At 42.2% G+C, this 72,089-nt stretch overlaps 1 protein-coding gene across 1 annotated transcript; it reads left to right on the top strand.

Moving 5' to 3' along the window:
* The first annotated feature begins 12,369 nt into the window (after positions 1 to 12,369).
* Positions 12,370 to 66,317, top strand: LOC112124037 (receptor-type tyrosine-protein kinase FLT3). Its single transcript, XM_024222582.1, has 23 exons — positions 12,370 to 12,528; positions 19,342 to 19,547; positions 20,762 to 20,877; positions 26,498 to 26,615; positions 27,686 to 27,846; positions 29,783 to 29,922; positions 30,005 to 30,155; positions 33,463 to 33,631; positions 37,562 to 37,668; positions 40,431 to 40,542; positions 43,339 to 43,517; positions 45,826 to 45,932; positions 46,026 to 46,158; positions 46,249 to 46,353; positions 48,446 to 48,556; positions 50,593 to 50,746; positions 51,303 to 51,388; positions 53,320 to 53,444; positions 54,827 to 54,949; positions 60,883 to 60,994; positions 61,075 to 61,174; positions 62,912 to 63,017; positions 66,183 to 66,317. The coding sequence occupies exons 1-23, from the start codon at positions 12,370 to 12,372 to the stop codon at positions 66,315 to 66,317; spliced, it is 3,015 nt and encodes a 1,004-aa protein (XP_024078350.1).
* The last annotated feature ends 5,772 nt before the right edge of the window (positions 66,318 to 72,089 follow it).

Below are 72,089 nucleotides of genomic sequence, written 5' to 3'. Positions count from 1 at the left end.
GCTTCAAAAATAACATTTCTTGTTTCTTCAGAAATTATAGTGCTAATCTGGAATTTTCTTTCAGCCTCTGAGATCCTTCCAAAAAGGGATAATACTTTAAGATTGATACTTTTGAATGAAAACAAGAGGATGTTTGAAATAGAGCTGTTAACCAAAAACACCAATGTGAAAGAGAAAATTAGGAACAGGTCTGGTTTCCAGATTTTAAATCAATATTCTGGTGATGTAATATTTATATTATTGTAGTGTCCAGAGGCCCTGTTGTTCAAGATGCTGCCCAGAAGAGTTTACAGTCGATGAGCATATCTACACAGTTTGTGCACCTATTTAACTAGTTTTTAGTTATTTGTGTAATCAGTGATTTAGTTAATTTGGTGCATAAATTTTGCATAGACAAGGTTTAAGAAAGCATTTACAAGTAATTTTTGTTAAGAAAATTGGAATGCAAATCTTTAGCTTGCAATTAGAGAGAGAACTGGTTAAACTAGTTGTGAGCTGTGAAACTATCCATAAATTCAAAGACTTCAAAGGAATGCATATATATTCAATACACATTGCTCGGTCTGAAGCAAATCCCATAAAGGAAATATGCAAAGGGAATTTGATTATAAGGTGTAAGGAATAGTTTGCATAGGGAAAAACATAATGGGTGAAATCCTGCCCACTAAAACTGAGGGCAAAACTCCCATTCACTTTAAAGGGGCTAGGGTTTTACCCAATGTGTCAGCCTGAGAGTAAGTGGGTGTATCTTTCGATGACTGTTATGCCTGCTTTCTCTAGGGCTGAATTTAGCCCATAGTGTGTAAGACAGTCCAAGTAGGTTTTACTTGCATGCTAAAGGAGTGGAAAGATATAAATTACTCCAAATAAAAAGGACACCATATTATTGGGTTTATTTTGGCACCCATTTAGGAAAATGGGGCTGGATTATATCTGTTCAGACTCCAAGCTCAGCACTTCAGAAGGGAGTTCATGCTTACCAGACCTAACGTACTGTTCATGAAGATGAGATGCTTATCTAAGACTTTTATCATTTCTTGTCTTCACAATCTGAACCATCATTTGTTCTATCAAATTTGTGACTTGGGAGTCCGCCTGTACAGAATTACATATACACTAGCTTGTTTTCGGTATTTATTGTTTTATGTTCTGAACCTTGTTGCGTGTACAGATCTCTAACTGCAGTGAAATAGTCTGACATTGAACAGCATGGACCAAATCCTGCTGAGAATTCAATGGATAGGTTGGTGCAGGAAGAAGATGGAGGAAGGAAGTCTTCCTTCTGCCTCAGTACCTCCGAGAAGCAGGGCAGGATTTCCACCTAGTGGTAAGAGGGGGTACTGCCACTAGTTCCACCAGTACACCAAGGAATTGGGGAAGATCTTCAGCAAAAATGCTGTGGATGCAGACTGCTCCTTTTATGAAGCAGTAATAAGTTGTACCCACCTGCCTCTCTTTCCCCACCACCAAAGAAACTGTGAGTTAATCTTCTCTGCAATTGGAGGATGGCTTTGCATATTAGTTGAGCTAGCCCTACTCCCTTGCTTTCCCTCTTCTTTGCCTCTCCCAGTAGTAAAGGGTAAAGTAGGGAAGTGAAGTGAAGCAGAGTGAAGTTTGCATAGCCAAAGAGCTAGGAGATAGACCATACATTTTCTAGAAGCTGGGCGTTATGTTTCAAGTATAATCTGAGTGTCTGGGGAAAGTCTCACAGAGACAAAATAGCGAGAGGCATCAGGAGCACTGAGAAGACTTGACAATATATTGCCCACTCTAGAATGAATGTTCCAAATAATGTGTGTTATGTGGAGACTGGAACCAACTGAAAAAAAGCCTAAGCAAATGCAAAGAACTATATTGGTTGAAAGAAAATAAATGAAGTTTCAATACACTGTTTTGAGGAATGAAACTGCCAATCTTTTTGTTTAATTCTGTTTTTGTTCAGAACACAGCAGCCTATTTATTCAGTAGCATAATGATATCACCGCATGCTCTGCTCTTTTCACGGGCTTCCTGTTAAATCCTGATTCAGATTCAAAGTTTCAGTGCTCATCTGCAAAGCTCTCTATGGGATTGTTCCAATTTACCTCAAGAACTACTTCACTCTACGGGCTTGTCTACATTTCAAAAGTTGATCATGTTTGAACAGGATTGTAATCAATTGAGTTAAATGACACGGGGTTGCCCATAACAGACCTGTCAGTGTACACCAGAAAAAATCATGCTCACTGTCATGTCAACTAACCATGATTAATTATCATGATTTAAACCCTGGTGCCAATATAGTGCTGAACATGATTTATCCCGGCCTACAGTGACTGGCAAAGTTGTGGTCGGCAGCATCATACTCATGTCATCTAGCTTGATTATTTACAATATTGTTCAAACACAATATAATTCTGTTATGTAGAAAAAATCCTAATATGAAGGTATCCTCTGTGACAGCTATATTCCTCTGGAACAATGGAGCTATTTAAATAACATTACAGTGATGGGTGTGGTATAAGAACCAAGACAGATGGGTAGTTAAATGGATCTGAGAAGAAAATACAAAGGAGCCACACACAAGCATGGCCATGCATTGGTGGAGAGAGGGGGCGTTAGAGGTATATTGCCACTGAGGGAGGTATATTGCCACTGTTAATGATATCATGTGCACCGCTCTCTGAAGCTGTGCAGCCACACTGGCTTGAGTTTAAGACAAGGGGGACAATGGACCCTTCCTCGCCACCCCTCTGGGTGGCTTGCACCTCAAGAGACAGGAGGAGCAGTCCCTGTGCTCAGAAAGCAGAGCCAATAATTGTACCTGGTCATTCTATAGGAGACCATCTCAGTACTGCCAACTCAAAAGATCAAAAAATATGAGCTGGACCACCTCATGAGATCAAAACTCATGAATCAGGCCCCAAAAGATCATGAGATTGGCTGCACAAATTATTTTGGGGAAGTTCTATGGTCTGTGTGATCATCTAGTCTGACCTGTAGTACAACAGTCCCTTCTGCCCATGGAATCTATGAATAATTGGGTCATCAGTATAGCCAACTCTGATAGGATATTTGGTATTTTTCTTAAAGCCCCAGCCTGACTCCTGATTTTTGAATGTTTGAGGTTGCCAGTACTGTGTCATTACTGGAAAAGTTTGAAACTTCACACCCATGTATTTTCACTGCAGACCTATTAGTTTTCCCAGTAAATAGATTGTAACTAAACTGCATGAGCCTTTGCCTCCCACATATACTTCCATTAAGTGTGATACTGGACCAAAGACTTTTTTTGGCCATTCCTTGTAACCACCTTCCTCTAACTACTCTGCTTCTGTACTCTTTATGGGTGCAGGTTGTGCTGGAAAGAATCTTTAGTGTAATTCCAGTCTATTGGTAGGCTTACGTAGGCAGCCTTGAAAGAGTGTCTGCATTACTAAGAGGATCCATATTAATCTACATACAGCAAAACTACATTTTAAAATGTTACTTAGGTTGCAAGGTCAAGCACTGAAAAGTTAGAAAATGCCAGATCTAGGGTTGCCCATGCAGCCTTAATTCCGCCCCCTTGTGCATTCACCCTGTGCGCTGAATGGGGCAAGGGTCCTGTGGAAAAAATAGTATGTGGGCATGACTGCACCATAGTGTATCTGCAACAGAGTTCTTTTCTTTCCCCAGTAAAGTGACTGCTGCTGCTTTGGCAGTGATGTGAGCCTGGCACTTTGGAACGTTTGTGTGTTCAGTTATTATTTTGGCAAGCTGCCAAATTTTTCCTGAAGGACACAAACAAGGGATGGGAAAGGGCAATTTTTAACAGTTTGTGTCTCAGCAAAAGATAAATAGAATTCCATGGGACAAAGAAAAGACACTTTGTTAACCCGAGGGCATTCCCCCTGCTGACTACCAAACCTGTTGCAAACAATGGCAGTATTAGAGCTTCTCAAAAAAAAAGGTCACATAAAAACATAAGAAAGGCCATACTGGATCAGACCAATGGCCCATCTAGCTCGTATCCTGTCTTCAGACAGTGGCCAATGTTAGGTGCTTCAGAGGGAATGAACAGACCAGGGCAATTATTGATTTTGATCCATCCCCTGTTGTCCACTCCAAGCTTCTGACAGTCCAACGCTAGGGACACCCAAAGCATGAGGTTGCATCCCTGATCATCTTGGCTAATAGCCATTGATGGACCTATCCTCCATGAACTTACCTAGTTCTTTTTTTAAACCAGTTATAGTTTTGGCCTTCACAACATTCCCTGACAATGAGTTCCTCAGTTTGACTATGTGAAGAAGTACTTCCTTTTGTTTGATTTAAACCAACTTCTTATTAGTTTCATTGGGTGACCCCTGGTTCTTGTGTTATATATTGTGTTATATATTGAGTGGTAACAGCTAATTTAGACTCCATCATTTTGTAGGTATATTGTTGGAGTTATGTTTTCCAATGTGCATTACTTTGCATTTATCAACATTGAATTTCATCTGCCATTTTGTTACCCAGTCACCCAGTTTTGTCAGCTCCCTCTGTAACTCCTTGCAATCTGTTTTGTACTTAAGTATTCTGAGTAATTTTGTATCCTCTCCAAATTTTGCCACCTCACTATTTACCCCTTTTTCCAGATCATTTATGAATATGTTGAATAGGACTGGTCCCAGTACAGATCCCTGGGGGACACCACTATTTATCTCTCTCCATTCTGAAAACTGACCATTTATTCCTACCCTTTGTTTCCTGTCTTTTAAGCAGTTACTGATCCAGAAGAGGACCTTCCCTCTTACCCCAAGACAGCTTACTTTGCTTAAGAGCATTTGGTGAGGGACCCTGTCAAAGGCTTTCTGAAAGTACACTAGATACACTGAATTACCCTTCTCCATATGTTTGTTGACCCCCTCAAAGAATTCTAGTAGCTTGGTGAGGCATGATTTCCCTTTACAAAAGCCGTGTTGACTCTTCCCCAACAAATCGCATTCATCTATGTATCTGATAATTCTGTTCTTTACTATAGTTTCAACCAGTTTGCCTAGTACTGAAGTTAGTTTTACTGGCCTGTAATTGCCAGGGTCACCTCTGGAGCCTTTTTTAAAAATTGGTATAATGTTAGCTATCCTCCAGTCATCTGGTACAGAAGCTGATTTAAGTGATAGTTTACATACCACAATTAGTAGTTCTGCAATTTTATATTTGAGTTCTTTCATCTGCTCCTGGTAAGAATCCTTTATAATGGAAAATGTTAGATAATTTAAATATAGGAGTCACCACCACCATCACCTATAATATCATACTGAAAACAGCAAAAACAATTGCTGCAGGCTAGCAACTGATAAAGAAAGTAGAATAGAGAAGTCTTGTGTCCTAACACCTTGAATAATATTTTATGGTCAATGAACCAGAAACAGTGTGCTATTCCTGAAATTCACATTTAGTGAGTACTCATGTAATATTGTTATTCCTAACATTAAACTTAAGGCTGCTTTAGCTGTGTATAACATTTCAGTTTTTGTCAGGTGGCCCCGGGATTCGAAGTGCCAGATGGCCGTCTGTGAGATCATGGCTGTCACATCAAAGGCACTTTATTAATTATTATTTTATTGACAAGAATCTATACAAACATTCAGATTTATAAGAACATAAGAAAGGCTGTACCGGGTCAGACCAAAGGTCCATCTAGCCCAGTATCCTGTCTGCCGACAGTGGCCAATGCCAGGTGCCCCAGAGGGAGTGAACCTAACAGGCAATGATCAAGTGATCTCTCTCCTGCCATCCATCTCCACCCTCTGACAGACAGAGGCTAGGGACACCATTCCTTACCCGTCCTGGCTAGTAGCCATTAATGGACTTAACCACCATGAATTTATCCAGTTCTCTTTTAAACTCTGTTATAGTCCTAGCCTTCACAACCTCCTCAGGTAAGGAGTTCCACAAGTTGACTGTGCGCTGCGTGAAGAAAAACTTCCTTTTATTTGTTTTAAACCTGCTGCCTATTAATTTCATTTGATGACCCCTAGTTCTTGTATTATGGGAATAAGTAAATAACTTTTCCTTATCCACTTTCTCCACATCACTCACGATTTTATATACCTCTATCATATCCCCCCTTAGTCTCCTCTTTTCCAAGCTGAAGAGCCCTAGCCTCTTTAATCTCTCCTCATATGGGACCCGTTCCAAACCCTTAATCATTTTAGTTGCCCTTTTCTGAACCTTTTCTAGTGCCAGTATATCTTTTTTGAGATGAGGAGACCACATCTGTACACAGTATTCGAGATGAGGGCGTACCATCGATTTATATAAGGGCAATAATATATTCTCAGTCTTATTCTCTATCCCCTTTTTAATGATTCCTAACATCCTGTTTGCTTTTTTGACTGCCTCTGCACACTGCGTGGACATTTTCAGAGAACTATCCACGATGACTCCAAGATCTTTTTCCTGACTTGTTGTAGGTAAATTAGCCCCCATCATATTGTATGTATAGTTGGGGTTATTTTTTCCAATGTGCATTACTTTACATTTATCCACATTAAATTTCATTTGCCATTTTGTTGCCCAATCACTTAGTTTTGTGAGATCTTTTTGAAGTTCTTCACAGTCTGATTTGGACTTAACTATCTTTAGCAGTTTAGTATCATCTGCAAACTTTGCCACCTCACTGTTTACCCCTTTCTCCAGATCATTTATGAATAAGTTGAATAGGATCGGTCCGAGGACTGACCCTTGGGGGACACCACTAGTTACCCCTCTCCATTCTGAGAATTTACCATTAATTCCTACCCTTTGTTCCCTGTCTTTTAACCAGTTCTCAATCCATGAAAGGACCTTCCCTTTTATCCCATGGCAGCTTAATTTACATAAGAGCCTTTGGTGAGGGACCTTGTCAAAGGCTTTCTGGAAATCTAAGCACACTATGTCCACTGGATCCCCCTTGTCCACATGTTTGTTGACCCCTTCAAAGAATTCTAATAGATTAGTAAGACACCATTTCCCTTTACAGAAACCATGTTGACTATTGCTCAACAGTTTATGTTTTTCTATGTGTCGGACAATTTTATTCTTAACTATTGTTTCGACTAATTTGCCCGGTACAGACGTTAGACTTACCAGTCTGTAATTGCCGGGATCACCTCTAGAGCCCTTTTTAAATATTGGCGTTACATTAGCTAACTTCCAGTCTTTGGGTACAGAAGCCGATTTAAAGGACAGGTTACAAACCTTAGTTAACAGTTCCGCAACTTCACATTTGAGTTCTTTCAGAACTCTTGGGTGAATGCCATCTGGTCCCGGTGACTTGTTAATGTTAAGTTTATCAATTAATTCCAAAACCTCCTCTCGTGACACTTCAATCCGTAGTACCATCTTCTGGAAAATGTATATCAAACCTAACTAGATAAAATTCTTTCCTCCTGCTACCACTGAAAAAAACAAATCCTATGTTTCAGGGGCATTATTGTATATCTAAGCAAGATCTGATGTCACTTTATAATCCACAATCTCTGTTTTAGTTACATATAAACATAAGGTGCATTCCTCACATTGTGAATAGGAACATTAGTGTAAATGATTAATTCTCTGTAACTTGAAGTCTTTAAACCATGATTTGAGGTCTTCAGTAACTCAGCCAGAGGTTAGGGGTCTATTTCAGGAGTGGGTGGGTGAGGTTCTGTGGCCTGCAATGTGCAGGAAGTCAGACTAAATGATCACAATGTTCCCTTCTGACCTATGAGTCTATGAAGCTATTACCTTTTCATTCTCTAGAAAGCGTGAGTTTCGTGGCTGTTCTTTCTGGATATAACACTGGTGTAGTTTGCAAACTTCAGAATGACTTTGTCTGGGAATATAATAATTTTGCCTCTGTTACTTTAGCTAAACCCACTCCTGGTTTGAAAATAAAATCTAACATATAATTCTAGTGGATCAACAATCTGCTTAATGCTTAACTAGCAGAAAAGTAACTTCTCAATTCAATATTTGCTCCAAAAAGCAGGGTCTTTGCCCTGGATATTAGCAGTTAAATTTGCTACCTGGTACTTGACTTTTAGCAGCATTTTTCAAGGTATGTACTTTCAGAACCACATTGCAGGATTGCAATTTAAATGTTGGGTGAAATCCTGACCCCATTGAAATCAATGAAAGTTTACCATGGACTTCAATGAGACTAGGATTTCACTCTCTGCATTTATTCTTACAGTTTTGAAGGGAAATGAATAAATAAATAACACAGGCATAGCTTCTGGGACACTGTTTTATTTCCATTCTGTTCTTTATACCATTACAATTCAGCTTTACCAGGTATGATTATCCTTACTCAGGATTCTTTACACAAAGTTCCAGATGAGTGTTTTCTCTCTCTACAGTTCCTACTCTGGGATATTGGGAGTGTGAATGACTAGCAGAAAGTGATCCATTATCCGGTATTGTAGTTGCCAGATACCACAATGCCAAACTACAAACAGTGTAGGCAGGGCCGGCCCACAACATTTTGGCACCTGAGGCGGGGAGCTCAAATGATGCCCCCATGCCTCCTCGCTTGGGCCAAAACTTTGAAAGGTCTCAATTCTGCCTTCTTCCTGTTCTGCTCCTCTCATGGTACTGCTCTGCTACCTTCCCCAATAAAAGAGAACTAACAACTTAAAATGCCTTGTTCAAAAATTTTAAGTAACGCTTAACTTTCAAACACCTGAACAGCAAATGTAACTTTTCTTGTCTGCATCATAAACACTGACATTTTTATCTGTTTGAATAATCAAAGTGGTGCTTTCCGTGCCGCCTTGGTTGCAAAGATTTGAACTGCTTCCTGAAGGTCCACAGTCTGGGCCAGCTCATGCTCTATTGAGATGGTTGCATGGCCAACCAGCCTCTCCTGTGTCATTGTGGAGCGTAGATGTGTTTTTATTAACTTCAGCTTGGAGAAGCTGCGTTCTCCACTGGCAACTGTTACAGGAAGTGTTAGAAGTATGCGCAGAGCAACAAAAGCATTTGGAAAGAGGGTGGTCATCTTATTTGTGCACATATATTTCAGAACAGCCTTTGGCGTTGATCTTGCTGAAATGTGTCTTGAAAGGGCTTTCAGTTCATCACCTAAATCACTCACATCAATATCGCGCATGTCATCATGTGTCAACACTGTCTCTAGTGCCCTGCATTGCTGGTGTAGGTCTTCTTCAGGTATAGTGAGGAGTTTTGGAATATCATACAACATCCCAAATATACTGCTGTGTTCCTTGAGCTGCATGAAACATTCTTCAACTGACTGTATTGCACAATCTAGCACCTGGTTAAAGAATTCAACTTTGAATTGTTGTTTGGGGTCTCTTATGGGATTATCCCGTGCCTTGTAATCAAAATGTCTTCTTCTTCAGTGACTCTTGTATTCTTGAATGGGTGGGAAAATAGCTTCAGTGTGAAGTTCCTCTGCCAACTTCTGTGCACTCTTCAGAACGTTTTGAAATGCCTCATCTGACCAGTAAGACTGTAGGTATGACTTTGCTTTGTCCAGTTGTTCCATTGCTCCCGATATATCAAGGTCAGCATTTATTTCAAACAGTAAGTCATGCCACAACACTAAGCCACACAGAAATTTGAAGTTATGTATGTTTCTGGTGATTCCATTTCCCTCTGCCACTGTTCTCCCACGAACAGTTCCTGTCATAGCATTATCCTCCATAATGGCAACTATGGCATCATCTATCTTCCCAATTTGGTGTTTGATAGGCTTTATCGCCTCCACTCAACTTTCCCATCGTGTGGCACTCAGTGGTTTCAGTGTCAGAGAGAATGTTCCCAGATGTTGCTTCAAAATTTGCCATTGATGAGTTGATGCAGAGAAAAATACATAGATGCTTTGAATTACATTAAAAAATTCAGCAGCCTCACTAGAAGCTGATGCTGCATCACTGACCACTAACTTCAATGAATGAGAACAGCATGGGACAAAAAAAGCTCGAGGGTTTAACTCTTGGATCCGTGTCTGCACTCCTCTGTTCTTTTCTCTCATGTTGGCACCATTATCGTAGCCCTGACCTCTCATGTCAGCTATCTCAATTCCTGTATCTCCCAGCTTTTTAAGAAGCACATTTGTCATACCAGCTCCTGTAGTATCATCAATGTGAATGGCCATTGTTTGGATTAGAAATCTGGAACAAGAAAGTGATTGGAAGGATGGATGGATTGAGCATTTGGGGTCAGATTCCCAGCTAGTATAAACTGGTGTAGCTCCCTTGAAGTCAATGAAGCTATGTTGGTTTATGCTGAGGATCCAGCTTTAGGTCTTCAACAGGTCTGTAAGGAGGATCCCTGATATGAAATGAAAAGAAAGAACATGCAAAAAACAAGTACAGAGCAAGGATGATAGAGAGGAATTTTGCAGAAACTGCCAATGAGAGGATCCTGAAATAGCAAGGCACCTGAGGAAGTTATACAGGCATCACATTTCCAAGATAGATGAACATAAGTTATCACATGAAGCTACCAGCATGACCAAACAAAATTTATGAGCATGTAAATGAAAATGACAAAATTATAAATTCCCATTAATGTCTTATCTAAACCGGTGGTTCTCAAACCGAGATACGCGTATCCCAGAGGGTACGCAGAGGTCTTCCAGGGGATACATCAACTCCTCTAGATATTTGCCTAGTTTTACAACAGGCTACATAAAAAGCAATAATGCAGTCAGTACAAACTAAAATTTCATACAGACAATGACTTGTTTGTACTGTTCTATATACTAAACACTGAAATGTAAGTAGAATATTTATATTACAATTGATTTATTTGATAATTGTATGGTAAAAACGAGAAAGGAAGCCATTTTTCAGTAATAGTGTGCTGTGACACTTTTGTATTTTTATGTCTGGTTTTGTAAGCAAGTAGTTTTTAAGTGAGGTGAAACTTGGGGTATGCAATCCAAATCAGACTCCTGAAAGGGGTACATAGTCTGGAAAGGTTGAGAACCACTGATCTAAACTGTCTTTCACTATCTGCAATTTTGGTGCCTTCATCACCTGCCTTGATATTCTGTTTCCCTGCTCAGTTATTCTTGCTGTGACTGCATTTTCCTAATATCTAGCCTAAATTTTTCCTTCTTTCCTAACTTCAGACTCTTGCTTCAAGTCCAACCACCTTAAGAATCAATGTAAACAATGTGGCAGAGGCTTTTTAAGTGTTTTGAAAGAACAGTTCTATGATGTTATTTTGGGATCCCGTGCTTATTTATACAGTTGAGGGCCAGCTTGAAGAGCTTATCAAAATCACACACAGATCACTCCTCTGAGTTAGTTCCTTATTTTTACTTCTCTTTTTCTTTTTTCTGTGCATGCTTAGGTCTTGGGTTACTGTATTACACCTATAGGGCTAGAGTGTGATTTTTTTTAAGCCATGGCCCTGCATGGGGCTAGTGCGGAGCCACGCCACAACACACCCTCAAGAGCACGAAAGAGATTGTACCTCACAGCAAGCAGAATCTTTCTGGTGCTGCTCCTTGGGCACATGGAGAGTATAATTTGCTCGATCCATTGGGATGTTAACCCTTAGTGCCCTTGCCAGACTCCACGGGCCACTGTGAGGTTGGGGAGGGGAAATCCAGGGCTTTACCTCCTTCTTGCCATTCCCTGCCTCTTTTCCAGCATCCTGCTCCCCAGGAAAAGCAGAAGCAATGGTCCCTTTGCTCCCCAGAATGCAGGGAGCACAGGGACAGCTACTAGGAGTGTGTGTGTAAGTGGGGGAAGCTTCTTACTCTCCCATCTGCCTTGGCATGGTTGCCCAGAGGTTGCTCACAAACTGGGACATAATGTTGCTTATGATCATTTTATCCTATCTTTAAGATTATAAGTAGAAATGTAAATCATAAAGAGTAAGGAAATTCCTCACGTTCTATGTAGGGCTAAGTACTGCCCTGGCTAGTGTAGCAGGAATGAGAATTGCCGGGCAGGATTCTATGGGTGCGCTGGGAGTGGGATGAGGATGTGTTTGGGGCTGCACTTTGCTGCTGCTCTGATCAGAAGCACCCTGGATTCCTGGGTGACAGATGAATCATCTTGGTGACAACAGGCAAGTTGAAACATTAGCTGGCAGCTGAGAGATTCTGACCTGATGCTGCTGAGGCATACGCAGCATGACCCTTTAAGAGATTCTGACACATAAGAGAACTAGAAGATGTAGCACATGGTTTGTAATGGGTTTTTTATTTTGCATTTATTTTTATTCTAAAGCACTCTCCAGGATCCATAGGAGGCAGTCACGCAGTCACCCAGTTTGCAAGTATAAAATCAGATTGTGCAAGTGCACGTATGTACATGGACTTTTGCCTCCTTTTTTGAAAAAATCTCTCTCTGTAGGTTTTATTGCATTCTATTTTCATTAAAATCATGATTATCCCCATCCCCACGTAGAAACATGACTGTATTTGTTTTCCATTTTGGTTTTGCAGTTCTTGCGATTACAGCAATGACTTTCACTTCTGCAACAAGCCAACATATATCAGAGATTACATGCATGTTAATCAACCAGCAGAGTAAAGATTTAAGAACACTGGAGTCATCAGTATTTCTGGAGGTAAGCTAACAGTGAATGAATAGCCAACCACAAAAAATAAAAATAAAAAAAAATAGCCTCATCCGAGATTAGGAAAAATAATAGTAGAGAAGGAAGCTTTGAAATCCATGCTGAGTTTAATATTTTTGAACTAGAAATAAGATAAATATCTAAAACGGAACGTTTGATCAATACTATGAGATTGTCTCACATAATTTGGCCTAAATTATTCACCTCTGAGTATATTTTGAAATGTATAAAGAAAAGGAAGTGTACGATTAGAAAGACAAATAATTTGGACATGGACTACAGCATCAAAGATGGATGTGTGGATCAAAGATCAATTTTCCCTTCCAGTGCTGAATTATTGGAGGGCTTGAAGGTCAACAACAGACCCTGTGCAACTGAAACCTGCTATTTCTTTTAGAGACTTAATTACAGAGACAATCCTATACAATCTTTTAATTCTTGGACAAATAAATGGATAGTTCTGCCACACCCAGAAGTAAATTAAGAAGAAGGTCCATGATTTTCCAGTGCTGGGTACCAAAAACGGAACACTCAAAATTGCAGCAACATGTTCTTCTGAATGCAAGAACATGAAGACTGTCCACCTCCTCTTGTCACAGAAAAATCAGATAGCACACATTTTTATGAAGATTCCCAAGGGTTTCTATGGGATGGTAATCCCATTTCTGTAATTGTATGTTCTCATCTGTATAATGGTGCTTTCTACAATATTCCACCAGTATTCACGTTCTGCTGCTTATGTCACATACTTTTCCATATCAGTCAGCTAATTGTTAATGTGATAATCCCATTTAGTAAATTCAAGTTTTGTAGGGCTAGACTGTGCCATTGTATTTCGATGAGCAGAGTAAGGGGGTTTCTCTAGCTACTCCCCAAATGGGCAGGGAAGTGGAAGAGATGGGCAGGCATTTGGATGGAAACTTGGCTTCTCCCCCTGTTCCCCTCCATCCCTCAGTGGGAAGAGTAACTGGCCAGGCAAAATGGAAGGAAATAACATACACCCTTTCATGTGCTGCAGTGAGTTATTTACTTTCACACACACCCACCCCCCACCCCCACGCCAAGCAGAAAGAAATCTCGGGGCTGCTCTTAGAATGGAGTAATTACATGCCACCCTTTTACTCAGGCTGAGCCTAAAGGCTCAACTATTCTTCACTGGCTTTCAGAACCAGCATAGAATATTTATTTTTCCATTTGAGGTTCTCCTTTAGCCAGTGCTTAATTTGTGCCGGGGCTTGCCAGGGCTAAGCATCAGCACCTCTAGGCTTGGCAGTTCATAGCCCTGGCACCTCTGGGCTTGCTGCATCAGTTATGAGTGTAAAAAAATTGCTTGAGCCCTGGCACCTAATTGCTTGAGCCTCAGCACCTCTTTCATTATAAATTAAGCACTGCCTTTACTGATAGACAAAAGTGAGTAAATGCATGATAAGGAAGGTCATGGTATATATAGTCTGTTCCTTGGTACAGTACAAAGCATGGAACAGAACTCCAGCAATATACAGAATGACACACAGCATGGTGCTAAGAGATTTCCTTACCTTGGGTTTGCAGTAGAGGCCTGAAGGAAAAGGATGGTCTTGCAGTTCTTTTATCCATGGAAATACCTAAAGGTAGGTGAAATCTGGAGTGAAAGCTTGAGTGATGTGTGATCTTAGGCCTGGACTACACTACAAAGTTAGGTCAAAGTAAGCCCCTTGTGTTGACCTAGTTGTTGTGCATGTGTCTCCACTTAAATTTGTCTCCCACCGATGTAAGTGCCACATTACAGGAATGCAGTAACACCACCTTCCCCAGAAGCACTGAGGCATGGTTGACGTACTGAGGATGGCGTAGCACGAATGTAGACACTCTGTTACCTATGTAGAGCCTAACAGTCCCCAGTAGCTTTCCCACACTGCCCGACACTGCCCACTCTGGTCACAATTGTGAAATTTACTGCTCCAGGGTCACAGAGACCACAAGGCCCCCCGCCTTTAAAACCCTGTGAATGTTTGAAATGCTTTCTCCTGATTGTCCAGCACGGCGAGCACACCTAGTAGCTCTCCATTGTTGTGCACGGCTACCCAGCTGGCCATGCTGGCTACACATGTCAGACGTGCTCCTGCCTAGAGTAGACAGGAGATATTGGATCTCCTGGGCCTGTGGAGAAAAGAGGCTGTGCAAGCACTGCTACAGAAACATGGACATGTATGAGAAGATTGCACGGGGGATGCTGGAGAAGGGGGATGACAGGGATCAGCAGCAGTGCCACTTGAAAGCCAAGGAACTGTGTCAGGCATATCAGAAGTCCAGGGATACCAACAGTCATTCTGGTGCCGTGTCACAGACCTACCACTTTTACAAAGAGCTGCATGCTATACTTGGCGGAGACCCCACTACTGCCCCACACACCACCATAAATACCTCCAAGAAGTCCAAGTCACAGGCCCCTGGCATGAACAGTGAGGACAAGGAGGAGGTGGAGGAGGAAGAGGAGGATGGGGGACGTGCGACCGGGGAGTTCAGCTATGCTCAGAGCCAGGACCTGTTTGAGACTCTACCGCAATCCAGTCAGTCCTAGCAGTCGAGCTTGGGCGAGCCTGATGCCGGGGCAGATCCTCGGGTAGGTGTGTACATTTATTTCCCATTACCGTGATGGTACCCACAACTTAACAGGACACAGCTATCGACTTTTCATGAATTTACTTGTACTAGAAGAGGTAGCGGTACAACTGAGAGAGGCAGCGCATGACTCTTGCATTTGGGGAGGCTGGGCACAAGTGCCAGAAGCTCCCTAGAAGTGGGAGGGGCCACCAGCACCTGGACTGTAGCCCCACTCACCGCTCCGCTCCGAGGTCCGGCCCACACTCCACCCCCACTTTGCTCTGAGGCCCTGCTCGGCCTCTTCCCCAGAGCCCCTGCCCCCACTCCACCTCTTCCTGCCCCCGTTCCGCCACTTCCCTCAGGGCCTCGCCCCCACTCTGCCTCTTCCCCCGAGTTCCCCTTCCCCCGCCTGCTGCTTGCTCCTCTCCGGCCCCTCCCCAAGTCCCCTGCCGCTTGCTCCTTTCTGCCCTCTCTTGCCTTAAGGGCAAGTGACAGGGAGAGAGGCGGAGCAAGGGTGGGAAGAGGCGGAGTGAGGATGATACCTCGGGGGGAAGAGGCACAACGCGGGAGGGGCCACGGGGGAAGAGGCCGAGCAGGAGTGGGGCCTCGGGGCAGAGCGCAGGATGGGCCACAGTCCGGATGCCGGTGGCCCTCCACTTCTTGGGAGCTTTTAGCAGCGGCACTCCAAAGGTGGCGGGCTGACGCACCTCCAAAGGGGGTGCTTCTTATACTGGCATTTCTCCCAAGCCCCTTATACCCACCACTCAGTGGTAGCATTGTTATCTGTTTTTTATTCCCCTCCAGAGTTAACCAAGGGGGTGGTGTGTGTGCATGCAGAGCAGTTTGTTTAGGTACAGAGAAATGGCCCTTGCATTCTCCTGAGAGATCTCGATGAAACTTTCATGGAGGTATTCTCAGTCCTCTACCAAAGGTTTCTAGGGATGGCAGCCTTATTTCTTCCTCCCCGATAAGACACTTTCCCACACCAGTCAGCGATAACTTCAGCAGGCACTATTGCAATACACAGGCTAGCGGAAAATGGGCAGCAGCTGTGCTCTCTGTGCCTTTGTTACCCTCAGGGGTGAGATCTCAGCTAAAATCACCACCGCCTGTGGAAAATGGCGGCAGTATTCAGTGCCAGTGCCCTATACTCATAGTTTCATGCAACTAAGCAATTCCCTCTTCATTTCCCTCACTCTTGGTGGACCCTTGTGCTCTGCAAAAGCAATCCCAAGCAGAAGTGTCAATAAGCCTGTCTTGTTTAAAGCTTTAGGGGAGCAAGGGAAGGGAGTTCTGAATCTTAACTTTCACTTTACATTGTGACTGTACTGACAGTGTTTACCTCTTTTATCTGCAGCTCCTGCCACTGCCATTGCGGCTTTGAGGAATTCCCCACACACACCTGCAGAATGATTGAGCTAGATAAGGAGAAAGAAGAGGACATGGGATGACATGTTCAGTGAAATCCTGCAAGCCAGTGCTGCATCAGACTGTGAGCAAAAGGTCTAGAGGGTGAACATGGTAGACAGCCTGAGGAAGGAAAGTGTGGACAGGAGAAAGGTCCAGGAGTCCCAGCAGGAAAAGGAGAGGGAGATGCACGAGGATATAATGGGGCTTCTCCAGCAACAAAGGCAGATGCTGCAGACTCTTGTTGACCTAGAAGTTCAAAAATCACAGGCTCAACTCCCTTCGCAGCCTATGAAAAACTCCATTACAGCACCTCCCTACAGCCCCCTCAACATTCCATGTGGCTTCACAGGCTGCTGCCCTATCCATACCACTCCATCCAGCGGAACATGAGGGACAACCACCGCTTCACATACACTGACCTGTGAAAGCCACAGTTTCTGTATGTGTAGGTAAAATGGACATGAATGTTCATTCCCTTGTTAAGCTCTGTTCCATTATTTTATTAAGTTTTTAATGTATTTGCTTTTACATTGCACAGATTTTTCTTTTCCCTGGTTTTGTTACTGAATAAAATACTATTATCTGGAAAATAATTCATCTTTATTAGTGCTCAACATATGCTGCTGAGCGCCCAGCAGTTTTGAAAGCACCCACTTCCTTGTTACTGTACAGTGTGACCCGACTCATAGGATCAGTAATAAACACAGTGTACTAATCAGTGTACTGTCAAATGAATAGGTGCATTGTCAGTGTTATATTCACAGATGTACATCAAGCACCACACAATTCCTAACAGGCCCCAAAACATAAGGGCCAGGTAGAGCACAGTACACCACAATGTATTATTGTGGCTCACTGTTAAAGTGCTCTTTCAAAGCCGCCCTGATCTATATAGCTCTGTGTTGAGCTCTTCTAATAGCCCTCATATCTTTCTGTTCAAACTCAGCAGACAGTTGTTCCACCTCTGCCCTCCACTCTGGCGGCAACTTCCCCCCCTTTGCTTCATAAATATTATGCAGGTCACATCAGGCAGCTATAACCATTGAGATGTTTTTTTCACTGAGATCCAATCTTGTGAGTAAACAACACTAGTGTCCCTTCAGTCTACCAAAAGCTCATTCAATTGTCATTCTGCACCTGCTGAGCTGGTAGTTGAATTGTTCTTTGGTGCTGTCAAGGTGGCCATTGTACGTCTTCATGAACCAGGGGAGCAAGGTGCAGGCTGGATCCCCCAGGATCACTATATGCATTTCAATATTGCCAGTGGTAATCTGTTGGTCGGGAAAGAAAGTCCCTGATTGTAGCTTCCTAAATAGTCCTGTGTTCTTAAAGATGCAAGCATCATGCACCTTCTCTGACCAGCCAACACTGATGTCAGTGAAGCATCCTTGGTGATCCACCAGCGCTTACATAACCATAGAAAAGTAGCCCTTTCTGTTGATGTATTCTGTGGCAAGGTGGTCTGGTGCCAAAAATATGTGTTGAATATGTGGGAACCCCATTACTACAAATCCATCCACTATGTTTTAAACATTGCCAAGAGTCACAGTCCTGCATAGCAGAAGAAGATTGAATGACCCTCCACACTTGCATGACAATGGCCCCCATAGTGGATTTTCCAACTCAAAATGATTTCCCACTGACCAGTAGCAATCTGGCACTGCAAGTTTCCACAGTGTGATCACCACTTGCTTCTCCGTGGTCAGTGCAGCTCCCATTCAGGTGCTCCTGCGCTGGAAGGCTGGGGCGAGCTTGGCACACAGATCCGGGAATGTAGCCTTGCACATCCAGAAGTTCTGCAGCCGCTGCTCATCATCCAAAACCTGCATCACGATGCGATCCCACCAGTCAGTGCTCATTTCTTGGGCCCAGTAGCCAAGATTCCACAATCTGCAGCTGCTCCACGAACACCACCAATAACCTTGAATTGGCTCTCGCTCTCTGGCCTCCAAGAAATCGTCATGTTCCATGCTGATTCAGTTCTTCTTACGGCTCTGCAAATACTGAAGGATCATGCATCTTGTGCTTGCAATGCTTATGACAATACTGCAGAGCTGTGCAGGCTCCATGCTTCCATCAGAGATGAAGGACAGTATGGAGGGCCACACAGGTTCATTGGACTTTTAAAAAAAAAGACAAAAAATATGGGATATAGATGACATTATGGGATGCAGACAGTTGCATGCTGGGAAGTTGACCCTTTGCTCCCAGTCAGCCCTGCACAACTCATTTCTGCCCCACCATGCAGTGCCAAAACATCCCAAAAAGTGCACTGGATGGTGGCGGTTTGCACACTGGAATACCTGCCCATGGTGCACTGTGCTGTGCATCGACACAAGCACTCCTGGGGAATATGTTCAGCACTTATGCAAGGATCCAAGTGTTTCTCACACACGCATGATAAGCTCTGGCAGCTTTATGCCAATGTGACTTGCGTGAACCAAAGCTTGTAGTGTAGACATGGCCTTAATCATTAGGAGAAAGTAGCACATTACTGACTGAACTGCTACTAACTATACTGTCAGCCCAGAAAGCAAAACTTGTTAGTATAGCGCAAATCTTCCTGCATTTGTTCATTCAGTAGAATTAAACATATTTGATGAGCTAAATTGAAGAGGGAAACAAGAATGAAAGTATAGTATTAAGATTACTTTTGTTTATAATTACTATGCATATATATGTGTTATCAATAGGCATAGGCATATTTTTAATAGAGTGAAGTCTTTTAGGTGAACTTCCTTTTTAAATGTTTAAATCTGAAAAATCCAGTTACCACCATTAGACATAGCAATCTGTTTTATTGCAATGCAGATGCCTAGTATTTCGGAAGATCTTGGTTGTGATTTGAGTTCTCAAAGCACAGAGAATGTCTATGAAACAGCAAAAAGTGTGGAAGTTGACGTGCTAGGAGACATTGAATTAAAAGTGATCATGAATATTTCAGAGACCATTTCATGCCTTTGGGTCTTCAAAGAGAACCAAGCTGACTGCAAACCCTCACTGGACTCAGAAAACCGGTAGGTAAAGGGCTGTACTGAATCAAAAAACCTAAATGGGATACTTTCATTAGAGCATGCAGATGGGATATTTTCCATATGAGAAGGCTTATTTATCATTTCTTTTCACATTATTTGTTATATTCCTAAACCTATCTATCTTAATTATTATCACCACTAAACTGCATGTTGATAAATTGCTGTTTATGCACTAGGAAAGCAATGAATGCTGGCTTTATAGTTTACAATATAGTGATTCTTTGCATTTGTATAGCACGTTATATCTGAGGATTTCAACAGACTTTACAAACATTCATCAATTCAAGCATCACAGTGCTCAAGTCAAGGAAACCAAGGCACAAAAAGGTTAATGCAATGCCTTGCCCAAGGTTACACTGCAGTTCAGCATCAGAGCCTAGAATACCACCCTAATTCTCTTGACTGTGTTCTAGCCACAAGTCCATACTTCCACCCAGAGAGCTGAGAATAGCTGGGGTAGGACCAGAGGCCTAGTGTAGATGATTCCCTTGCAGGGTGAAACCCATGGGATGGCCTCTTGGTGAGGAAATCTCCATGGGAATCCTGTTGCATGGGCCCCGATTCAGGAAAGTACTTGAGCACATAGTCTATCCCTATTCAGGACAGTACTTAAGCAGAACTTTGAATCCCACTTGGGATGAGTGCTTAAGTGCTGTCCTGAATAGGGATGATTACATGAAACAGGACCATTGTCTATGAAAGCACTTTGGAGATTGAATGTACTGCATGTGTGTTAAGTACCACTAGCCTAGAATTCTGTTTGCGTGGGTTAAGTGTAAGGCCAGTGCATTCTTCAGCCCACTACCCTCGATCTCAGGGGTTCTCAACTTTTTACTTTCTGAGCCTCCCCCCTCCCTCTCCCAACATGCTATATAAACTCCACGGCCACCTGTGCCTGCATATAAAAGCCAGGGCCTGCTTTAGGGGGTAGCAAGCAGGGCAACTGCATGGGGCCCCAGGGCGCCCCCCCCCCCCCGAAGCTAAGCTGCTCGGGCTTCAGCTTTAGCCCCGGGAGGCAGGGCTTAGGGCAGCGTGGCTTTGGCTTTCTGCTCTGGACCCCGGTGACTCTAATGCCAGCCCTGCTTGGCGGACCCCCTGAAACTTGCTCACGGCCCCCCAGGGGGCCTCAGACCACTGGTTCAGAACTGCTGCTCTATCTGACATGAATGTTCTCTAATGTATTTTCTGTTTTACAGATCTGTTGTTTCGCTGGCTTTTTCAAAAATAAAAGAAACTCAAGCTGGAAAATACACCCTTACAGTTCAAAGTGAAAACAATAACTACACAATAATGTTTACAGTTCTCGTAAGGAGTAAGTATGTGTCAAAGCAAGGGGCTCAGTCTATCCATAGCTTGAGAAGGGGGAGGCTGAAGCCTGTACATGACCAAGCCCTCTCTAAGCAGTGAAACTCTGTCAGTTCTATGAGACTTCCATGAGACTTCTCCCTTCCTCAATTGTCTCTCCTCCCTCTCTTTCAGTTCTTGTATTGTGGGCTATTTTCCTTGTCACTTATTTCATGTATGGCTGCCTCATTTCCCTTGGTTCATTGTGAAGGTTAAAACGGTTCTGAGTCACTACGTGTTGTTAAAGATGACATGCAAAAGATTGTTTTTAAATGGGGCTTGGGCTCATTTCTCATTCTTTGTAATGTATTACGCACACACACACACGCACACACGGACATGCACATGCACAAACACAAAACAAACTATATTAAAAGAACATTATTAAGATTGCAAAATCAAGCACTCAGAAGTTAGGAAATGCCAGTTTGAAAGTTACCTGTATAACCTTAATTTGCCCCCCCCCCTTGTGCAAATGCATTACGGTACAGTCCTTAATTACATGATCCCCTGCCTCATTCAGTGCCCAGGATGGATGGTGCTCACTTAATGAACAGCTATTCAGTATTTGCTATCCTCATTGCAAAAGTGGCCCCATGCTTTATTTATACTATTCAAATTCTGCTCTGAATCTAGAATTACTAATTTCCTCATGGGCTTTTCTGTCTTGCTCATCACTATAGTATCTGAGAGAGTAACAAGTGTTAATTTATTTTCACAACACCCCAGTGAAGTGGGGGAGTATTATCCCCATTTCACAGATGGGGAACTGAGGCACAGAAAGATCAAGATCAAAAGCATCCACTAATTTTGGGTGCCTAATTTGAGAAACCTACAACCTGATTTTTCAGAGTTCTTAACATTACATAGTGCTTTACGTGTTCAAAACAGAACTCCCACTGATTTCAATTGTAGCTGTGAGTGCTCCATACTTTGCAGGATCTCAAGTTGGGCACCTAGAAACACACAATTAGTGACCACCTGTGAAAAGTTTGGTTTAAGTGACTGGTGAGTCACTTAAGTGACTTGCCCTAGTCTCACCAGGCTCCTTGTCTCAATCTACTCCTTTCCCTACTCCCTGGGTGGGCTCTTGACCCGCTTTATTTTCAGATCAGATTCTTTCCTCCTCTGTGCTTCCTGGGTGCCAGCAGAGGGATCACTGAGAGAACCAGAGAGACAGGTTCCCTGCTCTCATTTTCAGTACCTTGAGCACCTGGCAGGAGCCATTACAGGGAAAGAGTGGCTTCACCCCTGTAACCCTGGCTTGCAGCATGCTCAGTCACTCTGTGAGAATGGTCCATGTGTACTCACAAGGAGCTGTGAGAGGCTGAAGCGTGCTCAGTGAAGACAGAATCTTCAGAGATTTTAACTGTAAACTCTAGTCTCCACTGAGCTTGTGTGAACTGGGATTTTTTATAGGGTTATAACTTGGCCAAATGTGGGTAGATTTTCAGAGGAGTGGCAAAAGGCACATCCCTGGCAAACCTGCCAAATTTCAAGTCTAAGCTCCCAAGCATCAGGGCACTAGAGCTTTTTAAAAAAAAGTCTTTTTTTTTTTAAATGGACAAAACAGTGTATATTTCCCTAGCCTCGTTCTTAGAAATGACTGAACTGTTTGGCTGAAATTAAAAAATCAGCCTGGGGCTGAATTCTCCCTTTGGCATAAAAAACTCTCCTGTCAACATAGCACTGTGCGCACTAGAGCTTATGTCTGTGTAACTTATGTTGCTCAGAAGGGTGGAATATTCACACCCCTGAGCGACATAGGTTTTGCCAACATAGGCAGTAGTGTAGACAGCCTTATAAGCAACAGGGTCTTATAATAGGTAGTGTCAGGCAACCTTTATAATAGGTGGCACTAACAGCCCTGTCTATAATAAAGAGGATCTAACAGGTTTTGTTGTTGTTTTGTTTTTAAGATTTTTTCTGCTTGTTTTTTGTCATAGAAATAGCAGGAATATCAACTCAATTCTTCCCTAGTTTTGTTGTAGGAATTTTGTTGTAATTTCACTTGTTCTCCAGTTATCAGAGTTTTCCACGCTAAACAGAACCTACCTTTCTAAAATTAAAATAATGCAGATAAAAAAACATTTTAAAAACAATCTTATACAGATTATAAAGACACAAGCAAACAACAACAAAATGCACAAACCCAATTTTTCCCTTTGCAAGTCGCCTTTAAGATACCTAAAGTATGAATCAGGAGCAACTGTCAGTCTTCTCATCAGAAATTTTAACTTCATAATCACAGTTGAATTTAAAACAAAATCAGTGTTTTCAGTTTTAAGTGAAGTCATCATCAGTCTTGGTCAGGGCCGGCTCCAGGCACCAGCCCACCAAGCTTGTGCTTGGGGCGGCACCTGGAGGGGGGCGGCGCGGCGCTCCGGCCGCCGGGGAGAGCGGGGCCACGGCCGGGCTCGCCGCCCTCCCCCCGGCGCTCTGGCCGCCTTCCCCCCCGGCGCCCTCCCCCCGGCCGCCGGGGGGAGAGCGGAGTCCCCGCCGGGGCTCGCTGCCCTCCTCCCAGGGCTCCGGCCGCCCTCCCCCCCCCCCCCCCCGGGGGGGGGGGGGGGGAGGGTGGCCGGAGGCTTTTTTGCCTGGGGCGGCAAAAAAGCCAGAGCCGGCCCTGGTCTTGGTGCAATAAACTTTCAAGCATAGTCCAAATTGGGAAGCTGGCGGGCTCAGGGGATTGGTAATGGTTTATGGAACTTTACATCTCTAGGTTACAGATTTATGGTGGTGAAGTCATTAATGACATTTCCACTGTGTATATGAAATGAGTTGGTTAGAAGTAGCACTCCTGAGTAGTAGTCTCAGTAGATTCTTCAAGGGTTTAATGCAAATAGATTCAGAAGCTGATTTTCAGAGATATGAGAACTCATAGCTCCAGTTGAATTGAATGAAAGCTACAGGTGTTCAACACCTCTGAAAATCAGGCCCTAGATTACCCTCTGATTCCTACAGGCAGTTCCTTGAAGTCAGGGAGATGACACATTTACCAGGTCAAGGTTGAAGAGCTTATACAATGAGGACCTTAGACAAACAGTTCTTTACTTTCCTCAAGCATTAAAATCACTTGAAAAAAATATTATAACAAACAAAATGACATAATATATAATGAACTGAGCAAAACAATTTGGCTTAGTGTTGTTAACAGCCTAAATATGAGGTATGGCAAAGCTCAAATATCCAAAGACCAAATTTTGTTCTTGAATGCCTGTGCATTGCTCTCATTGAAGTTATTGCTGTTGTTGGGAGTATGGGTATCTGAGGGTAGATTTTTTGCCTTCTGGTTTCATCTTGTACTTTGTTTATGCGTAATACAATCAGCCTTCTCAGTCTGACACCTGCAGTCATAACAAGAAATGTTGACTGGCTACTGCTTACATACATGTCTAAATCAGTGTTGGATTCTTACCTCAGGAAGTCTGTCAAGATTATTTAAAGTGACAGACTTGTTTGTTTTATACATCTATAACTCAGACATAAAATATATATATAAAAAAAAGAACGAGGAGTACTTGTGGCACCTTAGAGATTAACAAATTTATTTGGACATAAGCTTTCGTGGGCTAAAATCCACTTCATCAGATGCATGGAGTGGAAAATAAAGTAGGATTTACATATATGTATATGTACACAGAGAACATGAAAAGATGGGGGTTCCCAAACCAGCTCTAATGAGACAAATCAATTAAAGTGGGCTATTATCAGCAGGAGTAAAAAAAACTTTTGTAGTGGTAATCAGGATGGCCCATTTCAGTTGACAAGAAGGTGTGAGTAACAGTAGGGGGGGAAATTAGTATGGGGAAATAGTTTTTAGTTTGTATAATGACCCATCCACTCCCAGTCTTTATTTAGGCCTAATTTGATGGTGTCCAGTTTGCAAATTAATTCCAGTTCTGCAGTTTCTCGTTGGAGTCTGTTTTTGAAGTTTTGTTGTTGAAGAATTGCCACTTTGAGGTCTGTTATTGAGTGACCAGAGAGACTGAAGTGTTCTCCGACTAGTTTTTGAATGTTATAATTCTTGACGTCTGATTTGTGTCCATTTATTCTTTTGCGTAGAGGCTGTCCGGTTTGGTCAATGTACATGGCAGAGGGGCATTGCTGGCACATGATGGTATATATCACATTGGTAGATGTGCAGATGAACAAGCCCCTGAAGGTGTGGCTGATGTGATTACGTCCTATGATGGTGTCCCTTGAATAGATATGTGGACAGAGTTGGCAACGGGGTTTGTTGCAAGGATAGGTTCCTGGGTTAGTGTTTCTGTTGTGTGGTGTGTGATTGCTGGTGAGTATTTGCTTCAGGTTGGGGGACTGACTGTAAGCGAGGACTGGCCTGTCTCCCAAGGTCTGTGAGAGTGAGGGATCGTCCTTCAGGATAGGTTATAGATCCTTGATGATGTGCTGGAGAGGTTTTAGTTGGGGGCTGAAGGTGACGGCTAGTGGCGTTCTATTACTTTCTTTGTTGGGCTTGTCCTATAGTAGGTGACTTCTGGGTACTCTTCTGGCTCTGTCAATCTGTTTCTTCACTTCAGTAGGTGGGTATTGTAGTTTTAAGAACGCTTGATAGAGATCCTGTAGGTGTTTGTTTCTGTCTGAGGGACTGGAGCAAATGCGGTTGTATCTTAGAGCTTGGCTGTAGACAATGGATCGTGTGATGTGGTCTGGATGAAAGCTGGAGGCATGTAGGTAAGTATAGCAGTCAGTAGGTTTCCGGTATAAGGTGGTGTTTATGTGACCATCTCTTATTAGCACGGTAGTGTCCAGGAAGTGGATCTCTTGTGTGGACTGGTCCAGGCTGAGATTGATGGTGGGATGGAAATTGTTGAAATCCTGGTGGAATTCCTCAAGGGCTTCTTTTCCATGGGTTCAGATGATGAAGATGTCATCAGTGTAGCGCAAGTAGAGTAGGGGTGTTAGGGGATGAGAGCTGAGGAAGTGTAGTTCTAAGTCAGCCATAAAAATGTTGGCATACTGTGGAGCCATATGGGTACCCATAGCAGTGCCGCTGACTTGAAGGTATACATTGTCCCCAAATGTGAAATAGTTGTGGGTGAGGACAAAGTCACAAAGTTCAGCCACCAGGTTTGCCGTGACATTATCAGGGATACTGTTACTGATGGCTTGTAGTCCATCTTTGAGTGGAATGTTGGTGTAGAGGGCTTCTACATCCATAGTGGCTAGGATGGTGTTTTCTGGAAGATCACCAATGTATTGTAGTTTCCTCAGGAAGTCAGTGGTGTCTCGAAGATAGCTGGGAGTGCTGGTAGCATAGGGCCTGAGGAGAGAGTCAATATAGCCAGGCAATCCTGCTGTCAGGATGCCAATGCCTGAGACGATGGGGTGTCCAGGATTTCCAGGTTTATGGATGTTAGGTAGCAGGTAGAATACCCCTGGTCGGGATTCAGGGGGTCTGTCTGTGTAGATTTGTTCCTGTGCTTTTTCAGGGAGTTTCTTGAGCAGATGGTGTAGTTTCTTTTGGTAACCATCAGTGGGTTCACAAGTGTTAAAAGTGTCCTACACATTAGAAAGATGGATACAAAATATTGCAGCATGTCTGAAAATATTTGCATTACTTTTAATAGGTAAACCAAGGAAGCCCTATTTTGTAAAAAGTGAAAACTTGGCCATTATAAACTGCACATCCGAAAGCTACCCTACACCAGATATTGAATGGTTATTTTGCAGAACACCTGATGACAGGTATGGTGCATATAATGCTACCTTTTTTTGTTTACTGAATTTTAAGGTGCAAGTCTTGATGTCTTCCTAAGCCAACAGACTTTATACAGCATGATGTATTTATTTTTGATGTGATTGAACCTGAACAACTGAAGGAGAACTGTGGAGTCAGATTTTCAAAGGAGAATGTAATGAATGCTCCCATAAAATTTAACACACACACAGTGTCCTCAAAAAACTACATGCAAAAATTGAGTGCATGAGTGCAATGGGTGAATTCGCATTTTTGTATTAGCTGTAGTGTATTCTTGGAAAATTGGGCCAATGTATACTTTTGGAAACTTTAGGCACCCTAGTCTGAAAATTTTGGCCCAAGTCCAAGCATTTTCACTTGACATAGCTAATGAGTTAAATATATTTCTAACCCCATAGCCCTCTATTTTCCATTTCCCTAAAACCTAGCTATTTTGAGAATGAGTGGGGATTAAAGGTGGGAAGGGTGTCATCAGAAATTTTCTATCTAAATTTGCCTTTCCTTGTAGCTTTAAGTTTTATGTATGATAAGTGGGTTCTATTGGCAACATGAATATGTTCCAAGAAACATATCAGGTCACGAGTAAGTAAATTCAACCTTCAGTATGTTGTCATACAGAGTGCACATGTAACAGTGTGGATCTCTGTCCCTCTCGAGTGCCTGGACCACACAGGGATTTATGAGCCTTCAGCAGCCTTCAGATTACCAGGACTGTGTCTTCTAGCTGAAGAAGTAGAGGCTCATAGTCCAACATCCTGGGTTCAGTGCAGTCCCAGAGATGTAGGGTGAAATCCTGGGCTCATTGAGTTTTGCCATTAACTTCAAAGGAGCCAGAATTTCACTCATAATATTACAAATATTTACACCTACCAGTATAAGCACGAATAGTGTATTCAGGTAATATCAGCTCATTCTGTTTATAATTTCCCTAGCTCCATTGCCCTTGTGTTTTGTTTTATAATCTCCACATTTTCTAGTTCCTTTTATTCAACTACAAAATATTCCAGTTTCCTTACTATTGTTCGTATTCAGTAAATAAATGTATGTGTAATTACAGTTGCATCCATACAAATCGTAAAGACAGTAAAAGAAATGGGAAAGTATATGGAGTACAAGAGGTGCCACGCGGATATTCAGCAAATAAGTTATTTCAGACAGACATACGGTGCTGCGCAACTAATGAGCTGGGCAGAGAATGCACCAAGCTGTATACAATAGGTAACATAGCTATAAGATTTATTTAAATAGGGGCCTAATCCTGCCATTGATGTTAATTGCAACTATTCACTTCAGTAAGGTTTGCAACACTGGGCTGTAAATTTGTCATCACTGGAATAAATATGTTTAGAGGCACATTACTAGGCAAAACTAATGTAATGCTGCTATATTTCTGTCTCATATTTATCTCCTAAATTCTAATGCTTATTTATAGTTAGGGCCCTACCAAATTCACAGTCCATTTTGGTCAATCTCATGGTCATAGGATTTTAAAAATAATAAATTTCACTATTTCAGCTATTTAAATCTCAGATTTCACAGTATTATAATTGTAGGGGTCCTAACCCAACAAGGAGTTGTGGGGTGGTCACAAGGATATTGTAGGGGGGGTTGCGGTACTACTACCCTTACTTCTGCGTTGCTGCTGGCGGCAGTGTTGCCTTCAGAGCTGGGCAGCTGGAGAGCAGTGGCTGCTGGCAGGGAGCCCAGCTCTGAAGGCAGAGCCATCGCCAGCAGCAGCGCAGAAGTAAGGATGGCATGGTATGGTGTTGCACCCTTACTTCTGCACTGCTTCTGGCTGGGCGCTGCCTTCAGAGCTGGGCACCTGGCCAACAGCCACTGCTGTCTGGCCATCCAGCTCTGAAGGCAGCACAGAAATAAGGGTGGCAATACCACGACCCCCCTAAACATGGGCATCGGGTATAATAGGCCAGGGCACGCTGCCACCAGACACCAGATTGCAGGTTTGGCAGGTGAAGTTTTTGCTTTATTATGCCTCATGCAGGTTCCGGGGCAGCTGAGAAGGCGGTATGTGCTATTCAGCTTCCCGGGTTCATCAGTAATCTCCCTGGACTCCAGAAAGATTACTGATGAAGTCAGGAAGCTAAGTAGAAGATACCGCCTCCTCAGCCACCCCGGAACCTGCATGGGGCATAATGAAAGCACAGGTTCTTCTTCAGGAAGAAACACTGCGTTTTTTTCCGGGTGGCTTGGGGCCTGGGGAGGAGAGGGGAGTTGCGGCTGCGGCTGGCCCGGGGCTCTTCCAGGCAAGTGGGGGAGAGGGGACGACTTGGGCCTCATCTGGGTGGGGGGGGGGCCTCAGGGCTCTTCCAGACAGATGGGGGTGGGGCATGTAGCTCCGGTTATAGGGGGGACAAGGGGTCTTGGGGCTCCAGCTGCAGGGGGTGGGGGGCTTGGGGCTCCAGCCAGGGGGGCGGGGGCAGAAGGGGTGGAGCTGGGGGCTAGCCTCCCTGAAGGGGGGCTCCACCCGCTACCCATGCCCCTAAAATAACCTTGCAATCCCCTTGCAATTCTCTTTTGGGTCAGGACCCCCAGTTTGAGAAACGCTGGTCTCCCCTGTGAAATCTGTACAGTATAGGGTAAAAGCAAACAAAAAACCAGATTTCATGGGAAGAGACCAGATTTCACGGTCCATGACGTGTTTTTCATGGCCATGAATTTGGTAGGGCCCTATTCATAGTACATTTAAAAACAAATTGTTGTGTTATTTTACATTTCATAAGTAACTGCTATTTTTTCACACAGATCTTTAACATCTACTTTTAATAAAAAATATTTTTAATTTTTTTTTAACACTGATAGTCAGGTTTTTTTAATAAACTTACTTTGATTGGCTTAATTCTGTGCTGAATTGCACCCTGTGTGAATACACGGTTATTGCTGGATTTGAAAGTCAGGACAGAATTTGGTTTTATTTATTTAAATGTTAGACTATTATAATTCATTTTAATGTTAGTTATAAATCTGGAAAAATAGTCTGTTTATCATTACAAATACAATAATAGATGCAAAACTATGGGTGCTTACAAATGTGAAAATGAGGTGTGGGAGGGAAGGAAAAGTTTAAATAAATAATTTTCCCCATAGTAAAATATAATTTCATTTGTTGTTTCACCGGTGTGTTTTCATTTTGCAGATCTAAATGAAAAACTTGGAGGATCTTTACCTGAACTCCTTCTTAAAGTTGGGGAGCCATTACTGATAAGATGTAGAGCTTTTTATGAAAACTATAAATTCAGATTGAAATGGCATTTTGAAAACAAAGAATTACAAGAGGTAATAAAACAGGATTCTTTTCACATACGTAATAATGGACAGTACCACACAATATTAAATACAAACCTTTATTAAAAACTAGGGGCACTGGTTTGAAGAAACAGATTATCAAGACTCCTCTATGGTACGGATTCTCTATGCATTTGCCTCATCAATGGGAAGAAGTGATAATGGACATTACACCTGTTCTTCCACAGAACATCCAAATAAAACAACTTTGGTTACAGTCTTAGGTAATTCAGATTCATTTTGTTAACTTTGTGCCATATTTTTCTTTTAGTCATTCAGCTGTTTGCTTGCATGTGTATACACTATGTTTACAGTTATTACGAAAAATCCTGTTTCTGCTTGAAGTTGAAAATGGAGATAAGCCAGAACTGGATTATCCATATCCCTGCAGGTACCCCACAATCACACCTGCTCCCAGGTTATTTGCATTACTCCTCAAGGACAGTAGTTCTGGGAGTGACACCATGTGGCGGGGCAACAACTCACCGGCACGGCGCCTCCTGCTGGTCATCTCGGGAATTAGCTCTTTCAGCCCAGAGCTCCCTCTACAGGCCGGTGTCTCACCTGCCCCTGGCCTCATGTCCCTCCCGGTGCCCTTTGCCCAGGGGTTCTGCCCACCACAGTACCCCCTCGCTCTGGGTCTTCCCCCCGAGGGGAACCCCCAACTCCCTATCCCTACCTTGCCTCAGTGGCTACTGCCAGTCTCCATTTAGCCCCCACTCACTGGGGCAGATGGCAGTCTGTAAACCACTTATCATCGGCAAGGGGGGTTGGACCAGCTGTCGTTGCCTATTCCTGGGCTGCCCCTCTGCTGCCCTAGTACCCTTTTGTGGGCCCTTAACTCGGTCTGAAGCCTGGGGCTTCATTAGGTTGGAGCTCCCCAGCTCCCTCTGCCCTTCCCCAGCACTGCTCCACCCTAGGTACCCTCCTCAGCTTCCCAGGCAGCCAGGTCCTTCTCTCTCTAGAGAGTTAGAGAGTGTGTGTCTGTCTCTGGCCCTCAGCCCTCTTATAGGGCCAGCTGTGGCCTTATTGGGGCATGTCCCCACCTGTGGCTGCTTCCCGCAATCAGCCTAGCATTTCTCTGCCCCAGCCCTCTCCAGGGCTGCTTTAACCCCCTCAGGGCAGGAGCGGGGTGACCACCCCGCTACACACCACCATAACATTAATTTGAAGTCTAGCCTACACAGTGCTGTCATCCTTTCAATATTATTTCCAGAAACAAAAGAATTCAAGATGGCAACTGCAACCATTTCAAAGGGAGACTGGGGATGTAAAATATTGGACCTATCCAGGGGGTTTCCAGATACCCAAAATTTCCTATAATTAAAACTTTCTTTGCAGGTTTCACCAATTATCCTTTAGAATTATCCTGTTGACCTTCTAACAAATACAGGAGATAAATTTTAAATTAAAATTCAGATTGTCCAGTTAAAATTTAAAAAGCCAGAATATGCAAAAGTTAAGGTTTCTAAATCAACAGTAACTTGGTCACATTGTATTTATGCAATATTTTATTCCTGTTTTTCTTGTTAAATATGTATCTTAATATTTAATAATTTGTGCTAGCAAATATACATTATATATATATAACAAATGAAACAAGCCTATGATCCTGAGAAATAAGGAGTCATTCAAATGGGAGTTCTCAATTTCTGAAATGCTCACATTCAGCTTCAGTCTTTTACTGAGCAGAACATTTTCCTATATCATGGTAACTAAATACAATAGACTGGCCACTCTGTTGTACTCAAAGTTTCTGAGTAAAGGAAGGAGAAATTCAAACCCAGCCTCTGAAGCTGCTTCTTACAGATGAGACAAGTCTCTCTTCGTCTTCTTCAAAGCTGGGGGATGGCCTAGAAAGACTGCATCCTTGGATCCCAAATTTTAACTATGGAGTTTTTTAAATGTAATGTTCCCATTCTTCACGCTGGAGCATCTCAACCCTGACTAATTCAATTTGTAGATGAATGAGGTGGATCGATTTCCTTCCTGGTAGTCTCAAAGTAGATATGCGCAGTATTATTGTAGGAAGAAAATACTTCAGCCAAAAAGCATAAATTGCTCGCTCTCTCTCTGCTCCTTTTCAAGTACGCCCGCTAATCTCACCTTTTTAATTTTAGCCTTATTCTCAGATTGTCAAATGTGGCAGAGAGGTTTTTAAACACAGCAGAAACCAGGCCATTCACCACAGCTGCAGAGTTCTTCATGTCTGTTATTCTCACATCCAGTTTCTGGATGTTACCTGACATTTTGTTTTATCAGCATTGCATAAAGAATTCTGCGCATTATCCAGTCTTTGTTCCAGGAGAGATGAGCTATTTTAAAATAAATGGTTTAAGCTGCTGAATACCAGGTTCAAAGGTAAAAATAATTACAGAAACAAGAAAAGATCATATTCAGACTTAGGAGTTTCAACTTGACTCCCATGGCCCCTAAATAATTACACTTAATACACTTTGAATAGAAATCCAAAAACTGCCACACATAAACAGAAAAAGGAACGGCTGTGAAGATCACATCACTCACTCCTGCACTCCTTTCTTTCAGCTATAAGAGGGAAAACTGTTTTGTTTAAACTCTTTTGTAGAGAAATGGTGTCACTTTATTTCAAGGTACTTGTAGGCAGTATGGAATTAGCTGTTAGACCCAATCTATTTGGATGATGCTCATAGCATAACTTCAAATGACTTTCCACCTGGAAAGATAAAAAATACTCCCCTTGGTCCCATTTGTACAGCCAAGATGTTTATAGCTCACAACAATTGGAGAATTCACATAAAAGGAAGCATTTCTTGTTTTAAAGCATTGTCCATTTTTATGGTTTATGTGGGAATTTCCACCCTATTATTTGCTAAATGAGGACTTCAGCTAGAGAAAACTGTGCTTTACAGAGCATGTGGATGTGGCCAGAAGAAAACCATTTAAAAAGAAAAGCCCAAACCAGCACTATTTACTACAATTCACGTGTTTGTTTTTTTTTCTTTCTTTATGGACCTGATCCTAAGCCCACTGATGTCACTGGAAAGGCTTCCATTGATTTCTGTGAACTTTGGAGCAGGCCCTGTGAGATGTAGCCATCAAGAGATGCTTACACTGGCAGTGATGTATTACTTTATATTTTGTAAATCTTAAGTTATTAACATTTGGAATAAGTATTTACAATTGAGTGAAAGAAATTTACACAGGATGATCACTGTAGTCGATTCAAAATGACTTGCAGGGCAGAAAGATGGATGAGTTCCTGTATTTTTAAAGGTCTTTGAGTCTTTTATTAACCAAGCCAATCAGATTGGTTCATTCAAAGACAGAGCATTTACACATAGACTGGAGTGGAACATCAGGACAAAACCTGCATGTTATCACCCAGTATTACACCTGATCTTTTTGTAGATGAACAGAATGGTCACTAGTGATTTTATGACCAATGCATTCATAACTTGCAATAATAAATGCCAATAAAAATGTGCACATTTTCAAATTCCTTAATTAAATGGCACCTTTTATAACAGAATTTTAATATTTTGTTTACAGAAAAGGGATTTATAAATGTAACTGACTCAAGAGAAGATTTTGAGATTGATCTGTTGGAAAAGTTTTGTTTTGAAATTAAACTTAAAGCATACCCACCAATTAGATGTATATGGATTTTTTCCCAAAAATCATTTCCTTGTGAGCAAAGATACAATGCGGATGGATACAGGTACTTAACTATTCTGAATATTTGTCTGTTATAGTTTGTACAAATACTTATTTTATTTTTTGTCTTTTAAAAAATAGAAGTATTTGTTCATTTTTTCTTTTAACATGTAGAGTGTGGCTTTTGTTTTTAAATTAAATGTTATTTTTAAAATATAAATAGATCGAGATATTGGTAAAGCAGTGTTACCAAAGTGTTCTGTAATGTTATTCGAGTCTTCAAGAGCAAATCATGTAAATATCTTGTGTTATACATTTGATTAGTCTTGTGTGTTATAACAAATACTTTCCTAAATTATGCACATAACATACCTCTTTCAATTATTTTGTTATATCCTCAGAAAACTCAGTTTCTTGATCTTAGACATAATTCTCCTTTTATGAACCCATTCCGATCATCCATGACTGAATTATAACCTTCTAGGTGTTCCCTTAGTCTTATTCCATTCTTAGCTCATGTTCCCAGTATCTTTCAGGCTGCTAAAGCCAAGCTTATTGGCACGTAGTTTCCTAGACCTTTAGTAGATCCCTTAGGCCTTCTCTACATTACAGAAATTTTACTAGCTGTCCAATTCACAGATTTTTCCCATGTTACAAAAGAGGTTTTGAAAAAAATGTGTTAACTATTTTTTCTGCTACTTCCTATAATAAAGTTCTGGCATGGATTCTGTCTAGTCCTAACGATGTATCCATTCTCCAGCCTAATTTCTTGATATCATTATCTAATTCCTTCTGAGTTTCCTTTCAACTTTGCAAACTAAAGTCATACAGCATTCTAACCTCTAACTTTGTGAAAAGTCAGGCAAAAAGTTAACGTTTTAGCAGTGTTAACTACTCTTGTCTATGCCTGGCCTGTGCCAGGTCTGAGGACATAATGCTCCTGTGCTGATTTCTTGTTCCTCATATTCTTAAAACATTTAATTCTTTGCTTAAAACTCTGTTGCAAACTTGCTTTCACTTTTTAGCTTTGCTTTCTTTATCGTTTTGTTACACTTCACTTTAGTCTTAAGCCTTTTTGGTCCTATTTTGTAACAGACCTGGCTATTCATCTGAATCAGATTGGTTATTTGGAGTCAGACCTTCACATGGTACAGAGACAGCAGAGATCAGCCTGGTAAATGATCTTCTCCTGGCAATGGAGGCAAGAGATCTGTCTTTGTTGATAACGTTCGTTTTGTCAGCAGACTTTGGTAGAGTTGATTACTGGGTCTTGGTGACTAATCTGCAGTCCCTGGTGTGAGTAGGCTGATCTGTTCTTCAGTGGTTAAGATCATTTCTGGAGATGAGCTCGCTAAAGGTAGTCATGAGCATTTACTCATCCTTGTCCAAGAGATACCACTTACATGCTGATAATACTCAGCTTATTTACTTTCCAACTATTGCAGACTGTCTCCTAGCTGTCTATTTGTCTGGCAGACAGTTGTGTTTGGAGGACAGACAGTTGATTCAACCCAGATAAGAGTAAAGTGATGCTGATGGGCCAAAAATAGTATTTTGAGGAACTCTGAGATGGTTTAGGTAATTCTGATTTACAGGAGGGTGGGGTCACCACTTGATCTCAGGAATATAGCAGTTGCTCTAGATTGCTTTTTCAGCATGGAAATGCATGTTGCTATCCAGGGACGGCTCCAGCATTCTGCCGCCCCAAGCAGAAAAAAAAAAAAAAAGCCGCGATCGGCGGCGGCAGTTCAGCGGCAGGTCCTTCGCTCCTAGAGGGAGTGAGGGACCCGTCGCCCCCGAATTGCCGCAGGTGCCACCCCTCTCCCTTGGCCGCCCCAAGCACCTGCTTGTTAAGCTGGTGCCTGGAGCCGGCCCTGTTGCTATCATACTCCAGAGTGGTGACCACCAACTCCAACTTCTGTGAAAAGCCCACCCTTTTCTGTCTATTGCAGGCTTGGCTTTGCTTGTTCACACCATAGTCACTTCAGGCAAGATTCTTGTAACTGAGTCCTAGTCAAGCTGCATCAGTTACAGGACATAGCTGCCCAGGGGCTCCATGCATAAAACCCAGGGAATAAGTTTTGTTTAAATGTTGTTTTTAAAAAGTTTTCATTTACAGCATCCCAGATAGTCATATTTAGCGCTTTAGATTTTCAAAGCACTGTACAGATTTCAGCCAACACAATGCCCCTGTAAGAAGGCAGGTAGTTAAGTATTATTATTGTACCCATTTTGCAGATGGGTTCAATGGACAGAAAAGTAAATAAATTTAAAAATAAATATGCAATCACATTCTATAGCACCCTGTTTGATTTGTTATTTTCAGCTTTGCATGTTTCGGTTTATGGTTGAGTAACCATATCTCGCATCACTTCTACTTTGCTCCTTTCATATCCTTTTTATTGATTTTATTTCCTTTTTTGATTTCTGTTATATCCTTATCAAGTTGTTCCTCCTTATTGCATTTTATAATAAATTTGTACTATGAACTTTGCTCCTTAACATTTAATTTCATGCTATAAAAAATTTGGCACCATCTTTAGTTCCTCTAAGTGCTAAGAGCAACAACAGGTTCTTTCAGACTTTCCATTTTCTGTTCTCTCTTTATAAAACAGACCATATCTCTGTGCTTAGCACACTGCTGCTTTTCACTTCCTTACTATGGGTGAATCAATTCCATGAAGGCAAATGCTCTCATGTACATCTTGTTCTCTCACCTTTCCTTGTGCTTACATGCAGACACCCAAGAAATGACTCTTGAAAGGCTCTTCTTATTTCTTTCCCGTGACTAGTGATTCTTGATGTATCGATGTTTGGGTGCCCAACTGGAGACACTCTAAAGAGGGCTTGATTTTTAGAAAGTGCTGAGCACCTAGACATCTCATAAACAAGTCTGTTTTTCTTTCTATCATCTATAATGTCTTGAAGGTGTCCCAGTTGAGCACTCTACAACTGAGGCACTCAAAATCAATAATCATGAATGGAAATCTTGGCCTCAGTCAGCAGGCAAAATGACACTTCTCTTCAGTGTGAATTTTCTTACTTTAGAGCCACATATGGATAGGCTGGCTTCATAACTGTGTTATGTGTCATGTCTAATAAAAGCTACTTAGTTTCCCCCCCCATCTCTAGGTTTCTTTTTCAGGGCTGACTGTTTCTTTCTCCTGTACACCTACCTGCTGATTCTGGCTGTTTCTTCTCTTCTGACTTATAGATTTTCCTCAGATGCCTGCCGTCTTTACCCCTATTCACTGACTGAAACTCTTCTAGCCAAAAAACCTTATTCCCTTAAGTCAGGACATCTGTACCTTAGATCAGGGGTTCTCAACCTTTTTCTTTCTGAGGCCCCCCAAACATGCTATTAAATACTACATGGCCCACCTGTGCCACAATAACTGGTTTTCTGCATCTAAAAGCCAGGGCCGGCGTTAAGGGGTAGCAAGCGGGGCAGTTGCCCAGGGCCCCATGCCACAGGGGGCACCATGAAGCTAAGTTGCTCAGGCTTCTGCTTCAGCCCCAGGTGGCGGGCCCCAGGGCCCCACGCTTCACCCCGATGCAGTGGGACTTCGGCTTTCTGCCTTGGGCCCCAGCAAGCCTAATACTGGCCCTGAAACCTGCTCACGGCCCCCCAGGGGGCCCCAGACCCCTGGTTGAGAACCACTGCCCTAGAGCACCAGTAATTATATGCAAGGAGCATCTCCCTTAAGTACTCTTCTAACACTGATGAACCCACAAAAGTTCCCTCTCAAATCTGACAACAATCCAGACAAAAATAAAACAATCAAATGAACAGATTTGGGAATCACTCCCATTTCCTTTCATTACAGCACATAGAGAATATAATTATGTCTGGAGACTGGTTTTACATTTCTTTATTCAGAAAAAAATTATTTTGGATTCTTTGTTAATGACTTGATTTTTAAAAAAATATTTGAATCTTGACTACATGTAATCTGTAAATGTGCTTAAGCATTTCCCCCCCTTTTCTCAACAGCATTTCTTCAAGGTTCTGTGATCATAAGTATCAGTCAGGGGAATACGTATTCTATGCAGAAAATGATGATACATATGTGAATAAAACAATGATGTTGTATGTGAAACGTAAGTAAAAAAATGCACAGGTTTGATTAAATCTATGGGTGAGAAATCCTGACCCCTCTGGAATCAATCAATGGAAATTTTGCCATTGACTTCAATGGGGCCAGGAATTCACCCAATAGGTTATTTCTTTCCCACCCCTCTTTCATCCTACCAAAAAAAAACATTAACAATTTATCACCTTGTAGATCAGGAATTTTCCAGATAGTAAGAGTGAACTATAACTAGTTGTCAAATATATTAGACAATACAAAAAAGCAAACTGTTTTTACGAGGGGAAAAAAAGGTTGGGTAAGTGGGAATTTTGAGATTTAACCAATAGTAAGGCTGCTTGCTAATGTCTTCTGTTTCCTAACGTCTCTCATCTAACTGTGTTTTTATTTGTGCCTCTCATATACAAGTCTGTTTTTCTTTCTACCACCTATTTGGGAGATTTTTTTTGACTTGCATATTGCAGATTTTGGAGTACAGTAAGGGTACATCTACATTGCAATTGGAGGTGTGATTACAGCTCAGGTAGGCAAACCTGTGCTAGCCAGCACAGCTAAAAAGAGCAACGAAGACACAGTGTCAGGGACCCCAGCTCTTCACTACTACTTTTAGCAGGCTAGCTAGATCAAAGCTAGCGTGGGTAGGCCTACTTGAGCTGCACGCACACCTCTGATTGCAGTGTAGACCTACCTCAGATAGTTTGAGTCCCAGTGAAATATTGAAAACTAAATACCTGTCCTGAAAATATTACTGCAATGATAGATGTCATCAAAATGGGAAAGGTTTAAAAAAGCAGGAGGGGGAAAATAATGTAAGCTCCTGTCAGAATTTTTTCACACTCCTCATGTAGCAGCAGCTGCTGTCATGTGCTTCTGATATGTCGACACTGCCTCGCAGTTTGGACTACAGGGGTGTGAATAGCAGGGCATGCCAAAGTGCTGCCCTGGTAACTCCCCCAGGTAGATGCTGCGGGTGTGAACTAAAAGGTTCCTAGTTCTGATTAATGTAATCCTGTTTAAAGAGGACTGTGGTAATGCGAACTAGGAACTTTTTAGTTTGCATCCACAGCATCCACACAGGGACCCTACAGCGCAGCACCTTGGTACACACTGCTATTCACACCCCTTAGTCCAATCTGCGGGGCAGTGTAGACATAGCCTCACAGTTTCTTGTTTCATTCTCACTGAGCACTCTCTAGGCCTTGTTCACCTGTAACCTACACCTGTTTTGCACCAATAGAGCTCCACGGATTTCAATAGAAGTACTCCTGATTTACACCAATGTGAGAGGAGAATTGGGTCCTATGTGACTGGATTGTTAACTAGAAATCCCCAAGCCCTATAAAACCTAGCAGAAAATACCGAAGAAATCTCAGCCATCAAATATGATCAGGAAATAGCCTTTTACAAAGAATTCCTACCTCTAGTGTGCCACCAACAGTGTGGACAAAAATAGAGCAAGAAAATGAAAACTTCTTAAGAAAACTACAGTGGGCAGGCACCAACTGAAATACAGTTACATTACTTCAAAAAGGCAAAATAGTCTTAATCCATGAGAGTGGGATAGAATGATATGAGAAAATTCACTCATTAGGTATAACTTGCCAGACCCTGCTTGTGGCTTCTTTATGCCATTCACGAGTTCACAACATTCATCCCAGAACCCTATGATGGGGTGTATAACCCTCCCCTAGAACTAAAGATGTTAAAGAGCAACTCTGGGTCCAGATGACCCCGCCCAGCCTCACCTGCAGAGCATGTTCCAGATGGAGATGGAGCTTAAAAGAAAGTCAGACAGCTTAGAAGGGGACTAACAAGGCAGGTAGCTCCTGAGAAGGGATGCTGCAAAAGCCATTGGAAAAGGGGTGCCTACCGGTTGCACCCAGACAGACAGGAGGGGCGGTTAGTACCATTTTTCCATTACCTATTTGCTACAGACTGCAAAACTTGGCCAATAGAGTCAGGGGTAGGAAGTGGCCCAAGGAGGGCAGTGTTAAGGTGCTCTTGGGTGCCAGATCCCAGTGGAGTGGGAGGGTCTGGGCTCCCCTACCCCGCCCCTCTCTGCATTAAGAAGGGACTTACCCCGTGATACTTCCAACAAGCCCTGACCATCACAAACCCATGAACATTTAGTACCTGTTAGTGCTGCACTATCATGTGTTATGTGTTGCATCCAGTATTTTTTGTTGAAAAAAATCTTAGCTTTGCTACATGTTAGTAATATCATGTCATTGCTTTACATTAACTGTCAACAAAAAAAATGCTCTTCAGTGAGAGTCAGGCAATCAGAATTTGCCTTTTCACGTGTAGCATAGTTTGGAGGAATGATTGTCTTGCAGTTGGGAGTCAGGAAGTTCTGAGTTTTAATCCTGGCTCTGCCACTGATTCACTGTGAGACCTTGGGTCAATTACTTCACTTCCCTGTCTCCATTCCATTATACATAGAAAGGAAATAACAGTACTTACCTATCACAGGGGTGCTATGGAGATTAACATGGCCCCTGATGATGGGATGCTTTATAAATACCTAAGTAGATTTTGATCATTTTGGGTGTGGTGTAACCATAGGTGCTGGAACTTGGGGTGCTGGGGGTGCTGCTGCACTCCCTGGCTTGAAGTGGTTTCCATTATATAGGGTTTACAGTTTGGTTCAGTGGCTCTCAGCACCCTCCACTATACAAATTGTTCCAGCATCTCTGGGTGTAACCCTATAGACATAACTGTATTATTGACTAAAGTATTATATTAAACTTTTTTGTGATATGTTTGTTACAGGGAAACCTGAAGTAACAATACAGTCAACATCAAAAGATATTTCTTGCTTCTCTGATAGTTACCCTGCACCATCTTGGACCTGGAGGAAATGTCCAGGACCCGATTCTTCTAAGTAAATAAAGACATTTTCTGCCCTTTTTTTTTTATTTCTATATTCTTATTTGTGATGTTTCTTTGGCTAAATAAAGACTAGCCAGTGACTAGGATACTGTAAGATGAACTTTGGGGTACATGTAAAATAATAGTCTGGTACAGGGATGAATCAGACTAAATTAGAGTTTTTCCTTGACTTTAATAGAAGCAACATCAGGCCCATAAGCATGTGTATCTGAAGCTCTTTATATTGAAATAAACACAGCTGTGTCTAGAGCAATAGTTAGACATTAATTTAATTGCACAGTGTCCCAGTATGAATACTGGATTCCATATAAGCTTTCCTTGGTGCATTTAGTGGTCCTAATGAATCAAAGTATCAGGACCAGTGGATTTGCCAGGGAATACATCAAAGTGTCAAAATATTCTTTTGGTTTATCTAGCCATTTCAGTACCTGGAAGTGCATTGAGGATCTGATCTAATGCTCAAGGAAGTCAATGAGTCATTCCATTTACTGCAATGGAGATTAAATCAGGCCCTAAAACTTCAAGGTACCAGGGTGTTTCTTGCACTGTGTCGACATTACTTTACTCATTCTAAAAAGCTCATTCCAAAAATAATCCTACATTCAAATTAAGGTACCAGGTCAAATATATTAATGGAATGTTATGAATGAGATTTAAAATATTTAGAAAGTTGTTTTTAAATATTATGATAATTTTTCTATCCTTGCATCCAAGTCCACTTCTTTCTATGAGTCTAATTGTACAGAAATCAAAAGGAGAGGAAAACATATAACTGGTAAATTTAAAATATTTCTTAAAGTAGCTTTTCATATATAAAATGCTGAGACTCTAAAACCCAATGTCTTGGGAACATGTAGGTCTAGAAAAAGTGTTGTGTGTCCCATTAAAATGTGGCAATCTCCTCTTTCCTTTGGTATAAAATTCCTCTTTCTAAATATTAGACTTAAATTTTGCTTCTCATTTGGGACTGAATGTTTTCCATTCTAAGCCTTAATCAAGTCTAATTTTGAGGAGGAAACTGTATGCGTTAGAGGAAAGACATAAATATTTTTATGGCAGGTTAATCTTTTTAAATGGCAGCTATTTTGAAGCTTCTGAAAACTCTGGAGGGTTTGAAGTAGCCCCAGCGGAAATGGATTAGTGGGCAGAGTGATGGAGAAACAGTCAAAGTGAAACCCAGATGGAAGGCTGGGAGCAGAACCTGGATAATATCCTTTGAATTTATTTATTTAGAGTCATAGGGCCAGCTCTTCAGCGGACATAAACGTTCACAGATCCACTGGAAGCAACAGAGTTATACTGATTTGCACCAGCTCAGGATATGACCATAATATACAAAAAAATACCTATTCTTGGCTCTAGATGCCTTTACCAAAATTAAAAATTAAATCAAATGAAAAGAAAACCCAGCATCTACTCCCAACCCCCACAATAATAATAAGAACTTAAGAACAACCATACTGGGTCAGACCAATGGTTCATCTAGCCCAGTATCTTGTCTTCTGACAGTTGCCCATGTCAGGTGCCCCTAGGATGACCAGATGTCCTGATTGTATAGGGACAGTCCCAATTTTTTTTTTTTCTTATATAGGCTCCTATTACCCCCCACCCCCTGTCCCGATTTTTCACATTTGCTGTCTGGTCACCCTAGGTGCCCCAGAGGGAATGAACAGAACAGGTAATCATCAAGTGATCCATCTCCTGTCGCTCATTCCCAACTTCTGGCAAACAGAGACTAGGGACACCATTCCTGCCCATTCTGGCTAATAGCCCTTGATGGACCTATCCTCCATTAACTTATCTAGTTCTTTTTCGAACCCTGTCAGTGTCTTGGCCTTCACAACATCCTCTGGCAAGGAGTTCCACAGGTTGACTGTGCTTTGTGTGAAGTAATACTTCCTTTTGTTTGTTTTAAATCTGTTGCCTGTTAATTTCATTTGGTGACCCCTTGTTCTTGTGTTATGAGAAGGCGTAATTAACACTTCCTTATTTACTTTCTCCACACCAGTCATGAATTTATAGACCTCTATCATATCCCCCCTTAGTCGTCCTTTTCCAAACTGAAAAGTCCTGGTCTTATTAATCTCTCCTCATATGGAAGTTGTTCCATACCCCTAATCATTTTTGTTGCCCTTTTTGTACCTTTTCCAATTCCAATATATCTTTTTTTGAGATGGGACGACCAGATCTGCACCAAGTATTCAAGATGTGGGCATACCATGGATTTACAGAGCAGCAATATGATATTTTCTGTCTTATTATCTATCCCTTTCCTAATGATTCCCAACATTCTGTTTGCTTTTTTGACTGCTGCTGCACATTGATTGGATGTTTTCAAAGAAGTATCCACAATGAGTTCAAGATCTCTTTCTTGAGTTGTAACAGCTAATTTATACCCCATAATTTTGTATGTATAGTTCGGATTATGTTTTCCAAAGTGCATTACTTTGCATTGATCAACATTGAATTTCATCAGCCATTTTGTTGCCTAGTCACCCAGTTTAGTGAGATCACTTTGATACTCTTCGCAGTCTGCTTTGGACTCTATCTATCTATCTATCTATCTATCTATCTATCTATCTATCTATCTATCTATCTATCTATCTATCTAATGTATACATGTATAATGTATGTAGATGTATATATCATCATGTATAATAATATAGTGAAAATCAAGCCCAGCAATACTCTCCTCTCTAGCACAAACATCAGCCACCTCTCATGATTTGGCCTCCCCAAAACCCTGTGCAAGTTGTAACAATCATAACTGGACCTCATTTCTTTTTAGTTGTACAGAAGAAATCACAGAAGGGATTTGGAATGACACACATGAGAGGAAAACCTTTGGGTCCTGGCATTCCAGCAGCATTTTAGATATACAGGATACAGTGATAGGCTTTTCTGTTGAGTGCTGTGCAAACAATTCTGTTGGCTCATCCTGTGCGAAGAGATTCATTAACCAACAAGGTACTGTACCGCTTCTGAGACAGTGCAGGCCATCTCAAGTTAATTAAAGACTACAAAGAGAAAACTATGTTATCATCTGTATTGTTGGTTCACATTTGAATATTCTTTGCAACTAAAATATAGGATTCCACACAGACTGTGAGTGGAATTGTGGGTAAAATGTGTGTTTCGTCTGGCATGATCTTTTTCTTAAGTTCAGTGATATGGTGTTTGGGACCAAATCTAGCAGTCCCAAAGCAGACTACTCTTCCATTAAAGTCAGCTGCACAATCACACCCTGTGAATCTAGAGGCCTGCTTTTTATTCCTATGAGTAAGCTATACCCTGGAAATTAAGTTACAAATTGATGTGCAGCCCTTTTTGCTTATGGAAATATATGAGATCCTCCTTTTATGTTTGATTACAAAGAAGAAGCAACGTGGCTATCAGGTCATGTTCTGTTCGGATGTCTTCTCTGAGACTAAAGATTTACAGCCCATAGATATTGCATGAGGAAAAATATTTGAGCTACAGAAAATAACATGCAGTATTATTTAGGAATAGGGCAAATATTTAATTTATTCAGTTTGAACATAAAGATCTCCTTTGTCTTGAAGAGACAAGATGTTGTCTTAATTCAGTAAACGTATTGACCACAAGTGATAGGTATTACCCGGTACCATTTCACATACACACTATATTGTGTCATAAAGGATATTAAAGTTGCTCAATTTTGACCTTCAGAAGACATGTTGCAGCTATAGTAAAAAAGGAAGTAGACAGAGAAGGAAGAGTAGAAGGTAGCAGAGTCAGCCTGCTTTTGTGAGAGAAGGTCACACACTTTCACCTTGAGTGTCTTAAAATCATAAAAATATAACAAGGAAAAGGCAGGGAATTCCGATTTTAATACCATTAGTTACTGAGTCATTTTAATTTGTCTTTCTGACACCCAGCCTGGTAGTGATGTGCACTGATTAATGGTGTACATAGGCTGGAATGTCTATGAGAACATGTGTAGAATACATTTAAGTATTATGAATCCAGTCGTCTAATGTCTAATATTTTGAATTTAATGAACAATGAATTTATGTAAGCATGTGTCAAACATAATTAGTTTACACTGGAGTAAACTGTATGGATAGCACACACTGTATGCTGGTGTTAATTTTCTGAATGGGCAAGGATGTATTTATCTGTATGATGAAAAAGTTAGACCTGGTAATTTTGGCATTATGGTGTTAACTAGGCAATAGCAGAGCAATACTCTAAGCAGGTTTGGTGTAATTGGTCCTCAGTTAACTGGTGGCTCTTTATATTATATCTGCATTGAGGCAGGTGTTATGCAGTTAACCTTGGAATGACTTCTTATTTGTTTGGCTGTTTGTCTTTAGATTCCCAGGGATCTGGGCAACATGCCATAATGGCATCTGGTTGAACAATGATGTCAAAGGGGTTAAAGAGTCATATAACATTCACTTTTTGAATGAAAATAAGTTTCAGACTTACCCAGTTTATAAGTATTGCCCATCTTGTTTTGTTATGAATACAACTCATTTACAGTGCTAATTGAGGCCCTGACCCAAAGACATTTGAAGTCAATGGTTATACTTCCATTAAACACGTCTTCCTGCAGTAGAATAAACAAGAGGGGGCTAAGGGGAAGAAATATTTATGACTATCCTCTTAGGGGTTCCTCTCTGTTCATTCCACTTTGGGCTGTCAGTCTGTCCCATGTGGAATGGATCATGGTGCCGACCAGAGATCCAAAGCAGATCAGGTGCATCTATGTGGAGATCTTTTGCCTTCACTCTGGCTCCATGTCCCCAGCATTTCCTTTGCTACCTGGCAGCATAGCTACATTACCAGTGACTCCCCAGGCTGCAGCTGTCCCTGGAGCCTCATTAAAGGTATCTTCCCATCACCAACATGATAAGCTCTGTGGTGTAAAGGGGGAACAATGTGTATTCTCCCAGCTCCACCCTCACCCAAATCTGGGCCACCCAGACCCTGCCCCTCCCTCTGCATAAATCTTTGCACCTTGGATCACCTCTACTCCAGAGGCAACTGAACCCTCCTTCATATGGGAGTTGGTCGATCCACATACAGAGGATCTTACTCATGTACTGAGGTTTGATGGGCATGATCTGGCTACCTGAGAGATGTTGATCACCTGTAATTCCCATTAGCAATTCTCAGGCTCAGGCCAAAAGGGAATGGAAAATAGTGGAGATAATACAAACACGACAGATTTGACTCTGTTCCTCGTAACCTAACATTATATTCCAGTTCTGATTCGTTGTTTAGTAACATGTATCTTTTTGAATTACAGGAGCTGTTTTTTCCCTCCAAGATAATGTTTCATTCTATGCAACTATTGGATTTTGCCTTCCATTTATAGCTGTTTTGCTTATATTTATTTTTCATAAATACAAAAAGGTAAAAGCAAAAAACTTAAATGAATGCTCTCCACTCCCCTCTGTTGGAAATCTATTTCTCTATTGGACTAATACAATTTTTCCATTTCTGAAGCAATTTAGATATGAAAGCCAAATGCAAATGATACAGATAGTTGGTCCTTCAGATAATGAGTACATCTACATTGATTTCAGTGAATTTGAATATGATCTCAAATGGGAGTTTCCAAGAGAAAATCTGGAATTTGGTGAGCAATCTGCTAGGTAAACGATCAAGTCATCATATTAGTTTGCATTGCACTAAACTAGAAATCATCTTAACTCATTTTGTCTTGTAGGGCAGGCACTTGGCTCTGGTGCCTTTGGAAAAGTGGTGAATGCGACAGCTTATGGAATTAGTAAAACAGGAGTTTCAGTCCAAGTTGCAGTCAAAATGCTAAAAGGTACAGTAAATCACAGAGAGATACTGCTCTCACAAGCAGTGATTTATTGTTTGTGTTTTAAGATAGAAACAGCACCAGAAGCCCCTCTAAATCAATTCCCTTAGCAATTGCACCTCACTGTCCTTTTATACTTTAATACTTACTTAGCTCTAAAAGTTATTCCTTTTGCATATTCTTATTGCTGCATTTTGTAGTTTATTCCATGTATTAACTAAATTCTAGAGTGTGTCTCTAAGGCACAACCAATAGTATGGGAAAGGATAGAACTCTGCCACTCCTGGGGGGCACTGGGAGGCATTCCCCCTCAAGGGAAGGACTCCTGGGCCTCCCACATGGCAAAGGTTGCATATTTGCTACAGCATCCTTTCATGGGATACATCCTTCTCTTCCCAGTGTGGCTGACCAGCTCTGGTGACTTGGGTACAGGGATCTGGAGGGAGCCTAGCTAACAGCTCTGTTGTGGACCTGCTACTCACAGATGCTGTCTTAGTCCACATTACCCAGCTGGGTCTTGTCTTCCCTGCTCTGCAGGACATTTAGTTTCTCAGCTTTTCCACAGCTGGAAAGAACTTGCCCCATCAAACCATTGGGATGTGGTGAGGTCCTGCCTCCTGTGATATGGTCACCCAGTACCCCAACTGCCATATATGGCATTCAGAGGTGGAAATATGGACTCCATCCAGAAGAGAAGGCAGGGCTTAACAGTCATGTAGTGTCAGCCCTGAGAGGGCTTCTCACAGGGCCAGTCCTAAGAGGGTTTCCCACCTCCGAATTCTAGAAAGGCTCTCCCGTTGGAGAAACCAGCTCTGCCATGCAATTTGGCCCCCTTCATGCTGTGGTAGGGCAAAGTTTTAGCTCTAGTAACTTTTTAAAAGTTCTTTCTATATTTGATTGATATAGAGAGAGTGCTTCCTGTTCATGAGGTAAAGTGACATTATTTTGGGCTAAATGAACTCTGATGCAAAGGAGATGTTTATTAGCACAGGTATCATTTTTACTGAGTGAACAGAAAACACCTTCATTTTGTTGTTACACTGAAATATAATTTCCATTTTCTCACCCTTACTCTCTGATTGGCTACTATGGGTCCCTCATCTCCATGGACTACTGCCTTCAGAACAGACATGACTGCCTCAGTTTCTTACCCATCCAATACTTCCCCTCTCTTGCATAATGAGGAGTTATTAGTTCCTCTCTCTCTAACTAAGAGTAATTAAATTAATAAAGTAAATTTTATTTATTTTATTTATTTATTATCTAGCGTTAGATGAGGTCAGTTTGCAAATGATTCTACATTTATTGAAAAACAGGTATAAAGTCATTATTTAAATGATTGTACACTAATTGGCTAACGGCCTTTATTAGCCAACTGGAATACAATTATTTGTATACTTTATGTGGATGAGAAATCATAGACATAGACTCCCTCAGCCAATCAAAATGCAGGGAATTGCGTAAATGAGAAATAAGTTATGAGTCAGTAGTTGTACTGCTTCTCTATATTGTGACTGAGACAATTCCATATCATTTTAAGTTGTAAGCTATGGTTTTCCTCAAAATTGCATGATCCAGTTTTGAATCAGGAGAGACAATAGGGAAAAATTATGGGCCAAATTCTGCTCACAGTTACAACTGTTTAAATCCAAAGTAGCCCTATTGATCTGTTTCAATTTTATAGCAATATAAACTTAAAAAGGAATTTGGTTCTATATCTGTCTCCCTGTCTCATATTTAAAGCAAATTCTGGCTACTTGTCAGAATCTGCCAACTGTTCTTTATTTTGTCACTTTCATAATATCTGTTTTTCCAGACCACGAAATCATCTCATAAAGCTTGTAGCTGGAACACAATGAGAGAGAGAGAGAGAGAGAGAGAGAGAGAGAGAGTTCCAGCTGTGATATATAGCAGATAGAATATCTATTTATCTTAAAGTATTACTCTTTAGAACAATTTTCTACACAGTCATAGCTTTATATCAATGGGATTAATGTAAAAGGAAAGCTTTGTATGCCACACAGAACCTAAACTTTTTAGGTTTCAAACTCTATCCTGTAAATATTTTTCTAAGTTTGTGCTGCTGTTGTATTTACAGAAAAATCTGACCCTTCTGAAGAAGATGCTCTAATGTCAGAGCTCAAAATGATGACTCATATTGGAAGCCATGAAAACATTGTGAATCTATTAGGGGCTTGCACCACATCAGGTAATAAACACCACATTGAAATATACTAACCTAAATCAACGTAAAGAAGACTTATGAATGGAATACAAATACCTCAAAAATTGGCCATTAGCAGTAATATGAAACATCTGTGAATCCTGATAAATCCCAAATCCCATGGTTTGTTTGTTTTTCCAATGTTGTGCTATGCAGTGGCCCAGATGCAGAAAATAAAGTGAGGGTAAAACAAAAGAGAATCTAAGGGCTTGTCTGCACAGAAAAATGGTACTACTTTAACTATACTGGTATAGTTGGTAGAATTAAAATAGCACAGCGCACCTACTGTGGATGCAGTTATACTGGGATGAATGTGTTTATACTGGAACAGTTAATTCCTGTGAGGAAAGGGGAATAAGGAATACTGGCATAAGGCACCTTTATGTCAATATAACTGTGTCCACACTGGGGGTTGTACCTATTTATTTTTTGCAGTAGAAAATCACCAAAATAGTTACAATGGTACAAAAACTGTTTGAAGACCAATGCTAAGGGGCAAAGAAGACTGGATAGCCTGACGGATTGACAGGAAAGGAAAGGAAGTGGAGATGGGTTAACAAATGAAATGAAAATAAGAGAGTGGAATGAAGGATGAGGAGTGAGTGAAGCAGAGAAGGGAAGAGAAAGGAAAAGTAAAGAGGGGAGTGAACAGAAGAATAGAGTGAGGGTGGGAAAAAAATAAGAGGGGAAAGATTGTGGATTACTGTTGTTATTTATTGTTTGTATTGTGCCCAAGAGCTCCAGTCATTGACCAGGACCCCATTGTGCTAGCTGTTGTACAAACACAGAATAAAAAGATGAGCCCTGCCCCCAGATAGCTTACAATTTAAGTAATGTAGTCATACTATTGAACAGAGAGAGGATAAGAAAGCTATATAGTGTGAGCAGGACCTGGCGTTTGTATTTGTAATTGATTTGTTACATCCATCATTCTAAAAAATAGGGAAGATTTGAGTCATGGGTATTATTTTAAGGCAGAAATAATAATAACAATGAAATCTAATTTCCCCAGCTCATAAGAACAATAATTCTGTCATGAAAAAAGAAGGAGGGAAGTTAAATAGATCATTGCGACTAGCTTCGCGACTAAGCCTGGGAGGATAAGGGGAATTCAGAGCCTGAGCTCCAGCCCGAGCTGCAACTTCAAAGTGCTGTCTACACAGTTATTTTTAGAGCAAGCCCAAGTCTGTCAGCCCAGGTCAAGAGGCTTGCTCCCAAGTGCTGTGTAAATATACTCAAAATGCCCCACCAATGAGTATGTCCACATATGTCAGCACCTTCGTTCTAGATTATCAGAACAGAGTTGATTGCTAGAGTGTACGGACAAAATAATAAAACACTATGAATGAAAGTGGCTTAAATCAAACAACAGTAACTCAAAAACAACAAGGAGTCTGGTGGCACCTTAAAGACTAACAGATTTATTTGGGCATAAGCTTTTGTGCATCCGAAGAAGTGAGGTTTTTACCCATGAAAGCTTATGCCCAAATAAATCTGTTAGTCTTTAAGGTGCCACCAGACTCCTAGTTGTTTTTGTAGATACAGACTAACACGGTTACCCCCTGATACTTAAGAGTAACTCAGTTTGTCATAACAAAAAATACTGTTAAGCAGGGTCCCAAATGTAATGACAGCATGTGGGTAAAGCAATATGAAAAGCTGCCGATTCAGAAGGGCTTTTCTCTCCAGCAAGCAGTTTGAGGGAGTAGTGTATATGTCCAAAGTCCCAGGAAGTCTCTCACACTCTCAGAGGAAGGGGTCTGGGCTTTAGGGGAAAACCACGTTCTTTGCCATCCCCCCAAAAGCCATTATGTCATTTCCCAAAAGCAGTTGGACTCTATCTCAACTTTATTTATATGGAAATTGTATAAAGTTCAGGCATTTAATATAGACCATACATTGGGAGAAAATGAGGGTTCATTACGGCTTCACCAGGGAGGCGCTCCTTCCCCCCAGAAAGATTGCTTCAGTACATCCAGTACCCGGACAGTAATAGATATTCATTCCATAAACTATCTCAGGACCAGTTTACTTGATTTTTGAATACTGTTGCTATGGTGACCTGCTGAACTACTTAAGGAACAAAAGAGAAATATTTCACCGGACGTGGACAGATATCTTCAAACAGCACAATTTCAGCTTTTACCACAATTTCCATTTGGATCGAAACTCCAGGTAAAATGTTCAGTAACAGTTTGAACTATAAGTAACCTATTATCAGTCATGCGCTTGCACTGATACAACTCCCTGCAAGCACGTGTCCCGGAACTCTTTGCAAAGAAAACTTCTGTAAATTGGAGTAATTCCTTTGAAGAGCTGAGGATTGGGGCCAGTATGTAAATAAACAAATCTAGCTTAAGGAGTGAATTGAGGAGTGTCCTTTAACAAAGAACACCAGTGAATTCTAGGCTCATCACACTCCAATCTTTGGAAACCCACCGGGAATTGGCTAAAAAATAGTCCTATTTTTGCTGCAGTTCTTCTGATTGCACTGCAAGCATCATGAAACCCCTTCTGTGGATTTTGGCATGTTAAAGGGTCATGCTAGATGTATAATAAGTAATAATTCAGTGCCAAAGGTTGTAATGGCAGTAACTGATGCCCTTTTCATTACAAAGCAGTTCACATTTTAGATGATTATTTTATTTGAAATATGCAACTTTTTTAAATATGCCCCCTACTCCAGACAAGGGACAACATTAAAAAATGGTTCATATATTTCATTGTGTAGAATGGATGACTTTGGAGGAATGCAACTAAGGCAAGACTCAGATTTGATCTCTGGATCAAACGGGATTACATTATATTCGGAGGAAGGTGAGAAATTAAGCATTTTCTTCTGAGTAACAATTGTAAAAAACAAATTTGCTTAGTTTGTATTAGAGATGTGTATAGAAATAGAGAGAAATCAATAGACCTAGATTATAGTAAAAATGTAGGGACATCTTTTTATTTATTTATTTATTTATTTTTAATTTATTTTGGAGTGGGAACAGCAATTCCATACATGGTTGGAAAGACGGAAACATTTTGATGGCAGATTGATTTTTTTTAAAGGCCTATTTCAGAGATTTGGAACATTGGAATTTGGCCTCATGAATGTGAGAAAGTTGCATGGGTTTAACGAAAGGTGTGAAAACTGACTTAGAATCATAGAATCAGAGAAAATCAGGGTTGGAAGGGACCTCCGGAGGTCATCTAGTCCAACCCCCTGCTCAAAGCAAGACCAACCCCAACTAAATCATCCCAGCCAGGGCTTTGTCAAGCCGGGCCTTAAAAACCTCTAAGGATGAAGATTCCACCACCTCCCTAGGTAACCCATTCCAGTGCGTCACCACCCTCCTAGTGAAATAGGGTTCCTAATATCCAACCTAAACCTCCCCCACTGTAACTTGATACCATTGCTCCTTGTTCTGTCATCTGCTACCACTGAGTTCCATCCTCTTTGGAACCCCCTTTCAGGTAGTTGAAGGCTGCTATCAAATCCCCCTTCACTCTGCTCTTCTGCAGACTAAATAACCCCAGTTCTCTCAGCTTCTCCTCGTAAGTCATGTGTCGCAGCCCCCTAATCATTTTCATTGCCCTCTGCTGGACTCTCTCCAATTTGTCCACATCCCTTGTCATGGGGGGACCAAAACTGGATGCAGTACTCCAGGTGTGGCCTCCCCAGAGCCAAATAGAGGGGAATAATCACTTCCCTCGATCTGCTGGCAGTGCTCCTACTAATACAGCCCAATATGCCATTGGCCTTCTTGGCAACGAGGGCACACTGCTGACTTATATCCAGCTTCTCATCCACTGTAATCCCCAGGTCCTTTTCTGCAGGAAACTTACATAAACTGCTGCAAAAGACTGGGTTGCCACTCTTATTTGATTTCATTTTTAAATTGATTAGGAATCAGTTTAAACTAATCAAAAGTATGCCACACTTGAACCAAAAGAAGAGAGTCCACCCAGGGTATTGCAATGGCTTAACTAAATTGGTTAAAAAAATTACTTAATTTAATTGAGTGCAGCCTTCTCCTATAAACAAGGCCTATAGTTCCAGCGGAGATGGACTAGTTGGTAGAGAACAGGTAAGGTGGTTATAGATGTAAGAAAAATGCATCTTATCATATAAGCTGCACAGCTATCACATCAGTATCACCTCTGTAAGTGTAAGTGTGTGTGTGCGTATGTGCATGAGAGAGAGAGAGAGAGAGGATCTCATAATTTTGCCAATAACAATAAAAGTAAAGTCACAATTTGTATTTTACGTGTATTAGTTTAGTTATAATTTTGACTGAAGCCTTAGCTCTTGATCTGCTCTTATCGAAGTCAAGAGGAATTTGCTAGTATAAGGACTAAGCCAATGTTTAGTAAGGATCTCAGGATTTTGCTTACAATTATTTGATGTATTTATTATCAGTAATAGAAATAATAACAATAAAAGTGGTTCTAGACTTTGAAGACATCTACTCTTGACGCCTTCCCCTTATCTGTGTGAGAAGAATAAATGCACAATGCACTGATTATGCTTCTTGATACTGTATCAGACAAGCCAATTGTAATGATTTATTGAGATAAATGGAGAAAGGGATTAAGCTACAGAAACTTTGCTTTACTTTACTTCTGAATGAGTGTGTCCACCCAGAGGTTTAGTGCACTTGAACTCCTGCACTTCAGCTTCACACCTTCAGTTAATTCATCTTCACTTTCCCGAGTGTCTCCAGGTAGTCACAAGCCCAAGGTCTGCTTATGTTTTACAGAAGAAATTAAATATATCAATAGAAGGGTGTATGAAGAGGAGGACTTCAATATGCTCACTTTTGAAGATCTTCTCTGCTTCTCATATCAAGTTGCCAAAGGAATGGAGTTTCTTGAGTCAAAATCGGTATGTTTAACCTGTGAACAATGTTTAGTGTGTAAAGAATAGAAAGATAGATCAAATTAGCAGCAGGCCATCTGAAATAGAAAACTGTGAAGTGACAGGTTTAAACCATATCTTTATTACAGGTTTTAAAATAACCAAAATAAAATACTCCTAGATTGTGCCTTAAGGCTTGACTGTGTGTGAGCCAGGTCTGATGCATATGTGACTAGAGGCGGATGATTGTTTTGTGGGGCCCTGGACCAGAGCAAGTGGGGGCCCCTCCGCACTACTTCTGCCCGCAGTCCCCTCAGCCCTCCCTCCCAGCACTCTTGCTGGGGAGCGGGATGAGGGTGTGGGGCACAGGGGCGCCCATGTTTCAGGCTGGGGACCCTGGGCACGGGCCCCATAGGCCTGTACATTAATCGGCCACCGATCTCCAATAAGATTAAGTAGAGTTTAAAGGGCTATGTCCTCCTTTCTAAGGGAGATTGGAAATGCCTCATTCTTCTGTCACAGGGCAGAGTTTGTCTTAGTGGAAGGGGTCAGAGGTTCAGCTTCTTAAACCCATGGGTTCTTGGTGAGCCATACAGATATCCTGGGAGATCTGCTGGAGCAACAAGGACCTTTGTGCTGAGGACCTAAGCCTACTCATTGTTCCCCAGCTGCTAGGGCACCTTGCAGATGTCAGCCCAACCACTTCTATAGAAGCCATGTTGCTTGCGGTTCCCTGATTACTTCTGACTATAAAACCAAACCTTAGGATGTGTCTGTGTCTCCACAGCATAGAGAATGAACCTATCCACATTACTACAGATTGGGTCTGTGGGGAGTAGTGGATTATGCCGTGGAGAATAGCTAACTTCCAACCCCCACCCCTTACCGCAGTGCCCTCTCCCACTCCCAGCCTAGATATACAGGCTTCAGTTCCTTCTGCTTGCAGAAGTGAAGAGGGGGGTGGGTGGGCTCTAGCCGTCAAACAGAAAACATCTGTGGCGCAAGCTATGTATTAGCATTCTGGTGCCCTTTGAAGGTTTAGGTTTATCCAGTGTATAATCAAACTGTATTTCTGCTGTTGTTTTTTTTCCCTTCTGAAATGATAGTTGCTGGGGAGAGAATTAAATAAACCACTCACCGCTCTAATCTCAGCCTTCTCCCATTCCTCATAATAAACAGGTATATTATTCCATAAACAACTAGTAACTATGACGTTAGTTCTGACATCCTGGCTTCCATTGTACATATTAGCATTGCAAAACCAAGCTATTTCACTTTTCCATTAATGCAGATAAAGTTGTTTGAGCAGGGAAAGGTGCAAGATTTTGCAGATGAAGCCAAAAACAATGAATAACAACTTCCATCTGTTGTAAAACAATACACAACCCTAATCCATTCTTTCTTTACAGTGTATTCACAGAGACCTGGCTGCCAGGAATGTATTAGTGACCTGTGGAAAAGTAGTGAAAATATGTGACTTTGGCCTAGCAAGAGATATAATGAATGACTCTAACTACGTCATCAGAGGCAATGTAAGCTCACGCCCACTTTACATTTTTCACATAATTGTAAAAAGTATAAGGAACTGTTGAGCTGATAAATGCATATACAGTGGGATAGAGAGTAACCTCACTGTGTCACTGAAAAAGTTTTCTTGCCTTGGCAAATGAAAATAGTAGATTTGGTATTAGCCTAATCAGATTTGGGCTGGACCCTGCAAATGTTTGTATAGTAATCTAAACATTAGTTAATTTAAGAATACGACACTGTGGGCCAGATCCTCGGCTGGTGCAAAGCAGAATAGCTCCAGGGAAATCACTGTATCTAAGTCAATATGGCATAACCAGCACTTTATAAAACCCACTCTGTTTCATATACTAGAGAAGAAGAGTGAGGGAAGCAAGATCTTAGAAAAGAATGCAGGCTGAGTCATCGTTGATTTCAACATGAGCTCCGGAGTAGGAATTTTTTTGGTGTGTGTGTGTGGGGGGGGGAGGGATAATTAGAGCTTGCTCTGTTAATGAATGTATTATTTTAGACTAATGTAAAGGCTTGGGGAGGCTTTTGAGGACAGGGATCAGTAAGGATAGAAAACAAAAGTTCTGTGGCCACACTTAAGAATTCGTAGGGACACCCAGGGTGGTTCCTTTGATCTGTGTGAGAATGAGGACTTGGATGGGGTTTCTCAGGTGTGACAAAGTGGGGTTTTATTCATCTTGTTACATTGCATGTGAGTCTTACTGTCCTATACTAAAACTGTGTGTACCTTCATTTCCCTGTTTACTGCACCAATTCTTGGGTGGTGGGAGCTGGATGTGTGATTTTTGCTGAGGCCTTCAGGGCAGGTGAGGCTGCCCAGTGCTCTGTACATATGCTATGGTGGTGCCTTCGTAACCTGAGACCCAGGAGGGGTGTGTGACCAGGTGACACCTTTTGCCCTGGAAGCAAGACAAAGAGGAGCAGCTCTCTCTTTATATAAAGCTAGATTGTAACCTTACAACCTGCCCTAAGTGAGGGGCTGCACTAGCCCAGGAGCAGGCCAGAGAACAAACTGTGTCAGAGACTCACAGCTCCTCTCCTGATTCCTCATTGCTCTGGGGCTGGAGCAAGTTACTTCACCCCAGTCCACATGTGTGCCCCGCTGGCTACTCAGGTCAGTGAGTAGGCTGTCAAACCAGAGCTCCTCCCACTTCCTGTCTTCTCCACTCCCCATCCCCGTCAGCTTGCTCAGAGGCCTGGTCTACACTATGACTTTAAATCGGATTTAGCAGCGTTAAATCGAATTAACCCTGCACCCGTCCACACAATGAAGCCATTTATTTCAAAATAAAGGGCTCTTAAAATCGATTTCTGTACTCCACCCCGACGAGCGGAGTAGCGCCAAAATTGATATTGTCATTTCGAATTAGGGTTAGTGTGGCCGCAATTCGATGGTATTGGCCTCTGGGAGCTATCCCACAGTGCACCATTGTGACCGCTCTGGACAGCAATCTGAACTCGGATGCACTGGCCAGGTAGACAGGAAAAGCCCCGCGAACATTTGAATTTCATTTCCTGTTTGCCCAGCGTGGAGAGCACAGGTGACCGCAGATAGCTCATCAGCACAGGTAACCATGCAGGCCGATAATCGAAAAAGAGCAGCAGCATGGACTGTACGGGAGGTACTGGATCTGATCGCTATATGGGGAGAGGATTCAGTGCTAGCAGAACTTCGTTCGAAAAGACGAAATGCCAAAACTTTTGAAAAAATCTCCAAGGGCATGATGGAGAGAGGCCACAATAGCGACTCAGATCAGTGCCGTGTGAAAGTCAAGGAGCTCAGACAAGTCTATCAAAAAACAAAGGAGGCAAACGGTCGCTCCGGGTCAGAGCCGCGGACATGCCGCTTCTACGTCGAGCTGCATGCAGTTCTAGGGGGGGCTGCCACCACTACCCCACCTCTGACCATGGATTCCGAGGCGGGGATAATCTCAGCTACACCTGAGGATTCTGCGGACGGGGAAGAGGAGGAGGAGGAGGACGACGAGCTTGTGGAGAGCACCCAGCACTCCGTTCTCCCCAACAGCCAGGAGCTTTTTCTCAGCCTGACTGAAGTACCCTCCCAACCCTCCCAAGCCAGTATCCAAGACCACGACCCCATGGAAGGGACCTCAGGTGAGTTTACCTTTTAAAATATAAAACTTGTTTTAAAAGCAAGCGTTTTTTAATGATTACTTTGCCCTGAGGACTTGGGATGCATTCGCGGCCAGTATAGCTACTGGAAAAGTCTGTTAACGTGTCTGGGGATGGAGCGGAAATCCTCCAGGGACATCTCCATGAAGCTCTCCTGGAGGTACTCCAAAAGCTTTGCCACAAGGTTTCTGGGCAGTACAGCCTTATTCCGTCCTCCTTGGTAGGACACTTGACCGCGCCATGCTTGCAGCAAGTAATCTGGTATCATTGCATGACAAAACCTGGCAGCGTATGGTCCCGGTGTTTGCTGGCATTCAAGCAACATCCATTCTTTATCTCGCTGTGTAATCCTCAGGAGAGTGATATCGCTCATGGTAACCTGGTTGAAATATGGGAATTTAATTAAGGGGACAGAGGTGGCCGTTCCTACTGGGCTGTTTGCCTGTGGCTGAAAAGAAATCCTTCCCTGCAGTTAACCAAGCGCAGGGGGAGGGGGGGAATTGGCCCAGAGCTTTTCGCGTTTGGCTAGCAGGGATCTTCCCTGATACCAGCCACGTGGTGGGGGGAGGGGTAAAGCGATCATCCCAGAGAATTCATGGCGGGGTGGGGGGTGTTAGTTTGGTTCCTGCAGGGATCTTCCCTGATACCAGCCACGTGGTGGGGGGAGGGATAAAGCGATCATCCCAGAGAATTGGATGGGGTGGGGTTAGTTTGTTTTCTGCTGCTGAAGGTTAACAGGAAAACCGCAGCACTCAACGGGCTTTGCTTGGTATGTGGGAAAGGAGGGCGCAGAAGCCGAAAGACAATGGCTTACCATGGCCGCATGCAAGCCGAATTCTGTTGCCCGGACCTGCGTCTGTGATCTCTAGCAGCAAAGCCACAGGCACTCAATATTAAGAGGCAAAATGCGACCTTGCACAGAAATCACATGTGCTATGTAATGTGAATAGTGTTGGTCACCGTGAAAGAGTATAAGCATTGTTCTGCAAAATGTATCTTTTAAAAAAATTCTCTCCTTTTTTCCCTCCCTCCAGCAGCTGCAAATTCTTCAAGCCTCCCTCCTCCATCCCGAAGGCTATCTCAGATAAGGCGTCAGAAAAAGAAGACGCGAGATGAGATGTTCGCAGAAATCATGGAATCCACCCGCAGTGAAAGAGCTCATCTGAATGAGTGGAAGGACACGGTTTCAAAGTATAGGAAAGAAGCCAGTGAACGTGAGGACAGGAGGGACCAACGTGAGGACATGAGGGACCAACGTGAGGACAGGAGGGACCAACGTGAGGAGAGGAGAGACGCTCGAGATGAGAGGTGGCGGCAGGAAGATCAGAGGAGGCAGGATGCAATGCTGGGGCTGCTGCGTGAGCAAACAGACATGCTCCGGTGTCTGGTGGAGCTTCAGGAATGGCAGCAGGATAACAGAGTGCCGCTACAGCCCCTGTATAACCCCCCTCCCCCCTCACCATGTTCCATAGCCTCCTCACCCAGACGTGTAAGAACGCCGAGGGGGGAGGCTCTGTACACCCTCCCATTCCACCCCAGTGGACAGCCCAAGCAAAAGGCTGTCATTTTTTTAACCTTTTTTTAGTGGCCTTTTCCTTCCCGCCGATCCTCCTCCCAAACCCCACCCGGGTTCTCTCCCTCTTTTTATAATCAATTAATAAAGAATAAATGATTTTTAAATGATAGTGACTTTATTTCCTTTGAAAGCAAGCTGGGGGAAGGGGGAGGGTGGGTTCCTTACAGAGAATGAGTCAATAAAGGGGGCGGGTTTTCATGAAGGAGAAACAAACAGAAATTTCACACTGTAGCCTGGCCAGTCATGAAACTGGTTTTCAAAGCTTCTCTGATGCACACTGCTTCCTGGTGTGCTCTTCTAAACGCCCTGGTGTCTGGCTGCGCGTAATCAGCAGCCAGGCGATTTGCCTCAGCCTCCCACCCCGCCATAAAGGTCTCCTCCTTACTTTCACAGAGATTGTGGAGCACACAGCAAGCAGAAATAACAATGGGGATATTGGTTTGGCTGAGGTCTGAGTGAGTCAGTAACGATCGCCAGCGACCTTTTAAACGGCCAAATGCACATTCTACCACCTTCTGCACTTGCTCAGCCTGTAGTTGAACAGCTGCTGACTCCTGTCCAGGCTGCCTGTGTATGGCTTCATGAGCCATGGCATTAAGGGGTAGGCTGGGTCCCCAAGAATAACTATTGGCATTTCAACATCCCCAACGGTTATTTTCTGGTCCGGGAAGTAAGTCCCTTGCTGCAGCCATTTAAACAGAGTAGTGTTCCTGAAGACTCGAGCATCATGAACCCTTCCCGGCCAACCCACGTTGATGTTGGCGAAACGTCCCTTGTGATCCACAAGTGCTTGCAGCACCATTGAAAAGTACCCCTTGCAGTTTATGTACTGGGTACCCTGGTGCTCCGGTGCCAAGATAGGGATATGGGTTCCATCTATCGCCCCACCACAGTTAGGGAATCCCATTGCAGTAAAGCCATCCACTATGACCTGCACATTTCCCAGAGTCACTACCTTTCATAGCAGCACCTCAGTGATTGCTTTGGCTACTTGCATCACAGCAGCCCCCACAGTAGATTTGCCCACTCCAAATTGATTCCCGACTGACCGGTAGCTGTCTGGCGTTGCAAGCTTCCACAGGGCTATCGCCACTCACTTCTCAACTGTGAGGGCTGCTCTCATCTTGGTATTCTGGCATTTTAGGGCAGGGGACAGCAAGTCACAAAGTTCCATGAAAGTGCCCTTACGCATGCGAAAGTTTCGCAGCCACTGGGAATCGTCCCACACCTGCAACACTATGCGGTCCCACCAGTCTGTGCTTGTTTCCCGGGCCCAGAATCGGCGTTCCATGGATAGAACCTGCCCCATTAACAACATGATCTCCAAAGCACCGGGGCCCGCGGTTTGAGAGAATTCTGTGTCCATGTCCATGTCCTCATCACACTTGTCGCTGCGCTGCCGTTGCCGCCACCTCCTCGCCTCGTTTTTCTGGTCCTGGCTCAGCATAAACTGCACGAGAACGCACGAGGTGTTTACAATGTTCATGACTGCTGTCTTGAGCTGAGCGGGCTCCATGCTTGCCGTGGTATGGAGTCTACAGTGTTCACCCAGGAAAAAAGGCGCGAAATGGTTGTCTGCCGTTGCTTTCATGGAGGGAGGGGTGAGGCAGTACCCAGAACCACCTGCGACAATGTTTTTTGCCCCATCAGGCACTGGGATCTCAACCCAGAATTCCAATGGGCAGGGGAGACTGCGGGAACTATGGGATAGCTATGGGATAGCTACCCACAGTGCAACACTCCAGAAATCGACGCTAGCCCCGGTACATGGACGCACACCACCGAATTAATGTGCTTAGTGTGGCCGCATACATTCGACTTTATACAATCTGTTTCCAAAATTCGAATGATATAAATTCGGATTAATCCCTTAGTGTAGACATACCCTTAGTGAGTAGCCCCATCTCTCCTCCTCATGGCCAGTATCATATTCTAAGCAAGATCAAGAAGAGGAGTAAGAGGGGGCCTTAATCTCCTGCATAGCAAAGTAAAGACTCTGACAATGTAGCCCACGTAAGGCAAACAATCTTAGAACCTGTCATACAGTAGCCTCACCTACAGCTCGATGAGCTGTTTGCAGCAGCTATTTAAAATGAGTCTCTATTTTTCTGTCTGCAATCAGACTTTGATCGTACGTGGGCAGTGAGTGCTCTAAGGAGTTGGCTATATTGTGTGTAGAAAATACTAATCAAGCTTCTTTTCCGTCTCTTTGTACAGGCTCGGTTACCAGTCAAATGGATGGCTCCTGAAAGCTTATTTGACAGGATATACACAATTAAGAGTGATGTCTGGTCTTATGGAATATTACTGTGGGAAATATTCTCTCTCGGTATGTTCTATATCACAACAGAAGAGCACCACTTTTCCCTAGCCTCCTGTATGCTAATATTTCCACAATATTTCTCATAGGTGTGAATCCTTACCCTGGAATTCAGGTTGATTCAAACTTCTACAAACTCATTCAAAGTGGATTTAAAATGGACCAGCCATTTTATGCTACAGAAGAAATGTAAGTGTATGTTCTGGATACTGCATAGGGTGGGGATTAATTGTTAATCAAGTAATTATTTTTCCTAATGCTATCTTTATATTTATTCCACTCCTTTGCCCTCTACCCTGCCTAACAGAGTTATTCCAGGCAAAATCACGTCTTTCTCTAAGGCTGGTGCAGGATATTTGTTAATGTAGCTTTTGTCTAGAAGCAGAAATTATTATAGTGTCATGATCAGCAATGAACGTTGTATTTGTTTGAAAAGACCAGTTTACTACCTGTTTTCAATTGGTCCTTACATTCTCAGAAAACTTCCTCTTGGGTTGGTATTTCAGAATCTTCAGCTCCATTCATGCAGAAGGGTTTATTTTCTATAGCAAGGGTTACACAAAATCCATTTTAGATACACCTCTACCTCGATATAACGTGACCCGATATAACACGGTAGAGCCGTGCTCTGTGCGGGAGGAGCTGCGCACTCCGGCGGATCAAAGCAAGTTCAATATAATGCAGTTTCACCTATAACCTAAGATTTTTTGGCTCCCGAGGACAGCATTATATCAGGGTAGAGGTGTACTAAATAAAGCTCTCATTAACTTTCTCTTCTTTTTTTACTGAACCCAGCCATGTCCAATTCAATTCCAGGGAGATGTCAGTGCCTTTAGAAGAGGCGAGTGATAACACAAAAGGATTTGGGTGGGAGCAGGAGACAAGAGATGCAGGGGCATTGTAACTCTTGTGCTTCTCAGTGTGGACATTACAATCAACATGGAGTCTGATGTGGATATTCAAATTCCATGGAGATTACACCTTGCAAACACCTGTGTCTGTGTGCTCTGCCAAAGGGGAGGAGTCCAGGGGACAAAAAAGGAGAGAGGGGAGAAGGCAGAGGGCTGCAAGACATTGAGCATGAAAGAAAGGGAAGGATTTTGGTTTCTCTGGGCTCCCCATTGCAGATCTTTTGACATTTACCGGGACAGCCTGTAGACATGCTGATATCCATGAGGCCAAGGACACATATTGCAAAGCTATGGGCATTGCAATGTCTTCAGGCTCTGCTTGTAGATATTATAATGCCTGGGAAGTTGCATATATACATTACAATGTTTATGAGTCCAGCAGGGATTTCTGTGGAACTTATAAACCCCACAAGGTCTTATGTTGACCTTATAAATTCTCAAGGGACTTCTGCAGAGATTATAAACATTGCATGGACTCCTGTGAAGACTCTGTGTGGACTTCATATAAATTCTACAAAGACTTTTGCAGGATTATGCTCCATAAAGATCCCTATGGAGATTATATGACTATGACATTCACTTAAAGTGGAGGCAAGATCAGCCCCATAGACACAGTCCACCATTTCTTAGGAGGGAAATGTTCTCCTACTAGTCTCAATGTGGAGGGTAGACCAACTGAATCATGTTAACATTGCTAAGATCTCACATGATAAGTGATATGTAATATAAGTAACTAACAACCCCGGGTGAAATCCTGCCCCCTGTGAAGTCCACCAGGGAATTTGACATTGACTTCAAGGGGTGAACTACAGAGTTTAATGTATGCACTCTCATTCTTTTTATTTATCTTTCTGAACAAATAAATCAAACCTGAATTCTTTATCAATATCTTTCTGATACTCCATAATACAGTCTGTTGATCTTTGGCATTTCTGTAATGTCAGTTACCATAGTATTTAACCATTGATACATTTTCTTTGCAAACTGTCACATATTTCTTCTTTTGTTCCTGCAGATACTTTGTAATGCAGTCCTGTTGGGCTCTGGACTCTAGAAAAAGACCTTCCTTTTCACAGCTGCGTTCCCTTTTAGCACGGCAGCTGGCTGATGCAGAAGGAGCGGTATGCAATCATGCAAACACAAAAAATGCTCTGTTTTGCAGTTCTGTATTTTAAATGTATCTTTAGAGTCCATAATAAGGTGTTTGGAAATGATGGCTCCTATTGCTGACCCACTTCATTAGAAAGGATCCCCAGGGACAGCCCATTATGTCATGGAGCTGGTTTCTTCCCCTAGCTGAGCCATTCACAGAGGACGGAGCTGAGATGTAGGAGGAATCCTTTTGGCAGAATGTTTTGTGAGTTACTTTAATAAACCGCCTGGGACATAGAGACTTCCTCTTTCCTGCCTGTTTCTCCAGTCCAATGCAGGAAGGTCACTAACTGTCTCTCTGTGCCCACAGAAACTAGTTCCCCTTTTGTAAAAGCTAATGCAGCTGGCTTTGTGGTCTACTGGCAATGCTGATGGTTGCTCTATGTGGGGATCTGAGTTGGGACATATTGCAGGGTGTGTGAGGGGCTGGGAGTGCTGTGGGTGCAACATGCTTAAATCCTGGAGGAGGGAGAGCCTTATGTCATTCTCAAATGACCCCCCTCTGCCAGTAGAACTAATGTTGACAGGGTCTGGAGGGAGCAATAGTCCACCCTCCTTAGATGGAGATGTGTTATCCTGATGCTGACAAATAGGAATATGACAAATAGGATCCTAGAGGAGCTTATTTTCCCTGCCAGAAAAGTTATCCCAGTGAAAAGATGAACTAACGCCTTTCAAAGCCATAGGTTCCCAGCTGGCTTCCTGCACTTAGCAGGCCAAACAAATTTCAAGGATGGAGTGTCCTTGATCAGCTTTATGCTGATTATAAATTAACCTTGCTGCTTCTGCCTTAAGCCTTGCTGCAGCAGTAGGCTGACAGTAGTCATTAATTTAACCAAAAAAGGGTCCCTTCTCCTTTTGTAGCTCTCAATAGACTCATTGAGCATGCTCAGTAGAGTGCACCTACTGTCATCACTAAGTGATGAACTGTACAAAGGGGCTGGTGTTTGTATGTTGCACGTGAGTTTCTGAAGGAGGGTTGCATTGAAGTCCAGAGACAAAATTCCACTGTTGAACTAAAAAAGACATTTTTTGCCCTTGCACCTTTTATCAGCTGAGATATTTTTCCTCCCAGGGAAGAATTTCCCACAGGGGCTGAATGTTTATTGCTCCTATTCCACATTTTTGCTGAAAAATAGCCTGGATGCACTATCACAGTCTGAATTCAGATGGCAGCAATGTACAAAACGGTTACAGACCATCTAGCATATTTTCTGGCTGTTATTAGCAAGCCCTAAATGTGTTGTTGCTGCCCCAGTATTTTCTTGATGTTTTTGTTCTTATACATGTGACAAATGCTACTCATGTCACTTCCGGCACTTCTGGAAGGTGCCCAGATTCTACAGCGATGAGGGCACTATAAGAACTTAAACAGAATGATAGATAACCAGTGTGATACTGGTTGCTAGGAAACTGTGTGCAATAGGTAACACTGTTATAAATGATCATTACTAGAGATTAAACATAAAGAATTACATATAATCACTAATCCGTTTCAGTGTTCATACCATATGAATCTCCAGTGCACTCATCTTATGAGGTAATGTGTGCTACTAGGGTTGTTGCAGCAGGGATCCTCTCCCTGTGTGTGTATTGGGTGAAGTTAAGGAGGAGGTGACTCAAAGGGCAACGCCCTTCTGCCTTCCACCAAAGCAGTGGGGATGTAGGGCGAGAGGTCAGTCATGATCCAGTCCCTCTCCATTAAAAGCAGGGGTCTTCAGAAGACCACTTGTGGGCTGACTTCACCCGTCCAGAGATGCAGGTGGTGCTGTGAGAGTAGATCTGGCCTCAGTTCTTCACAGGTGCCAGGGTCAAAGATAAAGAAGAGCCAGTAATAGCAACTAAATGTACACCTGGCCTGTGAGACAAGATGGGTGAGGAAATATATTTTATTAGACCAGCTTCTGTTGGTGAGCGAGACCAGCTTTCAAGCTTCTCTCTCTGATATCCTGGGACCAATATGGCTACCACAACACTGCGTATGGTTGAGCTGTTTATTGAGTGCAACCATGAGGCCAAGTTCTGTCTTATTCATATGGCCTCATTGGAAAATCTGAAGGGAAAGCATGTAGTAGGGGCTCAATCCTGCAACTCAATCCAGAGCATTCTAGCTCTGATCCAGCAAAATACATCAGCACATGCTTAACTTTAAGCATGGGACTAGTCCTGTTGAAGCCAATGGGACTATTCAGGTGCTTAAAATTAATCACATCCTGAAGTGGTTTTCTGCATTGAGGCCAAAGTGCTCAGTACCTTGTGGGATTGAACCTTTGTTAAGGTGCCTGGCAGATCTCCAGTCCAGGCCTAGCTCTCCTGAACAGTCATGAACAATCTATTTTGCCTGACCTCCAAAACAAAAGTAAGGAAGGTATGTAATGGATTATAGTCACGGAGGCCAAGGAGACGGTCCATGTGTTTGTGCAAGGGAATACCCAAACCCAGCTCTTACACGCAGCCCCTTGAAATATTTAATTGTATTCCTAGGTCTTTGCATTCCAGGAGACTGATTTTCTTCAAGTTTCTCACGTCAATAGGACTTAAGGACATCCTTAAGCATATGCTTCAGTGTCTTGCTGAATTTTGGGCTAAATGCACCTGTTTGGCAGATGGGGATCAGATCACTTTCTCCACAGGATTTGAATTTGACCTCATGGTTTGGAAAACGGATTTTTATCCCCCAAACAAATTAACATTATTTAAAGCAAAATGTTCAAGATGCTGGCAGCTAAGCTGCATCTGCTAAAACATGAGCACGCATCCATTTTCATGCACAAAATTCACATGTGGCTTTATTATAACTAGTCCCTTAGTAACAGCAGTGAATTAGTAAATGCAGTTGCACACATTGGGCAGGCACAACTTATACAACTACTTTTGAAAATATGGTCTTAGATGGTTATTAACTTTACAAGAGAGTGCTTAGCAAAGATTTATTCTCCAGTACTGTGACTGCAGTGCATTCAACTTTACAGCTGGTATTCATTATTGCATTACTTGCTATTTTGCTAATATAGTTACAGTGAATTTAGATATGCAAATTCAGTATTATGAGGGAAAACTGGATGCTAATATACTCTGTTGTGTTTAGAGCAAACAATAATTTATATGACTTACTTTCCCCTCCTAATATATAGGTCTATCAAAATATGGAGAGCAATATTTCTACACACCCTTCCAATTCCAAAACCAGACCACCTGTGAGCAGGGAAAATGAGCACCTTCCATCCACTGATCCATCCCAGGATGAAGATTCTCAGATAAAAAAATAATCCAGTTTCTGGACTTTACCTAGAAATTCATATAAGCTCTGTATATGATTAATGTTTTATGTCACCACTATAAGTAAACAGATTATTAGCTGCTGCTATATTAGCATTTCTTACAGGCAATTCCATCATCTCACACCATGAAGGGAACCTTTATTCAAATTCATTATTTTAAGTCCAGAAAATGCATTTACCACAAGCCAGAAGCAGTATGTATTTTTAATCAATGACTTTTTGATGCATCTACAACTGAAAACCTTCCAGTGACAGCTTTATGGAAGCTGTATTTAATCAAGGCATTACATTCAAACTACTGTATGCTGCATTGTAAGCAAACATGAAAATCTTAAGGCATTTTCAAACTTGCGAGCTTTAAAGTCAAGTACCTAAATCCTAGCGCTCTGATTTTTCAGAAGTGCTTCTTACACACAGCTCCCATTGAAGTTAATGAGGCTTGAGAGTACACAGCACCTTTGCAAATCAGGCCACTTGATTTAAAGACCTAACTTTAAGCACCTGTGTTTGAAAATGTTGGCCGTTATTGCCAAGAACCTAATATGTTTTTGAGTATTTCTGATCATTTGGTTTTGAATCTTTTCATTCCTTTACATTTCCTGTTAGATGTACAGCTTGAGTTCTTATACTTCTGCCAGATGGACACACTTCATTTTTAATCAGGCTATTCTTGGTACTAATTTAGGGGCATAATCTCATCTCTATGATTCAGCAACTTATACAACTCACAGGAGTTTTAATGAAAGTTACATGTACGAATCCCACTGCACTGAGATGAGAATATACCTCTCTATCTCCTTTCCTGCTTTCCTATGAGAAAAATCCCTGAGGTGATTGTTCTTCATATAGATTTGGAGATATATTATTTTCCTGTTGATGATATGGGATGTGTTGGCGCAACTTCTAGGAATGCTAATCAGAGATGTGTGCATAACTCCCAGTGAATCAAGAAGAGAATATGCTTTTTTAACCATTTTTCTCTTTCTGCCCTACAAGAATTGCTAACCACGTTCAGCACTTTCTTTGGTAACTTCAGTAGGTGTATCATTATTTTGATTAAATGGTATCCCATAAATTAAGCTGCTATTTACTAACGAACTCCTGACAATGATTAATAAATCTGTTCTTGTACAGCAATAATGCATTGCATATCTTGGTTAACATTTATTACTGAATTATCAGATGACAATATTTTATACCAGATATAAAATCCTACCTTTGAAATGCAAATGTAGCAATAAACTTTTTTGAAATATATTTTTCTTTTGTTTCTGGAAAAAACAAACACGCTTGGTGTATTTCAAAAGGGTTTTTTTTCTCCAATATATGGAAATAGGAATAATTTCAAAACACTCAGAAAAGGGACTGCACTGTTTAGCCTGGTTGAACACACATCTTAAAAGCAGATGAAAAGAAAGGGTTGTGAGCCTTCCACAGATAGAGGGGGCCATTTGAACAGGTTTTTGGCCATTGTGATTTGTAGAGCTCTATGGGATGAACTGTACATGTAGTGCATGCCAGTCATGTTACCTGCTGCATATAGCACACACATGTGTGTATAAATATTTTGGGTAAGATTGTGCCCTGCACTGAAGATAGGACAATTGGAACCTCCTTTACAAATCTTGCATGGGCTACCTGGATCTTGGATCTGGGCACACAGCGATAAGTTGGTGTTGTGTATTTGCTATTCCCACCTCCAGCGTGTGAAGGATGGCTGGAGCAGAGCAGAGCTGGAGTAAGGGGGCTTTGAAAGGGAATAATGGCTCTTAGAGCCAGAATTCCCTCCCTGGATGTTCCTGGTTCAGCACAGCAAAGTGCCGGCCCATTCACAGGCTTGTGCAAAACCACAAGATAGCCCCTTTTAAGTGGCTACTTTACAATTTTCTCTCTCTCTCTCTCTCAAAAAAATTAACCTTGGTGTTAAACATGTTGGGTGTTATACAGCAACATGTAGGTGCACAACAGTGACCAGAGAAGATTTATTACATGAGTGTCACAACACTGCAGTCTGATACGGAGAAAGGTACTAGTCATGCGTACTGTGTGCAGCTAAAATGTTATTTGAATAATGCCTCTCGGGGCTTCTGGGATGAGGAGGGAGTAATATATGATTTTGTTTCTAGTGCGTTTTTCCTGCATTTCACCCCAGAAGAGAATAGAATGGCAAAGAAATTTCTCCTTAATAAGGGATAACAAAATAAAATGCTAGGGATGACAGGTAAACTAGTCCAATAGTTAGGACACTAGCCCAGCACCTAGGAGATCAAGGTTCAATTTCTTGCTCTTCCACAGCTTTCCTGTGTGACCTGTGGCTAGTTGGTTGTAGCCTCTCTGTGCCTCAGTTCCCCATGTGTTAAATAAGGATGTCACTTCCCTACCTCACAAGGTTGTTATGAGGATGAATACATTAAGGATTGTGAGGCTCTCGGCTACTGCTGTGAAGAGGGCCATATAAGTACCTTAAATGGCTAAGCTTTGTACAGGATGGGCTTTATAGCTTTAAATAAGGATCAGTGGAGCTGCCCAGAGGATTATGGGACATCAATAAAGCACATGGAACCATCTTTCTAGTGAAAGTCCCTGCTAGAAAGATGAGACAGAGAGCACTGAAAACTTCAGAAGAACCATTAAACTAAGAAGCATTTGAACAGCAGTGATCCTGCCACAGCCAAAAGAATGATAACATAGGTTTAAAAATTAATTGGATCTGCTACCATAAAAAACATCATATGCTCCCCCCAGGTTCAGATAACTGTTATGAAACAGAGAACAAAATAGGAAATACGATAACAAACCAAACTAAAGTGCAAGATACACTCGATACTACCCCCAACCTTCATGACTGAGGCGCCTAGTTGCTGCTGTGATCCAATTGATTTGTTTTTATTTTTCTGCTAGGGGCAGTACCAAGTGACCTTGGTCAAATTAGCCAGACTTTTGCCTACTTTTGTAAACAATTGTAAAATCATCATCAACAAGAGAGAGTCCCCTTACCCCTCAAATAGATATACCTCCCTTTTTGACATAACCATGAAGAGAAAAGTCATGACACCTATGCCAGAGGAAAGGCATTTCAGAATCTACATCAAGCCTAAAATGATGGGCTAAATGCATAGCTTGTGAATGTTAAAATACTGTCAAGTATTATAAAGTGTCCATGAGGAGTCGCAGTTAATTACAATTACACTTTTATTGTACGCTAGCGTTGAAGAGGAAAAGCCAGGACATCCCCCATGCATTGTTTTAATGGACACTAGGTGGCACCCTAAGATCACTTTTTTAGTTTTTCTGTCCCGGGTTAGCCCTGCACTACGGTATAGTCGTAGCCATGTATATATGATTTATACAGCTTTTGCATATCTAAAGTTTTGTTCAAACATAACAGTTAATCCTCTCAAAAACTTGGCACCCTGCTCCACCTATCCCTACCCAAGTAAGGTCCATTGACCTCAATAATCAATATTAACATTTTAAAATCCTGTAACTGCAATAAAAGAAAAAAAGGACTATTTTAAATAGCTCTGCCTTGGAGCTTTTTGTCCAAATTCAACATGGCTACTTAATGTGAGTCAAGATGGCTCATTTGCTTCACTCTCTTTGCTATGATTAATTGAGATGGGACAAATTCTGCCCTCAGTCACAATTATACCTATCTCAGGGGTAACTCTGGACAGGATTTGGCTCTATAGGTTTATCATTCAGCTAAGTTTTCTACATAGAACCAGCGTTGTCTAAGTGGTATGGACAGTGGATTGGGGGACTGAAACTCCCGGGGTCTGGGTTTTTTTCTCTGCAACGGTGAGAACTTGAGCAAGTCACTTACACAATCTGTTTTCCCAGTTTCTCCTTAGGCTAAACAAGGGCTGGCAATTCTTTCTTGCTTGTTTTGCCAGGGCTTTACTCTCCCCTTACAGGATCTAAGTAACTCTTATTGGAGTTAGATGCACACGAAGTGCAGGATCGAGCTCATTACCTTCCAAAAGGCATTTTCAAATTGTCATACTTTGGGATCTAAAACCATATTTGACCGAGGGCTGAGGCCCTGCTTTGTCTGAATGTAGAGTTCAGACAACTTAGCCTGAGGAGGGCAGCATGGGCCAGAGACAGAACCCGCCCCTTGGATGAATCACATCTGAGCTCTAAGGTTAGTTGTGCCCTAACTCTTCCTGGGGCCTTGGATAACTGCCTCAGTTCTCCAGATGTGTAAAATGGGGAGATAACTGCTTTGCCCACCTCAAAGGTGTGCTGGTGCCTAGGTGGGCACATTATCTCAGATGATAGAACTGCCTGGAAATCCGGTGTTTAGAGAAGGAAACAGAGGTCTGATCCTGCTCCCATTGAAGTCAATGGGAAAGTATCCTTTGGTTCCAATGGGAGCAGGTTTGGGCCCCATAAGAAGGTTTTGATTTTGTTTGTTTTCATCTTCATGTAGCAAAGAAAAAAAGAAAGAAAGACTTGGGAGCAGAGACGAAGCATGGGAAATTTCATCCTGTAAGAAGATTATGGATAATTATGAGCCAGTTTAATTCAGGAGGTTGTAATTTAAACATGTTACTACTTTGGCTATAGCATCCACTATTAGCTACTGCTATAATTCTTAGTGAGCCTGAGCCTGCTCCCATTAAAGTCAAATAAGAATTCAGATACTGTCTTAATAGGAACAATTCTGGTACTAGTAAAAAGCAACAGAGGGTCCTGTGGCACCTTTAAGACTAACAGAGGTATTGGAGTATAAGCTTTCGTGAGTGAATGCCCACTTCATCAGACGTCTGATGAAGTGGGCATCTTGCGTCTGATGAAGTGGGCATTCACCCACGAAAGCTTATGCTCCAATACCTCTGTTAGTCTTAAAGGCGCCACGGTCCCTCTGTTGCTTTTTGCAGATTCAGACTAACACGGCTACCCCTCTGATACTTAACTGGTACTAGTAGTGGTTCTAATTATTATTCATACAGTACCTGGGCAGTTCAGTGTCGTTTAAATGACAAATAAAATCACCCTCTTATACAAGCCCCAGTCCTACAAACCTTTTCTCAAGCCCGCAATCCATACTCATGGAAGTAGTTTTATTCCTTCCTTCAGAGTAAGGAGTTGTAGAATTGGGTCTTTAGAAGGGGTGCTGGAACAATTTGTATAGTGGAGGTGCTGAGAGCCATTGAACCAAACTGTTAATCCTGTATATAATGGAAACCACTTGGAGCGAAGGGGTGCGGCAGCCCCCCAACACCCCTAGTTCCAGCACCTATGGTCTTTAGTTGGACATAGAGGGAGATGCTGTCACGCAAGATGCGGTTGCAGAGAAGGCACTGCAAAGTCTCTTGCTATGGAAGACAGTGTAGAAAATAAAGACAATCGGTAATTAATTAAGTGATAATGATTCAATTCACCCGAGAGAAGGCTACCCTGGGAGTTTGCAGCGGATAGTGCTCTAGATGTTTACCAACCATTTTACAGCTGGAATTTCACGTTTTCCTGAGGAATGGAGTCAATATAAAGCCACTAGCAAAATTATCCTGAGCGCCTGTCACCAGAGAGCCTGTGTCCTGCACTTCCTGCTCGCAGGGGATTCGTGCTTTATTGGAAGTTGTATTGTCAGCTCTATCGCTAGTGATGCCCTGCGAGTTATCTAGTCTCTCCGTGACTCATTTTCCCCATGGGTGAAATGGGGGTGAAAACGTTCTCGACACTTGTCAAGCCGTGTAATAGGGATGAACAGCACCATGGTAATACTGAATACTGTGTCGTGCCGGAGTCCGG

This window comes from Terrapene carolina, unplaced genomic scaffold, assembly GCF_002925995.2.
Source record: "Terrapene carolina triunguis isolate 2854851 unplaced genomic scaffold, T_m_triunguis-2.0 Scaffold139, whole genome shotgun sequence".
Taxonomy (NCBI): domain Eukaryota; kingdom Metazoa; phylum Chordata; order Testudines; family Emydidae; genus Terrapene; species Terrapene triunguis.
The sequence above is the reverse complement of the archived record's forward strand: the minus strand, read 5'-3'. Positions and strand labels throughout refer to the sequence as shown.

Coding starts and splice junctions, on each gene's coding strand:
- LOC112124037 (XM_024222582.1), top strand. CDS start 12,370: ATGACTGTATTTGTTTTCCATTTTGGTTTTGCAGTTCTTGCGATTACA. Junction 12,529..19,341: donor AGTCATCAGTATTTCTGGAG/GTAAGCTAACAG, acceptor ATTGCAATGCAG/ATGCCTAGTATTTCGGAAGA. Junction 45,933..46,025: donor TTTTTCATAAATACAAAAAG/GTAAAAGCAAAA, acceptor CCATTTCTGAAG/CAATTTAGATATGAAAGCCA.